The 68757-nt window shown below is 55.3% G+C and overlaps 4 protein-coding genes and 1 non-coding gene across 5 annotated transcripts; 2 read left to right on the plus strand and 3 right to left on the minus strand.

The window, feature by feature from the left end:
- Positions 1-18555: 18555 nt before the first annotated feature.
- LOC123806565 (proline dehydrogenase 1, mitochondrial-like) lies at positions 18556-37251 on the plus strand. The gene is made up of 14 exons (XM_045819766.1): positions 18556-18843; positions 22713-22921; positions 27350-27384; positions 27726-27875; positions 29032-29096; positions 29306-29422; positions 29860-29939; positions 30677-30758; positions 32088-32180; positions 32273-32419; positions 33169-33344; positions 34269-34367; positions 36497-36585; positions 36673-37251. Exons 1-14 carry the CDS (start codon positions 18571-18573, stop codon positions 36858-36860), a joined length of 1803 nt encoding a protein of 600 aa, XP_045675722.1. The 5' UTR covers positions 18556-18570; the 3' UTR covers positions 36861-37251.
- Positions 37252-37810: 559 nt separating this feature from the next.
- Positions 37811-44184, minus strand: DGCR6L (DiGeorge syndrome critical region gene 6 like). The gene is made up of 5 exons (XM_045819767.1): positions 43986-44184; positions 43752-43912; positions 39835-39935; positions 38882-39022; positions 37811-38374 (listed from the first exon to the last, which is right to left on the minus strand). Exons 1-5 carry the CDS (start codon positions 44093-44095, stop codon positions 38291-38293), a joined length of 597 nt encoding a protein of 198 aa, XP_045675723.1. The 5' UTR covers positions 44096-44184; the 3' UTR covers positions 37811-38290.
- LOC123806673 lies at positions 40781-40884 on the plus strand. The gene has a single exon (XR_006783522.1). It is a non-coding gene; the product is annotated as a U6 spliceosomal RNA (small nuclear RNA).
- Positions 44185-53650: 9466 nt separating the features above from the next.
- On the minus strand, positions 53651-54583 carry LOC123806629 (olfactory receptor 8B4-like). Its single transcript, XM_045819871.1, has one exon. It carries the CDS (start codon positions 54578-54580, stop codon positions 53651-53653), a length of 930 nt encoding a protein of 309 aa, XP_045675827.1. The 5' UTR covers positions 54581-54583.
- Positions 54584-66514: 11931 nt separating this feature from the next.
- LOC123806582 (olfactory receptor 145-like) lies at positions 66515-67471 on the minus strand. The gene has a single exon (XM_045819784.1). It carries the CDS (start codon positions 67469-67471, stop codon positions 66515-66517), a length of 957 nt encoding a protein of 318 aa, XP_045675740.1.
- Between the last annotated feature and the right edge of the window lie 1286 nt (positions 67472-68757).

Here is a 68757-nt window from a genome sequence, read left to right on the forward strand (position 1 = left end):
CCGGCTGGCCCTGTCCCACCCAGGCCCTGGGACAGAGGGGTCCTGCCTGGCAGGCCCAGGCCGCTAGAGCGGGGAGCCCAGCTCCGAGAGCCCTGGGCCACAGTCGAAAGTGGGAGAAGGGCTCTGCTGCCCAACGGTAGGGTGCTGAGCACCGAGTGAGTGTGGCAGCCATCTGTGCCCACGTCACAGATGCGGAAACTGAGGCCCAGGAGGGTCCCCATGGTACACAGGGAGTGGGAAGGGTGACACTTTCTCCACTCTGTCCAGGCCTGACTCTGGGGAAGCCTTCCCTTGCCTCCCCCCAACACCCCCAGTGCCTGGGGAGGTCGGGAACAGGGAGGGCGGTGGGGGTGGGGGAGGCCACGGCTGGAGGCCCTGCTACCACACCGTGTCCCTTTGTTTGGGGGAATTTCTTTTTTTTTAAAGTCTTTCTTCATTTTTATTTTTAGAGAGAGGGGAAGAAAAGGAGAAATAGGAGGAGAGAACTATCAATGTGTGGTTGCTTCTTGTGCGCCCCATACTGGGACCTGGCCTGCAACCCAGGCATGTGCCCTGACAGGGAATTGAACTGGCGACCCTCTGGTTCACTGCCCGTGTGCAGTCCACTGAGCCACGGCAGCCAGGGCTGCTGGGGGGATTTCAGTGACTGAAAGTCAAGCAGATCCTCCAACACAAAGAGAACATCAGGTAAAAGCTAGGGAAATAGGTATGAAAACACACTCTCGTCGGTGTTGATGTTCCAATATTGGTCCATCAGTTATACAAACCCATGTAAGATGCTAACAGTGGGGGGAAGCCGGGTGTGTGGTGGATGGCAACTCCCTGTACTATCTTCTCAAATTTTCTGTAAATATAAAACTGTTCTAAAATTAAAAGTTTATTTTTGAAAAAGATGGATTTGTTAGCAAAAAGCTGGGCTGTAGAGAACCGAGCGGGAGGACCACCCTCCCTCCAGTGGCCACAGCTCAGGCGATCCGTGCGATCCTCCGTACGGTCCCTACGCAGCTGTTTTCCTTTCAGTCCGCCCCAGCCCCGAGCCCCCTTTCTCTCTAACCCTCTAACCCCCTCTGCCCTCCTCTCACCCACGCTCCACCCTGCCTGCAGGGCCTCTCAAATCTCTCTTCCTGGAAGCAGGAGGCCCGATGGGCGTCATCCTTCCATTCCGCACCACAGGATGCAGCGGTGGGCCCCCAGTTAGGCCGGCTCTTACTCTTCAGGGGGCATCTCTGCCCATCCGACCCGCCCAGCCCCCTTTCCCTCGGGCTGAGGTCACCCCACTCCCACGGCAGATGGAGGGGGAGCTCCCTCTGACCTCCCGAGAGGTGGGAGCCGTGGGTTCACACACTGCCAGCCCCCTCCTTTGAGGCTGTGGCTGAGTCTCCCTTCCGTTTCTTCTGCAGAAAACTGAGTGGTGGGGCCGCCCAGGCCTGAGGGGCAGGCAGGCTGGGTTCGAACCCCCATGCTGTAGCCCTAACCTTTCCTGGCTGGTGGACCTCATGCTCCTGGCGAAGGGCCCCCTTGACAGAACAGGCACCATTTAGCTCCCTCAACTCATGGGAGGGGTGGCCCCAGAGGACAGTGCCCAGCCAACTGCGCCCTCCCAGGGAGGGGCCGGGAGGAGCTTTGCTCATTGTAGGGTTTCCTCGATGGGGCCGGGGGTCCTGGTGATGTCTTCGAGCTCATTAGGAGCGATGGGGAATAAAAGGTGGGGGGTGGAGGTGGGGTGGGGGGTGGGTTTAGCTCTGTCAATGACCTGCTGTGTACCAGGCTCTATGACTGACCATGGCAGAGACTCCCACCATCAGTCCCAGCCTCTCCCCTTCCAGACATGTCCTGGGCCAGGACCGCTGGGGGCTCACGCGATGGGGAGGAGGCATGGGGTTCCTCTGTCTGTTTGGGCTGCTGTCACGCAATACCACGGGCTGGGAGGCTTCTAACAGCATGAATGTACTGCTCGCGGCTCTGGAGGCTGGAAGTCAGATCAGGCGCCTGCACGGCCTGGGTCGCAGGCTCTTTGTATCCGTACACAGCCGAAGGAACAAGAGAGCTGTCCAGAGCTTCATTTAGAAGGGTACAACTCCTTTCATGAAGGCTTGAGCACCTCCCACAAACTCCGCCTCCTAACTCCAGCACTTGGGGTTAGGATTTCAACGTATGGATTTGGGACTGGGGGACACGTTCAGACCTTAGTGGAACCTGACAGGCAGGGACTCTAAGTGTGGAGCCCCGGCCTCGGACAGGGGAGCAGGCAGCTCACGTGCACCCTGTCTCCTCACACAGCCTGCAGGGCTCGCTCGGGGCCTGCCTGGCGCCCGGAGCCCTGACCCAGCCCCGAGGCACACGTGTCCACTAAAACTGCCCGTTTTCGGACCCAAGATACTGGCCTAGATGTGAGTGTGGCCCCCTCTGCTGGAATTGGGCCCAGCTGAGTCGCTGCTCCCAGGGGCTCACAGGAAATGCTGAGAGTCGCCTAGATGCTGTGCCGGGCAACACTCAGAGGAGCTGCCTGGCTCCTACTACACCCTGTCCCACGGGGGCACAGTCTTTCTTTGTGTCTAAGCCCCTTGTCTAGTCCTGGGACCAGGACCGTGGTGTGCCACCTGCGAGGTAAGGGCTTCCCTGGGTCAAGCCGCTCAGGTGGGATGGGAGTCCGGGCCAGGGAAAGGGGGTACGAAGCCTGGGGTCACCCTTGGAGCCAGCCTGGGGTGCAGCCTGCTCTGCTGCCTCTCGCTGTTTCCTTCCCTTCATCAGTAAACTCCCGGGGAAGTCCCTGACTGGCCCAGCCTGCCTGGGACAGGAGTAAGTGGGAGGGTCTGTGAGCGGCTGCCCTCAACAGAGCTCCTGGATTGGATCAGGAGGCATGGAGTCTCCCCCAGAGACGTGAGGTGTCCTGTTCCCGGGCCCAGCATGGAGCCCAGTGCCCCAGATGTCTGTGGACGTTTGCTGAAGGGTGGACAGCTTCTTCCGTTATGCGGGAGAGGAAACTGAGACTGAGCCTTGAAGTGGTCCCAGAGCTGCTTGAGGGCCACAGTAACTGCATGACACATCCCAAACGGCCCCCTGTCCCTCTGCCACGCCAGGTGGGTGAGAGGGAAGTGGCTGCCGTCCGAAATCCTGCTGCAGATTCTTCCCGTCGCATGAGTCAGAGGAGACGATTAAAGGGTGGATAACGGAGAGAAAAAGAACTGCGAGTGCACGCAGGGTGCAGAAACAGCACGGGAACCTCAAAGACCCTGCTACGCTCTGGGGGGTGGGGGGTGACTCAGAGACAGACTCCACACCGGACCAGGGAGGTGCAGAGGGAACAGGCTGGGTCCTGGCTCAGGAGCCTGTGCAGCCCATCCTGTGGGCCAGCTCTGGACTGTCCATGCCGGGGGCACAGAGAAGGGGACAGCATCTCCCCAGGCCCGTGCCCAGGAGCCTCAGGGACCCTGTGGGTGCGTGGGCGAGAACAGCCCACTGTACAGATGGCGAATTTGGCTGGGGGGCTGGGAGGATTTGTCTAGAGTCACATGACCGCCTCGGGGCATGACGCATCCTCCAAATGCCACGCACCAGACTGGGCTGCAGAAAGACCAAAGGAAGCAGGGCCTCCCCAGGGACCAGAGTGCCTCAGTTCCCCTCATCGCATCCAACTTTGAATAAGGTTCCTGTAAAAGCACACCTGTTACCCAGGTAGGCCCAGAGTCCATCCATACCAGAGGGAGAAGTGGTGGGCGCGCCGGCCTGGCAGGGATGGGTCTCTAGCTGGAGAGAGACGAAGTGGCGCTGGCTGGGCTTGGGCAGCCATCCTAGCTACCCCCACCCTGGCCCACCAGGAGAGGATGGAAGCCTTGAAGTGCCAGGCCTTTGAATCCCTGTCTCCATGGCAACGCGTGGGCACAAAGGGCCGGGTGGTGAGCGGGCTGTGGCTGTGCAAGGCTGAAAGGAGGAAGGGAATCTTTTATTTATGGGGTGGGAGCATTGGGGATCCGAGCTGCACCCACTCCTGTGACCAGATTGAGGTCTTGAGGATGTGGCCTGCACCCTGGACCCGGGACCCCTGTGGCCAGCACCCACCGACACGCCAGAGCCACCGGGGAGGAAGGAGCGTGAGCAAAGGGAGGGCAGGGTCGAGGCAAGAGTCTGGCACGTATGCATCCTGAGAAGTGACCCCAGAGGCTCCCCTGTCCCCTGCATGCCGGTCTCTACAGTGCGCACTCTCGAGGGCAGGTGCAGGCCAGGTGCTAGGGCAGGTGCAGGCGGTGAGGAAATGCGACTGAACCAGATGCTGCAGACACAGAATGCAGGTGAAGGTAGGTACTAAAGCAGGAATTCTTGGAAGAGGAGACCGAAGGTATCAGACAAGGGCAGAAAGAACCACCAGTGCAAAGGCCCTGAAGCAGCACAGAGCCGGGAGTACCTGAGGACAGGCAGGAAAGCCAGAACGAGAGCGGGGCAGACCTGCCCGCTGCAGCCTCTGCTTTCCCCACCTGGCCACAGGCTCCAGGCCTCCGACCTCAGGGGCCTCGGGCGTCAAGCGTGTGGGTCCCACCTGCTTCAGGGGCGGCTGCCCCCCAATCCTGGCTTCCCCATATCCCTTTTCTCTGTGCTCCCCTGTTCTCTGAGCCCCTAAATGCAGAAAATTGCACCCAGTTGCCACGAAGGGAGAATTCTGACCCAAGAGACCCTGGGAGCAGTGTAGAAACCGCCATTGTGGAGCGGATGTTTTATTTCATTTTTTAAAATATTTGAGACAGATTGGAGGGAGAGAGAGGGAGGTGAGCGTCAGGGCCCCGAGGCTGCTTGCCTCGACTCACCCACAATAGCCCTTTGCTCCTCTGACGCCCCTGGCAGCACGTCCCACCTCCTGTCCTGGTGGTAAATGTCTCGACTGGGGTAATATTTTGTGAAATTGGGAGAACCAACTGGAAATTCAAAACCAACACATACAATGAGCTGCATGTACATTCTCCAGGTTGAGTCTGGAAAGGGACACTGGAGGCCACCCCCCGAAGCTCTCAGACCCCACAGGGGCTGGGGCGGGGGGCTCCTAGGAATCCCCAGCTCCCTTCCAACTGGGACCTGGCCCTGGCGGGCCTGGGGAGCTGCACGGCCTTTGGGGAACCTGGAGCCTGAAAGACCCACGTGGCCTGTCTGGACTTTTCTATGCTGACAGATGATGCCCCAGCCCCTGGCCCCCTGAGCACTGGCCTCGGGGGCATTTAGGGCCATTGGGGTTGTTTCCTCTCCTTGCATTTGGAGACAACACCCCCTTACCCCCACCTCTGCCTCAGCTGGATGGAGCCCCTCCCCGGTGCATCTCCCACCTGCTCCACGTTGGGGTCTGAGCCCAAGGTGGGGGAGGGCTGCAGGGGGCCGGGCAGCATGGAGGGGAGAGTCTGGCAGGCAGGCACGAGGGAAAGGGCTTGGGCAGCACAGAGCAGGGGCGCTGTGGCCGACGTGGGCAGGCCTCCAGCTTCGCCCACAGGTGCTGTGCCCGGGATGGCCCCTGGCCCCCACCGCCCACAGATGGGACCTTCCAGTGCAGGGAGCCTGGATGATGATCCCCAAACCAACCCCCTTCCCAGACCCCATTGTCAGTGACGGCAAATGGGGCACTCCAGCTGCGGCCACTGCGTAGCACCGCCGGGCTCAGCCCAGACATGCCCTGGTTCCTCCAAAACTCCAAAGGCAGACCACAGTGGCCACGTGGTTCTGCTGGGTTCCCTTGGCCCTTCTCCACCCCCACCAAGGGCGTTCTCTGGCCAGACGTGTCTTGTGCTCATTTCGCCCCACATCAGCCCCATCGTAGAGATGAGGACACTGAGTGAGTGGCAGGAAAGCGAAGGGTGGGGTCGAGTAGCTGGGACCGGGGGAGACAGAGCGCAGGCCAGGCCGGCCTGACTGACTGCGGAGCCTTCGGTGGCCGGGACCCTGCCTACCCGCCGATGGGACCTGGGCGTGGGGGCGCCCTCACTACCACTCACGGCCTGCCACCTCCCGCCGGCCTCTGTGTGAGCAGACCCTCTCCGGGCACAGGCTCAGGCCCCGCGTGCCTCCTGCCCCGAGCTGCGGCTGACAGGTGCGGTGGGCGCTTCGCCTCCCCTTCACCCTCCCTGAGGCGGCTCTGCCTCCGGACGCTCCCAGCCACTGGCTGTGGTGGCCGCTGCCCTGCACCTTGGTGGGAAGGGCATGAGGCTGAGCCAGTGGGGGCCTTGCTGCCCCCTCACCAGCCCGTATCAGTGGGGGCCACTTCTGGGGACCCAGGCCAGCCCCAGAGGTGAGGGGGGATGCATGCCAGCTGGGGGAACGGCCCAAGAGCAGGGCTGGGTTGAAGGCCTCTGCTCCACACGCTGTGACCTGTAGTGGAGGGTCTGTTCAGTTTTTTCGTCAGTGGGAAGTTGCTTCCCTCACCCAGCACACCTTCCATTACGAAGTGCTCCGTCTCTGAAGACCTGCGTCAGGAGAACGAGGGGGAAGCGGGCCTGAGACGCCTGCCCTGCCTGCCCTCGCCCTTGGCGCAACTCCTAGGAGAGGCTCCCGGGGTCTCTTGAGTGCACCCGGAGGGGTGGGGGGCTGCAGTCGGTTGGTGTGGGCTTATGGAGCTGGATGAAGGACACCAATGTCATGCAGGCCTCTAAGGGTGAGGGCATCGAATGGGGTGGGGGAGGGCAGGGGGTAGAGCCAGGCCTGCTGGAGTCCCTCTGTGTGGCCTGGGGGTGAGGAAGTGGGGTGGCAGGACAGTGGGGGTCCCCTCAGAGTCAGAACTGAAGCTCTGGCTTGAAAGGATCCTCCTTCTGGGCAAAATGACCCCCAGCAGGATCCTCCTAGGAAGTGCTCCCTCTGCTCATCTGATCCCCCAAACAGGCCTTTCTGTTCGCAGGCACTGGGTCTTTGGGGGCTGCTGGGTGCCTCAAGGTGGCCGTGGGCCAACCTCATTGTTCTGGAGGTGGCCCGGCCCAGCCCCCTCCTCAGCTGTGCCCCCAGAGGCCCCAGGCCAGGTGAGGAGCTGCACGGAGCCAATAGCCCCCCAGGGTGAGCCCATGCAGCTCATTGGGAAGACAGCGTCTAGCGAGGCAGGCCCTCGGAGCCCAGTGCCAGGGCGTGCCCACCCGAACCAGGACTTGGGGACTCTGTGGCTCAGGGGCTTGCCATGCCCCGCGGCCAACTGGGAGCCCTTGTGCAGTGCCGTTGGCTTGGGAGGTGGCATTTTTTGGTCAACTGAGGTGCAGCTGAGCGAACAGCTTCGGACACTAGAAATAAAATATATGCCACCCCGACCCTCCTGATTACTTCCCAGAAGGCTCCTCTCTTTTCTTTCTCAAAAACCAGAGCTCACTGGGCCTAGAACAACCCGTCTCAGTGGAGGAGATACGGGCAAATCCTAGAGGTGCTGCGGTTTTGTCCCAGATCCCTGCAATGAAGTGAGCTCCACCGCGAAGTGCGTCGTCATCTTTCTGCTGGTGCAGGTGCTGCCTTCCACCTGGGAAAACTGAGGTGTACTAAGGCCAAGTCTGCCTGCACTTGCATTCCACCCACAGGCCTTGGGGGTGAGGCGAGGCGGGGGAGGAGACCGTCTCCCTCCCTCCTACTTTTCCTCCCACCTGACTGGGCCAGAAAAACCAAGAGCTGAGTTTCCTACTGGAACAGGTGGAACCCTCCCCATCCTGGTCCCCAACACGATCCCCCTGAATTGTTACACCCCCCATGCCTGAGACGAGAGAGAGGACCAGCATGGGTGAACCCCGTGTCACGGTGCTGGCCAGGCTGGCACTAACCAGAGGGTGTGGTCGGGGGACCAGTACACATCGGAACCTCTCACTGTGAACCCCATGGCTGCAGGTAAGGGGTGTGGTCTCCAGCCTGCCTTTCCTCTTGGGTGGCATAGCCCTCTTGGGGTCTCTAGGGTTTTCATTTCCCAGAATCCCCTTGGGGTGAGGCTATGGGTCAGGGGGCCCAGCTTGGTCCCCCGACCCCAGCCGGCTGCATTGAACACTGAAAACATGGTTACCCCAACTCGAGGCAGGTGTGAGGATAAATAAGGAGCGAACAGCACTCAGCAAAGAGCCTGACCAGGGGAACCGCCATGGCAGCACCTCTGGGCGCGCTTCGGGCAGGGTGTGGGGGCCGACGTGGGGTAGTGGGAGCTCACTTGGTGTACTGTGATGGGCTGAGGCGGGGGCAAGGTGGCCGGACGGAGATGGTATGCAGACAGCGAGCCTTTGGCTCCAAGGAACAGAAAACCTGCAGCAAACTGGATAGGATGGTGATGCAAAGCTGTGGGCTCGTGTAATGGGGAAGAGTCTTAGCAGGGCAGCCTTCAGGTGCTGCTTGATCAGAGCTCAGCTCTGCTCCTTGGGGCTCCCTTGGCCGTGCTGCCTGGTGGGCCTGCCTCACCTTCTGGGGAGTCCCCAGTCTGCATGGCTCACCCCTGCCATCCGGCAGTCACCCTGGGCTCCACCCTCATTGCGCAAACCTGGTCCATCGCTGTGCCCGGGGCAGGCCAGAGAAGCCCGGCTGGCCTGGGTGCTGCCCACTCCAGACCCGCCGCTGTGGCAAGCACAGGTCTGTGCTGACAGGCTGAGCCAGCCTGGAGCTGGTCCTCACAGGGGGAGGGCGCTGGGCCCTGCCACGTTCCAGCTGCTGCAGGCAGGGTGATAGGGGATGGGTGGCAGGGGCAGTAAGTGAGAAACTGGGGCTGGCCCTGGGAGGTTTCTCGGGTGGGGGTGCGGGGAGGAGGGCAGTGAGGGAGGCATTTCTGTCCAGGGTAGTTGCCGGGGCTGGCCGAGTGGAGTCGGGGAGGAGGCAGAAGGTTACAGACGTGGGACAATGGGGCAGGGAGTGGGGGAGGGATGCTGTCACTAGGACCAGGGGTGCCATTTGGTGGGTGGTGAGGACAGAGCCAGGTGTGTGTGGCCAGCAGTGGGAGCTGGGCACACGGGTGGGTCCCTGGAGTGGCTGGGCTGGAGAGAGGACAGTGGGCCTCACTAGTGACAGCAAGGGACTCTAGTTACAGCCAAGAATGCATCCACCAGAGAAAGGAGGTGGATGGGGAAGGGAGGGGCCGAGGACAAGACAGGGGCCAGCAGGGGGAGTGGGGAGGAGGAGGGCTTCGGGATCTTGATGGCAAATTTGGAATACACTCCTGGGGCCGAGGGAGCTGGCAGAGCTGAGCCTAGGCCGATGGGAAAGAGCCATAGAAGGTCCTGCAACTAGCAGCCTCGAAGGGGTGGGCTCCCCATCACCAGAGGACACAGAGGGACTGGCCATTGGCTGAGGCGACGGGCTCTGAAACCCTCAGGATGCCGGGTGTGAGGGAGTCTCACTGGGTCCAGCGTGTGGCTACCTGTGTAGCCACTGGGACCCCCACTGGGGGAAGCTGGAAGCTGAGGATGCTTGGCCGGGCCCTGGAGGCTGAGTCTGTCTCTGTGAAGTTGTTCCCTCTTCAGTGGAGGGGGACTTCGCCCAGAAGGGCCACATGTCACATGTCCACAATGTCACTGTCGGCCACGCCAGCCTGCTGGCCAACTGGGGGTCTCCCCACTGCTGGGAGGTGCATTCTTGGGGACATGTGATGCAGTGGTGACACAAACCTGCTTTATGGTCCCTGGTTTGTGCTCTGCATGAGGGCCACCCAGAATGTTCTGGGACCTCACCCCATCCTCTGGGGCCTGGAAATGCAAAAGCGAGACCCTGTGCTGGGCCCTGGGATGGACCAGGGCAGTGTCCAGGAGGGTGGCTTGTGTGTGTGTGTGTGTGGAGGGGGGTGATGGGGACAGTGGAGGGAGAGTACTGAGAGCTCTGCTGGGGGCAGGCAGCAGGGGGCAGGCCTGAAAGGAGTGGCCCCCAGGCCAGCAGCTGGACTGGGGCAGGGAATGGGAAAGGTGAGGTCTGACCTCCCCCTGCAGCTGTGGGTCAGAGTCCGGGTGTCCTAGAGGTGGGACAAAGCCCCAGGGGGCAGGGGACTCATCCCGGGCAGCTCTGTGGCCCTCTGCTGCCCTCTGCTGACCATCTCTGTCACTACAGTCCCATCCCTTCTGCTCTGCCTCCCAACTCCCTGGGTCCTCCAAGGCCAGGCCCTGCATGGCCAGGAACAAGCGTGGAGTTGAATTGCTGAGGTCTGAGGGGGCTGGGAGCCTGTGCCACCCCATGGGCCCAGTTGTATCCTAACCAGAAGCTCTGGGTGGGCTCTCCGACCTTGGGTGGACAGCCTGGGGGTTGCCACTGCTGCCACCCAAGGTCGCAGGACAGCATGGATTAATAAACTCCACCCTAAGCACCTTGTGCTGTGGCCCCCCTCCTGGGTCCATGGGAGGGGCTAAGGAAGGATAAAGGCAGGGGCTCCACAGCCTTCTGGCCCCCACCACACCCGGAATGGGGGCCAGGACCCCCCAGCCCCCTCTCAGCTCAGGGCTCACCCCCAGGCCCCTTCCTGTCAAGGTGTGGAAGTACCTGTACGGTGGACAGAGTTCCGGAAGTGAAAAAGCGAATTCCATCAAATGTTTAAATCCTCACCCGAGAACATACTTATTGATTTCAGAGAGAGGGGAGGGGAGGGAAGAGAAAAGGAGAGAAACATCAATGGGTCACCTCTCCTGTGCACCCCAACCAGGGACCGAACCCGCAGCCTAGGCATGCACCCTGACTGCGGATCGAACCAGCAACATTTCGGTGTACAGGACGATGTCCAGCCAACTGGTCCACATTGGCTGGGGCTGAATTCCATCAGTGTTAGTGGCGTTTGATAGGTAGTTCACACAGGTGGGCTATCCCGGACGTCCAGTGACTTTGATGCTGCCCCTGGTGCCAGGCCTGGCGAGCCTCCAGGGGGGTGGTCACTCTCTCAAGGCAATGATGGCTGCTCTCCCTCCCTGTCTGTGGGGCTTGGTGGCTCTCAGAGGATGGCAGTCTCCCCCGACGATGCCCCAACAGGCAGAGGCTGGCCACCTTCCTCTGGGTCCCTGGCACCCCACTCACAAATGAAGGTTCTGACAGACGGACAGGCGGGCCTCCTGTGTGCAGGGGTTGGCAGCTGGAGGCTGCGCTGAGGCCCAGTCCTCACCTGTGGGCACGAGGACGGGGCTGTGAAGGGCTCAGGGCGAGAGCCCCCCGTGACTCAGATAGGTCCCCGTTGCTGAGCAATCCTCAGTGCTCAGGGGCTCCCTCCTGGCTCCCCTCACTCCACACCCCAAGGCCCCTGCCCCTCCAGGGCATCACCCAGCGCCTGCCCTGCTCTTTGAGGGGAGGAGCGGCACTGGAACCTCACTGCAGGTGTTCCTAATCACACCCGCCCTGTGGGGTGCAGGACCACTCCCCTTGAAAGCGGCTGGTGGGACAGTGCTGAAGCATCTCTTGGCTTTGCAGAGGCCACTGAGCAGCGTGACCATGGGGCTGTCTGGCTGAGAATTTGCCCTGACTCAGCCCAACCACTGCACCCACCCCAGCCAGACATTCAGGCCCCTGTGAGGATACCACGGATGCCGTGAGGGCTCGCCAGGGGCCCAGAAGCCCAGAGCCAGGAGGGGTGGAAAGTTCCAGAAAGGACAGAGCATGCAGTTGGTGATGGGAGGTAGGCATGAATATGTCATGGAAAATTTGTAATGAAATAGCAATGTGCCTGGCAGATAACGCACAGTGGTCTACTGTCGAGTGGCCTTGAGTGTGGGGTGGGTGTGAATGAATCTGTGCATGCACACACACTATATGCATATATACATGTGTGTCATGCCTGCAAAGAAAAGAGAGACAGACACTCAAATTTCAGCACTAGCTTCCTGCCTAGGGTGCTGGGATTTCAGATGACGCTGTTCTGTCCATCTCCCTTCCCTGTACTTCTCAGGTTGTCTCCAAAGACACGTGCTGGCCTCATACTCACAAAGGAATTCCAAAACATCAGGTGACATGCAAAGCAGGCAAAAGCCTCTGAGGGCCTGAGGCTGAGGCCTGGGTGGTTCAGAGCAAGGTTCTTGGAAATAGGGAGGGGGAATGACACTGGGTCTGGGGGACCCCACAGGGCCTTGCTCCAGAGCCCAGTGCTTGTATGTGACATTTCCTCACCCACCTCCCCACAGCCCCTGGGCAGCCCATCCCCCAGGGTCCCTCCTGCTGAAGCCTTCACAGCCGAGAGGGGGGACCATCCCAGTGTGCCCCATGCATGCTCTGCTCTGCTCTCTGGCGCCCACCCTTGTCTCTCCAGACTCTCCCCCGGCTCCTGGGGAACTTGCTGGGTTTTGCCTGGGGTGGGCACAAGACCCCCGACTCCGGTGGTCTCCTGCTTCCCCGTTAGCCCCCACAGCTGGCAGCGTCTGGGCAGGCAGGAAAAACAGCTCTCTCTGCACCGCACCTGCACGTGTGCTGAAACATTAACCAAAGGGGAGGCCCCTCGGTGCTGCTGTCTGCGACGGCAGGGCCTGTCACAGCCAGAAACCCTTCATTGCCCACTCCGAGGGGCAGGCCCCTCGAGGGCCCTCAGGGCCTGCCTGGCTGTGTGGGGACGGCCGTGGGACTGGGCATTTGCTCCTTGGTGCACAATGGACTCCTCAGGAGGAGGGCGAGATGCTCAGGAAGACATCAGCTGTGTGCTCTGCAAGGGGCGGGGGAAGGGGAGGCCAAGGTCAGCCTCGCACAGCACCTGCAGGTACAGAGAGTACCAACATCAAAGCCTGGCCGTCAGGTGAGGAGGGAAAATCAATGTCGGGCTGAGGGACTAACGCAGACACGTGGGGGTGGGGACGGAGACAGTGCCGAGGGGGTGCCTGGCTGACCTGGCTCCGCACAACCTGAGCACATTTCCACCTTCGGCAGAATGTGCTGAAGGGGCGGCCAGGCCAGCAGCTCTGGATGGCCCCCGCGGGGCCTCTGGGCTCCTCGCCCGACTGCGGCAGAACTGCTGATGAGGCTCTGGGCGGGGCGGTTCCCCCCGAGGAGCCAGAGGCCTTGAACAGCAGTCCAGGGACGCTGCCAGCCAGCGCCAGCCAGGCCCTGGACTCGTGGCCAGTAAGTCCCGAGAGCCTGGGCCGGAGGGCGCCTGTGAGGGGCTGCCTGGGCCCACAAATCTGGCCAGCCCAGATGGCCACACGTTACAAAGTAAGCTGTGGGGTTGTTTTATTCTTTTTGTGACACAGGACAGAGAAGAGGAGCGATTGATGCAAAAATATCACCATAAAAAACACGGGTCATCCAAGGGCTTCCTTCCTCAGTTCATGTGTTCCTGCCCCACTTTCCTCCCCTCCGTGTGTCCTCTGGGGGCACGCTGCTTCCCCTGCGAGGTGTCCCCTGCCTGCGTGTCAGGGACACGTGTCCATGCGGCTAACACCTGCGTAGACTCTCATCTTATCCTGTGCACGCCCCGTCAACCGCTGTGGTGACAGTGAAGATGTCCCAAACCTTCCTCGTCAGGAGAGGCTCCAGCCTAGGACGCTGCCCTGTAGAGGCCTAGCCTGCCGGGCCTGCCCTGCCCCGTCGCCAACGACCCCCAGGGAGGCCTGGGCTGAAATGTCCCCCATGAAGCCCACGGGGAGGAGGTGGTCCTGCAGGAGGCCTAAAGCCCCGCCCCCTCCCAGGAGGTGCTGGGGCAGCGGGAAAGACACAGCCCCCTCCTGTCTCTGTCTCTCACCCAAGGGGACCCATCTTGGTGACACCAGTGGAAGTTCTGATCTATACCTAGGGGGCAGGGCAGGCAGGGAAGGAAGCCCAGACCTCCACCACGCCCCAAACCCCAGGAGAGGCCATGGTCCGGCACCCCCACTCAGGGAGGTGGGACTGATGGGAGCTCGCAGGGGGCTGTCAGGGGCGGCAGCAGGCTCATCCCAGTGCTGCTGTGGGGAGGCGGGGCACAGGTGCCTGCGGTAAAGTGTCAGAGGTCAGAAGCAGAGGCTGGGGGTGGCCCAGAGACTCCGCTGGCTGGCAGAGCGGGGGTGCCAGCCTCCCCTCCTCAGGCCAAGTCTCCTGTGATCCCCGAGGCCCCAGCTCTCCCTCACCAAGCCAGGGTCCTCCTTGTTCTAGCTCAGCTGTCACCTCCTCCAGGAAGGCCCAGGCCCCTGAGCGGGCACGCAGGAAGCACAGCCAGGTGGGGCCCCGAGGACGCTATACAAGTCCAGGCCTGCGGGGGCCTCTCGCCCTGGGGCAGAGGGAGCTGGGCACGTCCCAGTGGGGCGAGGCCTGGCGGGCTGGGGCCACTTCCACCTGTGTCTGAGCCCCTGAAAGCCTGGTCACACAGCCCTGACTCCAGCCAGCCCCTTCTGGTGTCCAGAACTTCAGCCAAAGCCATGCTTTGCCTTTTCTTTTTATGGCTATTTATTTAAGCACTTGAACAATATTTGTCCAGCACAGAAGTCATACATGCTTGCTGGGAGAAAAGCCCAAAGCAGTACACCGAGTGGTACGTAGAGGAACGAGGGACGTGTCTGTCCCACCGCACTGTCCCTGGGGCACCCTGCTGGGCCTGGTGCAGAGACCAACAGAGCAGCCTATCGGTGGCACCATTCTGTGTCTCCCCCTGAGGCCAGGCAAGTTCTCTGCAGGAGCTGTGTGGAGTGGCCAGGCCCCTGCTTGCTGGGGAAGTCTCCACCCAAGCGGGGGTGTCACCATCACTAGGCTGGAGCAGAGAGGGTGGCCCAGTGTCACCAAAGGTCCTGACTCCTGGTCAACCCCATACGACCCAGGTGACACATCTCTACCATCAGGCCCAGATCTGAGGGTGTCAGCCTTCAGGCTCATAGGATGTGCGTGGGGGCCCCCAAGGGGGCTTCAGAGAGACCACAGCTGCAGCTTCCTAGGAAGGCCCTGCCTCTGAGACCTGGCCCAGGACAGCTCAGGCCTCCCCAAGGTCCATGTCCCCAGGACCCATGCCAGCAGGGCAGCCCCTGTGACCTGCTCATCTTTAAGCTTCCCTGCGCCCTCAGGTGCCTCGGGCAGGTGGTGAGAGCTCGACTCTGGTTTGTCAGGTTCTTAGTGGACACAGGGCTAGTGCCAAACACCTTCAGGTTGAGTCTTGGCAACATCCCTGGCCAAGGGTGAGTGTGTGTGTGTGTGTGTGATTATTATTATTATTATTATCCTGAGGAAGAAGCCCCAAACTCTCTGGCACCCAAAGCTCTGGCTCTACAGCCCATGTGCTCTGGGCACGGGGCTGTGCCCAGGACATAACAGGAACTGGGTCACTGCTGCTGTTGTCACATTGTCCTGGGCCTCACGGGGCACGTGCCTGCTAGGTCTTGCTGAAGGCCTCTGGAGCCCTGAGCCAGCCGCCTTCTTCAAAAGAGGGTTCTACTGCACTGACCACAGAGATGCTTGTTTATCCCGTCTCCACTCTGTTGTCATTCGCCCTCTTTGGTCACCAGGTACCTCGGGTCCTCTGGCTTGGCCCCCTTTCAAGGCCTGGGCCCTGGCTGGGCTCCCTGGCTTGTAGGCTCCCAGGATGCCTCTGGCCAGGGCTCACCTGGTGCTAAAACAGACTTAACAATTGGACAAAATGGAAGAAGTGACCTGGGGACAACAAACCTGCTTTCTAATCCTGCCACAGGCCCTAGGGCAGGTTGCTCCTCCCCCTGAGTCTCAGTTTTCCCTGCATAGCACATGCAGCAACGGTGGCCCCTAGACGGGGAGGCCACAGTCACCACCCTCGTCAGCACTCGGAGTACGCTGATTGTTCACAGGGACAGACTCGGGCTGGGGAGCCAAATGCCTTTCTTCACACGTGCATCGTAAGTGACCTTCCAAAGTGGCTGGTGTGGCGAAGTGTGACTGCATTCACACAGCCTTAATGTCAGGAAATGCAATCATATGTTAGCAGTTCTGAAACACACAAAATGACATAGCTCAGTAGAGCTCAGGCAGGATCTGTGAGCACGGCATGGACGGCAGGACAACGTGCCGATGGTGGACCAAAAACGAATCGTTTCACTGAGTACCCATACAAGATGGGACAAGGGAGGGATTCGGAGAAAGGGCTGTGTGGGAGGGACCGCGCACAACACAGCCACATGCCTGCGGCACAAAGGGATTGTAGTCGTCCTGAGGTGGCCGGGCGGGCCTCCCATTAAGGTCTGTTTCCTGCCTGCTTCCACTCAGGAGCTCCTGGCCTGGCACCTGGTGGGGGCGGGGGGGTGACTGGTGGGTGACAACCTCAAGACCAGGTCCACTGAGGCCCTCTCTGACATGCCTCAGTCTCCTGACCTGGAGGACAGGAGCCCCGGCCTCCACCCTCTGCCTCCAGCTACCCCCCACCTGGCTGACCTCCTGGAGGACCCCTGCACAAACCACCTCAGGATCTCTTGTCCTGGGGACCGTGCTTTTAAAATGCACCACCAGCTATTTGCAGCAGAATTGCCTTCTTGGCACTGCAGAGTGTCTGTGAAACTTAGTTGTTTTATTTATTTGCACGTTGGCAGGCCTCTTCCAGGCTGGCCTTGTCTCCACAGGCGCATTGACGGGCAGGTCATCCTCCCAGGAGACCTGGGCACGGCGGTGCTCACTGCCCCCAGCCTCAGCCTGGGGGTGAGAGGATGGTCTCAGCAGAAAGTCCATGCACCGCTCTAGTGTCTCCTCTCTGCAGCCCTGAACCTGGCAGCCCTACCAGCCTTAGCCTCCATGGCCAGGCCATTGGCTTCCTAGAAGCAAATGCTGGAACTGTAACCCCTTTGCTTTTTGTATTATGACCGCTTTTTGAAAAATAAATTTTTAAAAAGATTTTAGTTATTTATTTTTAGAGAGAGGGGAAGGGAGGGAGAAAGAGAGGGAGAGAAACATCAGCGTAAGAAACACCGATCAGTTGCCTCTCATACATGCCCTGACCAGAGACTAAACCCATAACCCAGGCACACGCCCTGACTGAGAATCAAAACAGCGACCTTTTGCTTTGTGTGAGGACACCCAACCAGCTGAGCCATGCCAGTCAGTGCCATAACAGCTTTACTGAGATACAGTTCACATACCATACAACTCACCCATTTCAAGGGTACAGCTGCATGGCTTTTAATATATTCACAGAGTTAAGCAAACATCACCACTATCCAGTTCCAGAGCATTTTCATACCCCAACTCCATACCCATTAGCAGTCACTCCCCATTCCTCCAGGAAACCATTCATCTGCTTTCTGCTTCTGTATAGACTTGTCTATTCTGGGCACTTCCTAGAAATAAAATCATACAACATGTGGCCTTTTGCGGCTGGCTTCTTTCACTTAGCATGATGTTTTCTAGGTTCATCTGTGTGGTAGCACGACACATCAGTGCCACGTTCCTTTTTTATTGCCAAGTAATATTCCACTGTGGGTGCACTACAGTTTGTTTCTCCATGGGTTCATTGATGGACACTGGGGTATGGCTGTTGTGAACTGAGCTGCTGTGAGAAAGGATCACTTGCCCCTGAGCCCATGGTTGCTTGCCCCTGGGTCGAGGAATGTGGGGATGGTAGCTGATCTGCTAAAGGTGGAAATTGAAATGAACTGAAATTGACCCTCTTCATTGCCCTGTTGCCTGGAGGCTGCACGTGGTTAGCAGTGCTGAACAGGGCAGGACATCCAATTCACCAAGATGCATGGAGCACCTGGTGAACCAGGCGAACCAGGTGGGCAAGTGGGGGAAGGGATGCGAGTGAGGCTGCCATCCACAGTCAGACCCAGCACCTGTGGGGGTATAGAAATGTCTTTAGGAGATATGGGAGGGGCCCAGGTGTGAGTGATGGGGAGGGATGTGCTAAAGCAGGCAGTCAGGGCAGGTCCCTCCCAGAAGGTGATATCTAGCTTGTAGGAAGGAGGGGCATCCTAGGTCAAGGTGGGAAGGCCCTTAGGAGTGAAGGGAGGTCCGAGGGAGGTAGCAAAGCCGGTGGCTTTGTTGTCAAGCTCCAAGGGTGGCACTGAGGCCCTGCTGAGGAGGATGGGGAGGGGACTGAAACCAAGGGGACTGCAGGGGTCCAAGGGAGTCTGTGAGTTCCCGGCTGCCCAATGGGTGGGCGGTCGGAATGGAAAGACAGGAGAGAAAGGAAGTTAGGCAAATTCCTAAGGGGCCTCCTTCCTAAGATCAAGCTTTAGGCTCGGGGAAGAGAACGGTTGGCTTCCCAGCCTTTGCCCTTCACGGATTCTCCGCAGACCCGGCTGCCGGGCGTCCAGGCGGCCCAACGACCAGGGAGGAGTCCAGAGGTGCAGGGGTGCAATGGCGCTGACGAGCAGACTCCTGGTGCACGAGGACAGCTGGGCGACTTGAGAAACCCGAGAAGGAATCGCAGGCCCAGCCCCCGGATGCAGCGGGTCTCCTGCAGGGAAGGAGGAGACGGGGTGAGCTCCCTGGGAGACAGGGTCCCCTTTGTGGGTGTGTCTACGGGCTGAGCAGGCTGGTTTCAGGCGTCTGTGGGGTGGCTCAACCGTCAGGATCTGCCACAGTATTTACACTTGCCGGGAACGGCCTGGGGGCGGGGCCTGCAAGGGAGTGGGCGAGGCAGGGCGGGGCGGGGCGGGGCGGGGCTTCCCTGGGAGAGACGCGGGTCCCGGGGCCTTCCGAGAAGAGGGCGCGTCTGGGCGCGGGGCGGGGCCTGAGGGGCGGAGCGGCGGCTTCTACTTAAGCACTCCCGGCACAAGCAACCGCGCAGCCATGGCTCTGAAGCGCATCCTTTCCGCGGTTCGCTCCGGCACTCCTCGCCTCTCCCCGCTGTCAACGGCGCCGGCGACCCACGAGCGGCCCGCCGCGAGCCCGGGGGTCGTGCCAGGACGCGGGGCGGCGGAGCCCGTGCGGCCGCCGGTGCCTACCGTGGACTTCAACAACGCGCAGGAGGCGTACCGTAGCCGGCGCAGCTGGGAGCTGGCGCGCAACCTGCTGGTGCTGCGCCTATGCGCTTCGCGGGTGCTGTTGGCGCACCATGAGCAGGTGCGCACAGGGGCCGGTGGGTGGGCGGCTGCGCGGGGGCGCCCCGGCTTCTTCTGCTGGTCCCGGGATGCGTTATGAAGTTTCAGAGTGTAAAGAAGGGGCCTCTCGAGCATCGCCTATTGCGAGGAAAGTCAGGAAGGGAGGTGTTTCCGGCATTCCTTTTGGGGTCCCTGAATTTTGCTACATCTCAGTACCAACTAAAAACAAAGAAAAATTTTAATTCTTAAGCTATATTCCACGTGCAGTATACAAAGTTGTGATGTGACATTTAAATTGAGTGTCCCCCATGTTGCCCAAAGCGAAGTCTGGTGGTATTGAAGGGTTCATAGCCCAGAACCCCCAAATTCTCAGTGATCCAGGGGCTCCCTAGACACGACCACGACAAACAGATGGTGTTGGGGAAAAACGGGAATTGGCTCAAATATCAAACTCATAAAACTTTAACATGGTAACTGAAAAGTGCGAGGGCTTTGGGGAAGTAAGAAGCAGAACTCTGTCTTAGCGGCTGTCACTCTGGGGTACAGAGATGTACTTATTTCAAGGTGACCCTGGGAGCAGTTTGCAAGGCTCCATTTGCTGGTGCAAAGGCTCTGGAAGGCTCCTCTTGCAGTTGGTGTGGATTTCTCAGGTGGGACTGCTGAGGGCATGGTGCCGCCCCCCTCGGTCCCTGGGGAGCCTGCACGGAGGGGCACTGAGCCATCCTCAGGCTCAGCTAAGTGAAGGCCAGACCCCAGCAGGTGGGAAGCAAGGGCAGAGGCCCAGAATGTCTCGGAGTTTGGTGGCTCCGAGGGGACTGTGAGGCCAGTGGAGGTGTTGGCCTGGATCCCTCCAGAAGCTGCCCTGTCAGGTTTGGAATCTGGGTCTGATTGGGGGGTGGGATTCGGAGGGACAAGGAGCTGAACTGGAGAAGTGGAGGCATCCCGGGGATGGCCAGGTGGAACTGGGATGAGCAGGGCAGGAACTGTGTCCCTGTGTACGTGGAAGGGAGGGGAAGAGAGGGCTTGGAACCAGCTAGGCCAAATTTTGTCTCCACACAGCGTGGACTTTCCTTCCCTGGGTTTAAAACCAGCAGCGAAGCCAGCAGAGCTGGGAGCCCTCGGCTACCACGGGAGGGATGTTTCGCCCCTGCTCTCTCTGTGATGCCTGCTAGGGGTACCTGCTGGAGTGCAGGGACTGAGCTGTGGGTGCCTGAAAGAGGCGGGGGGGCCCATCCAGGCCTTCTCAGATCCTGCATGTGACCTGGGGACACCCTCAAGGAGCCCACTATCAGTGGGGGTGCTCTGCATGCCCCCCAGCATGGGACCTGTTCTACCTTTGTCATTGCTGGTGGTCCCACCAGTGATGGAAGCCTTGGTGCCTGTTGCTGGCGGGAAAGGGGCAGAGGCCCGACGGACTGCATGGACTTGTGGGCCTGTCCTCCCTGACCTCCACCCTGCAGTAAAAATTCCTCTTGCAGGAATTTTTTCCTGCTGAAGGGCACTGGTTTCTGCAGTTCCTGCCGGGGCGGAAGTCATTCGAGTCTGCTCTGAGGGAGGGTCAGAGTACAGGGGCCCACTCTGCACTCTGCATTGGTTTGGGACTCAGAGGTTAGAGAATCCAGGTCTTCCCCAACAAAGGCTTCTGTGTTTGGGTGTGAGCCACTGCAGAAGAGGCTGATGGAAAGAACACTGCAGATGCTGACAGTGGCCCTGCCAGAAGCAGGGAGGAAGAACCCGCTTTACCTGTGCTCTGTAGGCACCCGTGTTTTACAATGAAAACTTGAGTCTGTGTTATTGGTGCAAGATTCTAAATCCACCTGGAGACAAGGTGGGGCAGCCCTTATGCCAGGCAGTGCTGCCCAGATGGTTTCAACGCGGCCACTTTGTTCTGGAGCTGGCTCTAGAACTGTCAGTTCTACCCTGTGTGCCGCCTAGGTGAGAGGGTGAATGACTGGCTCGTGACATGGGTGGCCATGCCCTCCGAGCCCCTCCCGCCCTTGGAGCAGAGCAGAGGAGGTCAGTGCAGACTGCAGTGCCAGGTGTGGGAGGCCACCAGCCCAGGGCCCATCTCAGTCTTCCTGTCAATACAGCGTCAGCCTTACCCTTGCTCCTTCGATGGGTGGTGGCTGTGGTGTCTGCTCTTGCACTACACTGGCAGAGCTGAGGAGCAGGACAGAGGCAGTTGGGTCCACTCAGCCTAAGTGCACCGTTGACCACGTGGCCCGGGCTGGGAGTTTGCTGGCCTGCAAGGAGGCACTTCTGCACTGGGTGCGGCAGGGTCGGTGTGTGCACTGCAGGGCATTTTTTCAGAGCTGCCCATGGCTGTTCCTCCCTGGCTGCGCCTGGGGCGATCCTCGATTACGTTCCACTTCCTGCCAGGCAGCTCTGGCTGGGCGTGAGGTGGTGGGACAGGGAGAGGCTTGCCCTGCCCTCCCCAGATAACATTTTGTTTCCCTTTCTAATCCTCTGTGTAAAAATTTTCACTTTTCTAATCCTCCTTATAAAAACAAGGACTGGACGGAAGCTGCAGCCAGGTAGAGGTGATGGCCTGAAAAGCCTTGACCTTAGGATGCCCTGCAGGTGTGGCCTTGAGGCTTCTCCACAGAGTGTCACCCTGCATTTCCAGGCCTGTCTGCCTCTGGTCCAACGTGGGCTGCTTGGGGCTGGTTTGCAGACTTGCTCATGCTTTTGCTTAGAGTAGAGACTGTTGCTTAAAACCCTGATCCCAAGAGACATTCTCCACAATACAGGGGATCCAGTTATCCACTGGGTTGAGAAACCTCAGGCTGGCTCTGTTTTGGAGCTGGGGTGGGGGCAGTGGGCGCATGGGAATTCCCAGACAGGTGGTGGGTGTGCCGCCCCCCCAGCAGCCATCCCTCAAAGCCTCAGGCCTCCTGCCCTGACTGTCCCCAGTGTGCCAGCTCTTGGAGTCACCCCCCACCCTGGGCCAGCCCCCCTCTCTGGATCTAAGTTCGAAAACACCTCCCGCTCTGTTCTCAATCACCCCTTGGGGTAACCTTGCCCCTCCCTCCTTCAGAGTCTCTCCCCCAGTAGGATGTGAGTGCCTCTGTTTTGCCTGGCCTGGAATTGTGCTGGGCGTGATGCAGCTGCTTAGGGCCTTTGGATGATGACGACAGAAGTCCGGGACGTGATTGGAGGGGACGCTGGGTGGTTCATGGGCGGTTGTCTTCCTCGGGGGCACGTTGGCCTGAGCTGCTGGTGTGTTGTGGCCCTGGGTGACTGTGCTGAATGCCCACTGGTCCTGGGGTGGCCGCTTGTCTGCAGAACTTTGTAGATGGTCACCTGGGTGGTCGGCAGCCCACATCTCACTCCACCTGAGCGCAGATTCTGAACTTTGCACGTGTTCATTTGTTTAACAGCTCTAGGAGAGCCGGCCCCTTACCAGGCACTGTTTTAAGAACTTGGACTAAGCAGTGAACGAACTATTGAAAAATCTGGTGCTCGCCTTCTAGAAAGTTGCACCAAACCCTCCTTTTCCCCAGTGTCATCTTCTGAGGCGTGGACGTTATGAACACGCCCATAGCTGTCTCAGAGAGACCCGCCATTCGCTCCTTTATCCACCGAGTGGTGGTCAGGCACCTGCTGAGTGCAACTGGGGTCATCTGTGAGCCTGCAGGGCAGAGAGGAAAAGTGGCCACAGGGGTGGTCCCTGGGACCCGCCGTGGCCACAGGAGTGGGTGATTGACAGTTGCTGCAAGCAGATAGCAAGCTGCTTTGGGTGGTCTCCACTGTAAAATGGGGGCCGTGAGCCAAGTTTGGCCCTGGGAGAGTAGGTTTTGTGACTTGGTGAAGGGGGCAGGGAAGCAAGGTGTCTTGCTGGGGACAGGGGAGGCTGCTGGCCCAGGACAGCTTCTTCCCTTTGCCTTTCAGCTGCTCCGTCTCACCAGTAGACTTCTGGGACAACGGCTGTTCGACAAGCTTATGAAGATGACCTTCTACGGACAGTTCGTGGCCGGTGAGGACCAGGAGTCAATCCGGCCCCTGATTCAGCATAACAAGGCGTTTGGTGTGGGCTCCATCCTGGACTACGGAGTGGAGGAAGACCTGAGCACAGAGGAGGCGGAGCGCCAGGAGATGGAGTAAGGCCTGCCTGGCATCTGTTGGTGCCCCAGAGCACCGCTGGGGGGCCGGGGACTGGCTGAGGCCTGGGTTGGGAGGGGCCCGGGGCTAGGAGAGCTGCATCTGCCTGATTACTCGGAGCCCTCGTGGGTTCAGCCCTGGGGGCTTGCATTTTCACCTCGTGAGGATTACAGCCCTGTGCTCTCCGGGGCAGCCTGGTGTGTGCAGGGCCGGAGGAGCACTGAGAATAGGGGTCGGCCGCTATTCCCCACAGCGGGGCCCACCCACCGCCTGGCTTTGTGCCGTCTGCACACTGAGAATGGGTTTTGCATTTTTAAATGGTTGAACCGAATCAGAGCAAGAATAATAATTTGTGACATGAAAATTATATGAAATTCAGATGGCTTTCACCCGATGGGGGCAGAGTTTGGTAGCTGTGACAAATGAGCTGGAACGGCTCTCAAGGCCGAGAGCAGGGCTGCCCAATCACACATCAGCCCTGTGACTTCCTGCTCGCTTCTGGGCGGGTCCCTGCTCTGCTGCAGGGACCCCACTGCCCCACCCCTGCCTGGCCCTGGGAGAGACAGCTTCCCCAGACGCAGGTGGGCTCTGCCTGGCGGGTGTGCAGCCTGCCGGGCTCCCGGCTCTGTGGAGAAGGGAAAGAACAGCCAGGAAGAGCAGGCTGGCCGGGCGTCGCCCCATGAGGCCGACACCTTGCTTGTTGCCTGGGCAGTGAGTACGGAGACCCTTCCCTGGACCTCTGCGCTGGGTCAGAACTAGGTCACCCTCTGCTTCCTGGCGCAATGTCCTGAGGGGAAGCCCAAACCGCTGAAAAACCTGCTGTCTCAGGCTGTGGAGTTTGCTCTGGCCCGGGGAGGTGGGGGGGGGCAGGAAGGAAAGCTGTCACGTGAGGCTGCCGGCCTGGGAACAGAATGTCCGAGACTCACAGCAGTCAATTGGGCTAGGGAGCCCAGCCCCTGTCTAGTGATTCGCTGTCTTGGAGGCGGGGTTCTCTGGCTGAGCACCCCTTCTGTTCCCAGTGGGGGCCGTGGCTGCCTGAGGACGAACTAATGAGCTGTGTGTCCTGCCATGTCAGGGTGGGGGCTGGGTGGCTTCACAGTGGGATTTTCTCTGGTTTGAGAAGCCTGCTTTCCCAGGGTGGCCTGCCTGGCTTCCTTCCCGTCCTGCTGAGGCACCTGTGCCCTTGCACTGGTCACAGTTGGTGCCCTTCGTCCTGCTGGAGCGCCACATATGGGCTCTGGGGCGTGAGCGGTGGTCCCTCCCCATCCTAACAGGGTGACCATCATCGATGCCTGTGGCACGTGTCAAGGACTCAGGCCCAGCTCTGTTGCCGGAGGGGCTGGGCCTGAGAGGTGGGACCAGGCTTGCAGGCGCTGGTCTGCACTATTCAGATGCCTGCCTGGTGGACTGGGTGTTCCTGGCCGGGGGTGGCTTTAAACATGGCCTTGAACCCTGCTCTCGGCAGTGACGTGGAGGCCATGGCCCCAAATGAAAGTGGAGGGTGGGGATGGCTGGGCCTGCCTCAGGCGTCACTGTAAAAGGCACAGAAAGTAAAGAGGATCTAAAGACATGGGAGGCCCGGTTGGCCTGAAGGCATGACGAGTGGACCCAGGAGGCCTTCTCAGGGCGGGAAGCAGGAGGTGGGGAACAGTAGCCATCTAGGGAGGATGTGGGATGGTGTTTCCCAAACACGTTAGGAGGCAGAGGCCAGTGGCCCAACTCTAGGAGAGGGCCCCTTGGGGTGTCCCCAGAAGGCTGGGAGCCATGGGGGTGGGGCAGGGGACTGGGGTTTCTTCCTGATGGTCAGGACACCCGGGGACCCTGTGGATGGCAGATGTGTCTGTCCTGCTTGTGCAGCCCCAGGGCTGGCTGGGAGCTGGCCGGGCTCTGTTCCCCGGCGTGGTGGCGGCTGCCCTGGGATGAGTGCAGCGCACACAGAATGTTACAGATGCTGCCTGGAACCGGGCCCGGGGAGGCCTGGGGGGTGGGCGTGCCGGCAGGAGCGCCCCATGGGCTTGGCCGAGCTCCTCCCCGCTCCTGCTGCCTGACCTACATCTCGCCAGGGATGTCTGGAGTGAGAGGGGCTGGCCTGATCCCCCCTCACTGTCCACTCCTCTCTGAAAGGCGTCCCACTGACAAGTCTGGCCAGGCAGCTGCTGGGAACTGAGCTTGGACTTGGCTGAGGGGCTGCTTGGGTCTTCCTGTCACCTCCACAGACCCCTGGGTCTCTGTGTTCTTTCTCTCCTTCCCCCTTCCCCCCAGTGTGCTTCGTTCTCCCGGTCCTGGGGCCTGCACAGGTGTGTGCGTGTGTACACACACACGTGCACAGTAGGGGTTCTCCTCCTTCCCGCCATGGTGCTGTGGTCTCCACTCTCAGATCCCAACAGATCCTGGCACGGCTGTCTTTGTCTCCTTGTGACCCATGCACCTGACCTGAGGCTGTGCAGCCTGCCCGGTCCCTCTGCTCAGCCCATTTCTGAATTGCTTCCCCTCTGGTCTGTACCCAGGAGGTTCAGGGATGGAAATAGCCCTGGCCTCCGGCAGCTTTCCTGCCACTGAGCACGCTGGGCGAGAGAAAGGGAGAGTCCTCGGAGCCTGGTTATACCAGTCAGGCAGAATCTCGATCTGGTGACTCAGGCCCCGGGAGCCTTTCTGCTGGGTAATGGCCCCGTCTGACAGCAGGAGGGTGTGGGGCTGGAAGGCAGGTAACTGTGTGGCTGACGTTCAGAGAGCGGGGCTGTGGTCACAGAGCAGGCTGAGTCCGCCAGCTGCCGCCCTCACTGGCCAGGCCCCTGCCTTAGTGCCCACGGTGGGCTCCCGTGTCGGGCCTCCACTGTAGTGGATGGCTTTTGCCTGGTTGTGGCTGGGCCACAGCTCGGAGGGGGGGGGCTGGTCTCATCGGTGCCCTTGCCCAGGGGCCTCAGGTTGGGGTGGGGACGGGAGCTCCTTGTTCCCGCAGGGAGGTCGAGTTCGGGGCCAACACTGTCACATCCCTCACCCTCTTCTCTTCTGTCACATCAGGCACTCGCTTCTGCTTGGCATGAGGTTGCCGGCCATTCTTGTCCCCAGCCTGTGGCCACATGGGGATACCGCTTCGCGGGCAGCACCTGGCCCCTTGGGTCCTGACCTAGGCCTTCTGTCTCATGCCATCCCGGACTCAGGCCCTAGGGTGGTACAGAAGCCAGGCCTGTAGGGACGGCTCCCCAGAGGGTAGATGGGCACCTGGGACTTGCTTTGGGGGCAACCAGGTGAAAGTTGCCGTAGCTGCTTGAGTCACGTGAGGCCTCCACAGGTGCAGGTGCCTTTCAGCAGCTTATCTGGCTTTACCTGGGCCTGGAGTGCCCCTGGGGGAACTCAGCACCCTTCCCTGCTGGGGCGTGAACAGGCTGCAGGCGCCCCACCCCACCCTGCGGGTATGACCAAGGGTTGGGAGGCCATGCGACGGGTGTAGGGCTGCAGCCGAGCCCTCTCTGGGTGACTGGCTGACGAGGCCTTCAGTACAAATTCCGGTGACAGATGAAGCTGGGGGGGTGCCACCCCTGGACTGGCGGCAGCGATGGGAGTGTTCCCTTCATCTGAAGACAGCCATGACGCTTGCTGTCCCAGACTCCATGGCCACTGGGAGGAGGAGGTGGGGGTGGGCCAGGCAGGGCATGGCCAGGCAGAGCCAGGCAGGGGGCAGCTGGGGACGGTGGAGAGGCCAGTGTGGCTGAGTGCTGGTCGGGTGGGGCAGCCAGGGCCCAGGGCTGCCTCGCTGTCCTGTCCCTGTGAAGCCCGGGGGTGTTATTCAGGTCTGATGGGAGGGTTTTCAGTTTAAAAGAAAAACTCCAGTTGCTGCTAGATCATAAACCTGAGGGACAAGAACGAAGCAGGGTGCCGGGGGCTGGAGGGGGGTGGGCAGGAGGCCAGCCTCGGCCCCGGTGGTTGAGGTACCTGGATGTGGGGGTGGAGAGTGAAGCAAGGGGCCCCGCTGGCTGATTCGGGGAGTTGTGTGCGCCAGCGGCTGCCCGTCTGTTCCTCACCAGCCCTGCCTGGCTCCACAGCTGTCTCTCTTCCAGAGGGCGCTCCTTCACGGACTTGCCTGGGCTGTTCAGAGAACCACCCCCCAGCAGGTGGTCTTACTTCTCAGACACTCTGGAGGGGCTCCACCCATGGGGAACCTGGGGCCTCTCCAGGTGCAGGGCTTGGAGGCCGGGTCGCTGCGGAGGCCACTGCCCCTCCCAGCTCAGAGAAGGGGACCCTGGAGGCCTAGTGGGAGGGGCGGTGAGTCACTCCTACTTGTCCTGGCTCACCCAGCCCTCCCCACACAGCCTCTGGTGGTCAAGTTCAGGTCTCAGCCTCTAGTGTTCTCTCACCCTGATGGGTTCATACTGTCGGTGGTACTCAAGGCGCCATGACCCTGACCCTTGCCCTCTCTCTTCCCACAGGTCCTGCACCTCCGAGGCTGAGCGGAAAGACAGAGGTGAGCAGTGGCCAACAGATGCTTTCACCGCCCCCCCCCCCCCATGGCCTGGGTCCTGGATGGGACACAGCCAGCCCAGGGGACAAGGGGTGGTGCCCAGTTCTGACCCATGTCCTAGGGCACATCCTCATGGTCCTTGGTCAGTCTGGCTCTGCCTGCCGGCCCAGGTCTGCCATGGGATTAGGGCTCTTCCAGGCAGCAGCGCGTGTCCAGGGCTGGGTGGCACTGGACGCTGGCAAACAGCCGTCCGCACAGTGTCGGGGAGCCTCGGGGCATCTTGGGTGCTGGGCCTGAGGCTGGAGCCGGTTGTGGAGTTGGGTCAGAGCTCAGGCCGTTCGCAGGAGCCAGTAAGAGAGAGAAGCAGTACCAGGCCCACCCGGCCTTTGGAGACCGCAGGGACGGCGTCATCAGCGCCCGCACCTACTTCTACGCCAATGAAGCCAAGTGTGACAGCCACATGGAGACGTTCCTGCGCTGCATTGAGGCTTCAGGTGGGGCCTCGCTCTTTGCCGGCTGTCCCCTGGCCAGGCCCAGCCTGGGCCTACCGGCGGCAGGTGGACGTGTGGCGGGAGGCCCGGACCGGAGCACCCACTCAGGCCTCCCTCTCTGTCTGGGCGGCCCTGGTGGTTGTGTGGGTGACCTGGGGTGACCGGGTGGGAGGGTGACAGGGAGCCACAGGTGAGACTTCAGTCACACTGGGGTCACTACTGCACCCAGCGCCTCCACAAAGAGCCTGGTTGCCTCCAGGAGGGGGTCCCCGCCCCTTTCCTGGATCCAGGTGCCCGGTGTGTGGACCCTCGGGAGGGCTTTCAGTGGTTGACGGCCCCCAGCTCTGGCAAGGGCAGATTTCTGGTCGTGCACGCACGGGTGCGCTGAGGGCTGCACCGCTCAGGGAGCTGGTGCCGGATCCTCTTTAGTGGAGAATTCCTCCGCACACGGCCTCGGGGCCGAAGCACCTGCCGGGGGAGGTGGGTAGTTGGGGGGTGCCTGAGGCCTTCATGTCCTGTAGTCTTTCGAAAGCCACCAGGTCACACTGTGCCCCACACTGTGCATCCTCAGCAGCCCCCTTGTGATGGCAAAGTGGGGTCCGCACTTTCTGAACACTTTAGGAAGTGGGAGCGAGTGATGGTCAGGAGTAGCCTTCTGAGAGCAGCGCTGGGGAGGCCTTGGCCGGTCAGGCCCACACCTGGCTGTCCAGTGCCCAGTGCCAGGGGTGTCTGGGCACCTCCCTACCCGCTCCGCCTGGGGACAAACAGACGGGGGGGGGGGGGCTCACACGGAAGTGGAGCCGTGCTCGGGAGGCCAGAGGACAGGTGCAGATGCAGGGGTTGAGCGACCCCCATGCTCCAGCCTGCTCTCTGCTCTGCGGGCGTGTGTTCTGTGAGCCCGCTGGGGCAGCGGGGAGAGGAGACTGAGGCAGGGAGAGGGCGTGGTCATCGGGACTGGGTAGGAATGCGCAGTCCTCCCCACCGCCTTCCTGACCCACGTAGCAAATGCCAATGAGCCACTGTTCCCACCTCCCGGGTGGGTGTGGGGAGCAGCCGTGTCCACTGTGGTTTATGAGCGAGCACAGGCTCCGGGTCCTTGATCCCCGCCCCTCGCCCCCACCCCCTGAGCCCTAAGGGCCCTTCCTGTGGCTTCCCACAGGTGGAGCTAGCGATGATGGCTTCACAGCCATTAAGCTCACCGCGCTGGGGAGACCCCAGGTTCTGGTAAGTGCTGGAAACATCTACATGCAGAGAGAGTTTGCAGGACCTGGGGGCAGCTGTGAGCATTAAGTGAAAGCTCACGTGCCTGTACCTTTGGGGCTGAGAGCCAGGTACACAGGTGGGCTGGGGCGGGGGCCAGGGGCTATGCGGGGGTCCTGGGGGCAGGGAGCTGGGCGTGCGCCTGAGATGGCAGCCCAGGCCTGCACTTGCAGCTGCAGTTCTCAGATGTGCTGACCAAGTGGAGACGGTTCTTTCACCAAATGGCTGCCGAGCAAGGGAAGGCCGGGCTCGCTGCCACGGACACGAGGCTGGAGGTGGCGGCACTGCAGGTGGGCAGCCCTTCCCTAGTAGTGTGAGTGGGTGGACCTGGCGGGGCTGGGGAGGCGCCCTGCCCAAGGAGGACTGGCTGGGCCGTATCTGAGATGGGTTCCTAGGGCTGCTCCGGGGCCTGGGACCTGCCCTGAGGCTGCCAGGGTTTGTCTGGGAAGGCGTCTGACCGGAGGCCGGGGACAGGAGAGTGGCGGAGGGGCAGGCCCTGCAAGGAGCAGTGCTGTGGGGCTGCAGGGACGGGGGTGGGGGGTGGCGGGGGAGGGCGTCGGGACCTGCGGGGATAGACTCCACTGTGGATCAGCAGCCTAGCCTGAGCCGCATCCTGTTCTCACTAACATGCAATCAGGTCCAAGCAGATCACAAACCAACAGGCAGAACTAAGTGTTAGTGAGTGGGGCTCGGGGTGCCAGGGGACCGACACCTCTCACTTCTCAAGGAAAGCGTGGCGAAGATGGGCATTGCGTCCAAGAAGGAGATCGAGAGCTGGTTCACTGCAGAGACCCTGGGTGTGTCTGGGTAAGAGCAGCCCCTTGGCTGAGAAGGTGGGGGTGTCGGCCCCTCTTCAGCTGTGGTTCCAGCTGGGTCCCTGCAGCCTGCCCCAGTCCTGGTCACCCTCCTCATCAAGTCTGTGGGCCTTGAGGTGATGGTGCTAAGGAAAACGCGCCCCTGAGATGCACAGGGTGGGAGCTGACAGGGAACCCGGAGGCCATGGATGAGGGCCAGCGGCTCGAGCACAGGGCCAGGTGACTGTGCTGCTCGGCAGGAGTGCCAGCCAGCAGACAGGTGAAGGGTCAGGGCAGCTAACGCCTGGAGAGCCGCTGACTTCATCTTTAGGGTGCTGGGGGCTGGGACTGAGGTCCCCGGGGCCCCTGGGCTGGCAACAGGATGCTTCGTGCTTGCATACCGTGCGTGCTTCTGCCTGCTCTCCCTTGTCTGCCCGCCCCCCAGACTGATGTGGCCAGTGGTGGTCTTTGTGCAGGCCCTGCGTTTTCCTAGCTGCCACCGCCCCTCTGCAGAACATGCCCGTGTTTTGGTTTTCATTTGTTAAACAGATGACGACATTTACATTTTATCTGTCTTTTGAAACTGAACACTGGGGCAGGTTCTTCGGGGACTGGGTTTGGAGGTGCTCTTTTCAGGGGATGGGCTGGTTTGGGGTCCAGGCTCCCAACAGATCCTGGCACCATGGGTAAGGCTGCCTGGCTGGCTGGAGAAGCGGCCGTGCCGCTCTGCTGACCCACGGTTGCCCGCAGCACCCTGGACCTGCTGGACTGGAGCAGCCTCATCGACAGCAGGACCGAGCTCTCCAAGCACCTGGTGGTCCCTAACATGCAGGTGCGCCGTGCCCCCCACCCCCCCACCCCCCGTCTCAGGGGATGCCAGGACGGGCTGGGTAGTGTTCCCTGTGCCTTAGCCTGCTGTCCTCCCGGGCCGTGTGAGACCCTGGGGTCTAGAGGGAAGAAGACAGGCCCATCAGTGCCCATGGAGAGGGACGGAGACCCTAGAGGACAGGGGTATCTGGGGAACCTCCCCCACGTCATCTGCCCTTGCACGCTGGGTCACCCCAAACCTCATTGGCCTTGAAAGGGCAACACGTTTTGCTCCTCTTCGAGGTTCTAGGTGGCCCTCAGATTTCCCTGCTGTTGTATTCAGAGGGTGGCAGGAGCGGGGTCACTGTAGAGGGTCTCCACCCACACAGCCAGCTTTCGGCCAGGGCTTCCTCACCACATGGCTGCTGGGTCCCCAGTGTGAGTGTCCCCAGGAGTCAGGAAGAAGCTCTGTCCCCTCTTCTAGCCTAGCCCCTGAAGTCCCACAGCATTACCTGTGCCCAGTCCCGCTGGTTAAAAGTCAGTGACTGGCGGGCCTGTGTACGCAGGGAGGGATAAGACCCCACCTGCCCGTGGGAGGGGTGTCTAGGAATTTGCAGCCATGTGGAAACCACCTCCTAAGCAGGGATGCGAACAAGCAGCAGAGGCAAACACTGTCTTCCACACACCTCCAGCCTAGGCCACTGAGGGCCCAGCCCCCACACTGAGACACTGAGGAGCCCTCTCCCCGGTGTGCCCTGGACAGGGTTGGTGGGCAGGTGGGGCGAGCAGAGGGCCCAGGGCTGCACAGGCCTGCAGAGTGTGTGCCCACCGCCTTCACATGCCATGCCAACCTGCCCCACTCCCTGAAGGCCACCACCAGGGGGCGGTGCCTCCGTCCCTTGTCAATCTGTGTTGAGAGCTGTCCCTGTCTTCCTGTAGCCCTGGTTTCTCTGAGCCCACTCCCTGCTTGGGGCTGAGACTTTCCTGGTGATCGGATGGGTCAAAGGTAGCTTCCTTAGTTGTCTGGGGGCAGAAGGGGGACCCTCAGCTTACTGGGGAGGCTGTGGGAGCAGATGCCTTGGGGGCAGGTCTGACCTGAGGCAGCTGACTGGCTGGCTGGGAGGTTACGCCCCCAGGTGGCCTTGTTGCTGGGTCACCAGCTGGCCTCAGGGCAGGGCACTGACCTTCATGCACAAACAGGGTGGAGGAGGGGCCCAGGTGAGGGGGTCTCGCTGGTCCTGGGGACCAGGCAACAGGTGTTGGTAGGCTCTGGGCTAGGGCGGGGGGGTGCTGGCTTCGAGAGCAGTGTGGTCCAGGGCCCTGCTGTGGCCTGACCGCGTGCCACCCCCCCAAGACAGGACAGCTGGAGCCTCTGCTCTCAGGGTTCACCGAGGAGGAGGAGCAGCAGATGACGCGGATGCTGCAGAGGATGGACACCCTGGCCAAGGTCGAGGGCCTGGGATGCGCCCAGGGGCTGGGGGGGGCACCTGCCTCTCCTGAGCCCCCGACAAACCCTGTCTCCCACCCCTGACCTCTAAGAAAGCCTTGGAGGTGGGGGTGCGGCTGATGGTGGACGCCGAGCAGACCTACTTCCAGCCGGCCATCAGCCGCCTGACGCTGGAAATGCAGCGCAAGTTCAACGTGGAGAAGCCGCTCGTCTTCAACACGTACCAGTGCTACCTCCGGGTGAGGCCCACCACCGCCCCACCAGGGCCACGGCTGCAGGGAAGGCCGGCCCCTCCTGGGGGCCCCTGGTCCCAGACGAGGGTGTTGAAGGGGCAGGAAGACAAGGAGGGAGCTCATGTAGGGCCCACGTAATGTGCTTTCATCCCCAGATGTCGTTGAAGCCTTTAGGGATGACCCTTTTCTCCCGTCTTGGTTGGGTCCCTCTGAGAATCCAGTGAAGGCTCTGGCCCTTCTTGGGAAGACAATGGGGCTGGAATTGTGCTGCTTCCTCAGTGACTCCTCAGGGTGGGAGCCCCGCGCACAAACCGAGAATGGGCCGCCGCTGGGGGGCCAGTGAGGCGTTTGGGGGCGGTGGGTGGGTGTTGAGGCTGTGGGGGCAGGGGGCTCTCCAGGCAGGCGCCCACCCCAAGTCAGCCCGAGGAGACTGCCGTGTACTGTGGCTGCAGGCACCTGGCCTGTCCCCTCGAAGGACTGCCTCCAGGCCAAACAGAAGAGGCTGCAGGTAGCCTCTCTGTCAACATTCCTTGAGGGCAGAGGTCAAAGGGCTCCGTCACCCACACCTGTCTCCCAGATCCCGAGCACCCATAGGGCCCCGGGCACCTCAGCCAGCTGCTGTCGCCCTGGTGCCCCTGGCAGACTGTGCCCCTGATGCTCTTGGGCCCAGGAAGCCCCTGGGGCGGGCGGCGGGGGGTTGTTGCTGGCTGGAGAGGGGCTGACCTAGTTACTGACTTTTGACTTTGACTCTGCAGGATGCCTATGACAACGTCACCATGGACGTGGAACTGGCTCGCCGTGAGGGCTGGTGCTTTGGAGCCAAGCTGGTGCGGGGAGCATACATGGCCCAGGAGCGGGCCCGTGCCGCGGAGATCGGCTACGAGGACCCCATCAACCCCACGTACGAGGCCACCAACGCCATGTACCACAGGTGCGCCGGGCCTCCTTGGCCCCCAGGGCTTTGGCCCCTGCGGAGGGGAGTGAGGAAACCTCGAGGGAAATGTCCCTCCTCGGTGCTGGAGCTGAGCCAATGGACCCCCATCCAAAGGGGGAGCCGCCCTGGGGGTCGGAAGCTTCTGGTAGGAGCAAAGCTTTTGCCCTCAGGCCCGAACTGATTATTTTCTCTGCTTTTGCTTTACTTTTTCAAACACATTAAGGTGGCTTTTTAACAGAAAAGTCGACTGGACTAAACTGAGCTCGCCTGGGTCCTGGCAGCTCCTGCTGGTGCCCGAGTGCCCTCCCCACACTGCACCCGCCTTGCCTCTGGGGCCGCCTGTTGTGGTGTCTGGTGCCACCGGGACAGGCCAACCTCGTGCCATTTCTCTTGGAGGCTGCGTGGATGGTTGTAAATTCAGAGACCACAGCGTCTCCCCTCACCGCCCGGCACCTGCTCGTGCAGCCCATGTGGTGGCTGGCGCCTTGCGCTCCCCACTGTCCTTGCTTTTCTGGAAAAGCTGTACCTGGATCCCCCAGGTCAGCAGCAGACCATCGCAGCCACTACTGGAATTGGAGCTGCCAGGTCAGACAGCAGGCACCTGGCGGAGTTGCTTTCACTGCCAGGAGGAGGCGCTGCCCCCACACACCCACCCTAAATTTCCTAGAAGACCCTTTCCTGAAGCTGTGCCTGTCATGGGCACACAGGGCACTCTGCCTCAGCTGGGTCCCTCTGAATGTCTAGACCTTGAGATGCTCACCTTTTCTCTCAGTCTCAAGGCGCTAAGGAGGGACAGGTGCTCCCTGCCTCAGTCCTGTCGCCATGGGCACCTTTGGGAGGGGCAGGCTTGCTAGACAGCCCCGGGCCTTTGCTGCTGTGGGGGACACTCCAGGCCCAGGCTCACGTGTCCCCCCCCCCCAGGTGCCTCAATTATGTCCTGGAGGAGCTGAGGCACAACGCCAAGGCCAAAGTGATGGTGGCCTCCCACAACGAGGACACAGTGCGCTTCACGTTGCGCAGGTAGGCACCCCCTCCCCTGCCCCAGCGGTCCAGGTGCTCCCTGGGCAGGGCACCTGGAGGGCTTGGCAGCGCTGGCTTTGGTGCCTCCCAGGCCCCCATCCCGCCAAGGCCGCCTGGGCCTTGGCTCTACTGTAGCAAAGGCTATTTGCGGTTAATTTGGTTCTTGAAATTAAAACCTTACTGAAGTTTCAAATTCAAGTAAGTTTATTAGGTGACTGAAATAGCTCATTAAAATGCAGACAGTGTGAAATGTTGGAATGCCTCAGCCTCTGATGCCTGGTCTCTTAATGAACAACACCCCCCTCCCCCCCGGCCCCCTCACTGCCATGGAGCAAAACTGGCAGAACCCTTACAAGTCAAGTACATGAATACGGCGAAGCAAATCCTTATATATTCCCTGTTCTTCTATCTCATGTCCTAACCCAAGCAGCCCTCACCAGGGCTTCTAGTTCCCCTGCTTCTCCCCAGTCTCTGCCTTCCGGGGGCTTCCCCAGAGTAAAGCAGGGGCCCCCGTCCCCCCGTGGGAGCACCCCAAGCCCAGGACTTGCTGCTGAGTGGGGTCTCCCAAAGGAGCGGTGAAGGTGCAGGTGGGGTGAGGGTGCAGCCTGGAGAGCTGGCTGCTAGTTCTAAACCCACCCAGTAACGTCGCTGTCCACGCTTTGCTCACGGTGGTGCTGCTTTTTCAGTCTGAAGTTGCAACTGCAAACCGCCATTCCTAACGCACGGCAGTGGCAGCCACCATGCTCGGGAACCTGAGCGCCAGGGCTCCCTCCTGAGCGCTGCTGCCAGGGTTGGGGGTCTGGCGGTTTCCGGTGGGGGCAGAGCAGAGTCCCGGCTGTCTTCTTCCCTTCATCCCTGGGGACTTCTCAGGTCCTCATTTCCCACCTTGGCCGCCCCAGTCTTGTCGCTGGGTGTAGGGGGGCCCGCTTGCGTGCGCAAGGATGAGTTCTGGCTTCAACTGTTAAAATGAACATGATGGAGCCACAAATTTTAGAACATGGCTTTCCCTTAGGATTAAAAATGGTATTCTGTGAAGGAGCCTTGATTGAGGTTTGATCCCTTGGGTGCCGGGGTCCTGCTCTGGGCAGCGGCGAGCCCATGAGGCCGACGGGTGGACAGTGGTGCTCCGTAGGCTTCCATTATGAAGGCCGTGGTCCGCGCCAGTGCCGACCTTTACAGCTGGGGCCACAGGCTCAGCTACTGGGAGGCTGGCCGGGCAGAGAACTAGGAAGCTTCTCCGTGTGGAGCTTGCCCCCTGCACGGCTCCCTTTCTTCTACATCTTCCCGCTGAGACACACCACGGCAGCCCCTGCCCAGATGCAGTCTCCTGCCTCCCGGGGGGGGGGGCCCACCACTGTCTGAGACACATCACAGCACCCACTGCCCCAGATGCAGTCCCCCCCGCTCCCGGGGGGCCCCACCAACATCTGGGCAGCACTAACAGGAGTGCGAGCCACATCTCTTAACTCTCTGTGTGTTGGTGGCCACATTAAAACAAAAAAATGAGGTTGATTTCAATGATGCATTTCAATTAACCCAACACATTCAAGCTATTACCATCTAAACACGCATTTGGTGTTTCTGGAAAATGACGAGACGCTCTGCATTCTCTTTTCGCACTGTCTTCACAACCCCACGTGTGGTTCATGCTGGCAGCACCAGCCACCTTCCAAAGACTCCGTGGCCACTGGTCACTGCCTTACGGGACAGCAACCAGCAGGGTGTGACAAAGGGCCTGGCTGGGGTTGGGGGGTGCCAGGCGAGAGGCACGAGGCACTGAAGTGGAATGGCTGGAGGAAGGGGCAGCACAAGGGCTGCAAGCTGCCACACGTGGGGCAGGCTGCTGGGTGGGGCCCCCTCTCTTGGGTCAGAGCACCAGCAATGGGGGTCTGGGCCAGCAGGAGGAAGGGGCCATTGGGGAGTGAGCACAGCAGGAGGGGAGGCTGGCTAGGGAGGGAGGGAACTTGGTAGTCGCAGGCTGGGGTGGGAGTTGCAGGGCAGAGCTCCTGCCCACGCTCCACCCTGAGGGGTGGAGGGGAGAGCATGTGGATGGGGGTCTGAGGGTGGCAGAGGGGCTCAGAGCCAGCACAGGGCCCAGGGGGCTCACCTGCCACCTTGCCCCCTTACAGGATGGAGGAATTGGGCCTGCACCCCGCTGACTGCCAGGTGTACTTTGGACAGCTGCTGGGCATGTGTGACCAGATCAGCTTTCCGCTGGGTGAGCGAGCGGGCCTCCTGGGGGGTGCGGGATGGTGTTGGGGGGCCGGGCAGGGCTGGGACTGATGGCCTCTGCCTGTGCACGCAGGCCAGGCAGGCTTCCCTGTGTACAAGTACGTGCCCTACGGCCCCGTGATGGAGGTGCTGCCCTACCTGTCCCGCCGTGCCCTGGAGAACAGCAGTGTCATGAAGGGTGCCCAGCGGGAGCGGCGGCTGCTGTGGCAAGAGCTGAAGCGGAGGCTCCGCACAGGCAGCCTCTTCCACTACCCAGCCTAGTGCCCGTGGGCCGCCACCGCCACCAGACTTGGCCTCCAGCTGGGGCAGGGGTCTGTGGGTCCAGGTGCCCCGGGCCAAGGCTGTGCCAGCCCAGCCTCACAAGCATTCACCTTTTGACACCTAAGACTATGAGACCTGCTCCAAGTGGGGCCTGTGCGACCCCAGCCCCAGCCAGGATGTGGGCACTCAGGTGTAGGCCGGCTCTGATACCTGCCACAGCCAGAGACGGCCAGGAACCACCCTTTGAGTGGGAACTGCCCCGTCTCTGTCTGCCTTTCTGACCCAAAGCCCGCCTCCCAGCAAGGTCTAACCCACAGAGCTAAAGCCCCCCCAGGTGGAGGGTGGCCATGCTGAAGAAGGTGGGCTGACCAATAAACCACTATTTCTGCAATTAAGAGCCTCAAAGCCCTTTCCGTGGGGGGCGGGTGTGGGGGTGGCCCCCAAGGCCTGAGAAATCTCACCTCAGTCTCTGCCTCTTCTGAACCCTGTGCCCCTGGGGGCCCGGCCCATGCCTCCCTCCGGACAGTACCGCAGTTCCTGCCATGCAGGGTGCTGGACCCCCCGCCCACCCAGATAACAGCAGGGCCAGACTTGGACCAAGGCAGATAGGATGTTCCCGGGGTGGGTGCTGCCCCATCCTGGGTCTCTCCCTCCTGCACCCTTCCTGCTGCCTTGAGCCCATGGCCCACAGCAGACTTTTGCTGCTCTGATAGGAGCAGGCCCATGGCTGCCCCCCGAAACCCCCATCCCTTCAGCCCCATGGAGCAGACTCAAGTGGCCCCAGTGCCAGGGGAAAGGTGGTAGGCGGGACCTGGGCTGCGAGGGAAGTCCCGGGGAGGGGCCTCTGTGGAGGCATCCTTAGCCAGGCCTTCTGTAGGCCCCAGAGCCACTGGGTGAGGACTGTGGCAGGGCCCTGGTCATGACAGGCACCACAGAGCTGTCACATGAGCCACATGCAGGCCGTACCGAGGCACCTTTATTTCCCTGGGTCACACAGGGTTTGGGTGGTGGGGCCTCTCCCACTCGGGGGGCCGCACACACCCAGGGCGGGGCCAAGACCAGAACAGGCACAAAGCCCAGGGCATGGCAGAGATCAAGGTGTGCCTGGTGGAAGGGAAGGCGCCAGCACCTCCAGCTGCACCCTGTGCCCAGCCCCAGGGCAGAGAGCCAGTAGGCTGGGCCTGCCCGCCTTCTACCACACAGCTCTAGCTGACAAGAAAACCCAGACAAAGGTGGGTGGCAGACACAGTCAGGGCCCACCCTGCCTGCCCTTAGAGGGTATATGACCCCTGCTGCAGGCACCTGGGAAGGTAGTGGCCACACGTCAGGAAGACAAATTCCTTAGCTTTCTGCTACTTGTGGGAACAGTGGGACAGGGTTGCCTTCCCAGCCAGGATGGGCAGTAGGCAACTGGCAGGGACTCCACCTGGTCACAGGGCTGCCTTCCCCGCCTGGCAGCCCCTTTGCTGCAGCTTCCGGATGAGTTCCAACAGGTTCATCTGTAGGGTCAGCTCCTGGGATGCAGAGGGGCCACTGTGAGGCCATGACACCCGGTCCCACCTGGGGCAAAGGCTCCAGGCAGAAGCCTCCTTTCCTAGGGGCCCGGAGGCAGGTGTCAGGGCCTAGGGTGTGCCAGGCAATGAGCCCAGAGGGCTGACTCCAGTGAAGCCTGGCCACAGCCTGCCAGGGGCTGGGATTCCACCACGCAGCAGGGCCCACAGCTGCCTGGGGCTGATGCACAGAGACATATGCAGGGAGCAGCAGCAGAGGGCCCTGCAGTGCGTGTCGGAGCAGGGGTCAGTGAGCACCTCCCCGGCAGCTTGCCCGCCTGTGGGCAGAGGCAACTCCACCGGCCTATGCACTGAACACAGCACAGAAACCCTTCTTGCAGCCTAAGCCCTCTCCCCGCGAGACCTACCCCCATACCGTGCCCAGGCAACCAGCCCCAAACCCCAGATGGAATCTGGCCTTTGGGGATTAGCATCCTCTGGGCTGTGCCCAGACAAGCCCAGGGTGCTGACCTGTGGGTTGGTGGTCACATAGAAGCCAGCGACCCCCGCCTTCTCCAGTGTGCTCTGCTGGTCCGCCACCTTCCGGTCTAGCTCCAGGATGATCTTCTGGTCCATTGCCCGCTGCTCCTCCCGGATCCGGTGCTCCATTGCCTGCCACGGTGAGGGCTGCTCAGGGGTATAGCTCGGGGGCTCGGCCCGACCCATCAATGCCCCAGATACAGGATCCCAGCCAGCCACCTCCCACCCTCCCAAAAGCTCAGGCTCCAAGACCACTGATGGCACCCTTACTGCCCACAGATAACACCTTGGGCCACAGCAAACCCTCCAGAGGGGCCTGGCTGCCTACCCTGCCCCCCCCCCCCCGCAGGCTCTTCCTCTAGGATCTCCTGCCCGGTGTCCTCCCTTGGCGTGCCAGGCCTTGCCCAGTGCCAACAGCTCAGGACCGCCATGAACTGGCCAGTCGCCCGTGCCACCCCTGCTCACTAGTGACCTGGCCACCACCCCACGGCCTTTGTGTGCACTGCTTCCCCACTGGGGTCACCCCAGACTCCAACTTGGCCCCTCCTCCCTGCACACCCAGCCTTACAGCTGCCTCGGGCCCTGCACACGTCTCCACATGCACCCCCACCACCTGTGGCTTCTGGGTTTCACGGAGGCTTCCTGGCTGTCCCTGAGCAGGATGGGCCCCTGCTGACTGTCCCTGTCACCTCACCATTGCCCTTGCACCTCCAGGGCCATGTGCACAATGGTTGCTACTCAGCACCTGCCCTGCACAGGCCCGGGCCACCAAGAGCTGCAGTCTCGGGGAACACCTGGAGGGGAATGCACTGTCTCTGCCCAGTCCTGGCACACCCCAACACCCCAGGTGAAAAGCTACATGCAAGGACTCACTGGAACTCCAGCAGCCCCCAAGCCACCCCGAGCCCCTCCACCATGCTTGTCGGCAGAGCCTGCACCCCTACCTCCTGCTCGCGCTGCTGAGCTGCCTGCAGCATGGGCAAGTTGTGGGGCCGGCAGGCCTGCTGGGCTTCCTGGTGCTTCTGGCGCAGGGCTTGCCTGAGCACTGGGTGGGAACAAGACCAGAGAGTCCATCAGGAGGCAGCAGGGACGAGATGGAGGGGCCCGGGAACACCTCCCATCTCAGCACCTGCCCCACCTTGGCACTGGGTTGAGGCCCAGGGCAGCCAGGCCAAAGGCATAGACATGAGGCCCCAACTGATGGCCCAGCCCACCCGAAGTCCTGCACCAGAAGCTGGGTGGTGCTCCGGAGGACTCCCAGCCACCCGGCCCCCTCAGCCTCGCCCTCACCCATGGCAGGGCCTTTCTCCAGCAGTGGGGCTCCAGGGGACCCAGGACGGGTCCTGGGGCATGAGAGGAGGTGAGGCAGGGCAGTGGCATGGGGGCAGGGCCGGGGCTGTAGCCTGGACTTGAGACCAGTGGGGTGGGAGACTTTGGTCTGGAGCCTTCTGGGTTCACATGGCCACTGGCTAGTGGTCCTGGGTGCGACCTGTGCATCATCCATGGGACATCCACGGAAATGTCTAGAAGACCACCCAGGTGAAGGGATAGGAGGGTGAGGAGAGGGGTCACTGCCCAAGGGAGTGTGGCACTGCTGCTCCCTACTTAGCAGCACCCTTCAGGTGGGCAGAGCCCCCACCCCACACAGCCCCCAGAGGGAGTAGGGTGGGCCCGGACCTGGGAAGCCCCAGGCCGGGATGAGCTGGGCAGTCTGTGTTGCCGGGACAGGGCCTCACCTGGGCCAGCAAGCAAAGCCCCTTGAGCCCCACTAAACCGTACCATTAACACAAGCACACGCCCACTGTTGGCAGCACCGAACTCTTCTGAAGGACGCGCAGCAAAGGGGCTAGAGAGTTATCTAAAAATCTCCACTGAGCGGAACCGAGCCCCAGGCTCGCCCAAGCAGCACGTACACTAAAACTGCAATGCTACAGAGATCAGCATGGCTCTTGCACAAGGATGGCACACGAATTCGTGAAGCACTCCGTGTCTTTAATACATACATACATACATAAATACAATGAAGTACAATTTATAAAAAAAAGAACCAAAGCTCTATGGAGAAATGGGGGGCTTCCCTTTCACAATTATTATTATTGAGTGCTCTACTTGCTCCCCCAACGACTAACCTCTGTGGAGGTAAACAAATATCACCAAAACCAGAGCAAGCACAACTTACTGACAGCAAGAGTGAGCCGCCACCGCGGCCTGCATTTGGCAGAGACTCGGCCAAAGGAGGGAGGAGTGGAAATGCTTCATGGTGGCCCAAGGGGAAGGTCCATCCCAATGGGAGGCTGGTCAGCTGGGGGACGCCGGAGGCGGGCTGACCAGAAGAGGGGCCGAGGCAGGGAAAGACAAGATGAGCCTGAACACCTTCCCCTACCAGAAAGCAAGGAAGCACTCAAAGAGTGATGGGGACACATCAAAAAAGACTCGGAAGCCAGGCTGAAGTTCCTCCACTGGCCACATGTGGCACGATTTGAGCATTAAAAAGATTAATGATCCCTGGCTGGCTGGCTCAGCTGACTGCAGCACTGACCCGCACACCACAGAGGCTGCGGGCTAGTGGTCAGGGCACATACCGAGCATGCGGGCTCTATTCCCGGTCGGGAAGCGGACGGGAAGCAACTGATCAATGTTTCTATTTTTCCCCCTTCCTCTTGCTAAATTTTTTTTTAATTTTTTAAAAAATATTTTATTTATTTTCTTAGAGAGGTGAAGGGAAGGAGAAAGAGAGAGAAACATCAATATGTGGTTGCCTCTCATGTGGCCCCCACTGTGGACCTGGCCCACAACCCAAGCATGTGCCCTGACTGGGAATCGAACCTGCGATGCTTTGGTTCGCAGCCTGTGCTCAATCTACTGAGCTACGCCAGCCAGGGCCCTCTTGCTAAATTAAAAAGAAATAATAATAATAATAGACATATCCTTGGGTGAGGATTAAAAAATGACAAAAATAAACTGTATTTTGGATCTGTATCTGTGAACGCACGCATCTTGTGCCCCAACAGAAACGTTTACAAAGACAGCCACGCACATGTGGAAGAGGTAACACCGATCCTACATAAACGCTTCTGGAAAACTGGAGAGGACACTTCGCAGCCCATCCCACGAAGCTAGCAGCCCCTGACACCAGACAGACCCCAGAAGAAGTACAGAGTAATGTCCACCATGGACAGAGGTGAAAATTCTTGAGAATTTAGCAAATCCCGTCCAATATAGACGAAAAGGATATACATCATGACCAAGCAGGATTTATTCCAGGAATATAGTTTAGCCCAGAAATTAAAAACTCAGTGCAACTCACCATAGCAACCAAAAAACTACTGATCACCTCAATAGATGCATAATAAGAATCTGATGAAACCATCACCCACTTCTGATAGAAACACAGGAATCCTGGGGCAGATGTACATCACCTGTCCCCCTAGAGTTGCCTTGCATCACTAAAAGAATTTCTGGCCAGGAACATTTACCCTGCATACCACCAGGCCCTACCTGCTGTTCTCTTCACAGGACACACAGAGGGCAGAGAGACAGGTTAAATGCCAGCCTGAAGCAGCAATATGACAGAGCCAGCGGGGGGACATGCTGCAGGTGGAAGGCCCTGGAGTCTTGAAAAAGTCAATGCTGCAATAAATGCTGGGGACGGTTCCAGAAGCCGAGAGACCAAAGTAACCAATGGCAATGCACAACCTACACTAAACCCTTACAAACAGACGATCTGAGACAAGTGGGGTCACGTGACTATGGACTGAAGGTCGGAAGACACCTGTGAATGATTAGTTTCTCAGGAGGCTACCCACTGTGGTCACACAGGACAGTGTTACTGTCCTGGACCACTGGCTCTCAATCCTGGGCTAAGGCTGACCCCCAAAGAGGTCTGAAGACATTTCTGGTTGTCATGACTCGCAGAGCGAGGGCCTGTCATCTACTGGTGGAAGCCAGGGATGCTTCTACACGTCCTGCTATGCACAGGACACAGTCTCACCACTAACAGTTGTCTAGCCACAAACATCGTCAGTGCTGTGGTTGAAAAGCGTGGTCTAGAGGAATTCTGACCACTCCTGGTGAGGCCCTACGATGCTGCAGAGATTTAGGGGTATAAAGAACTTTGGCAGAATGTTAATTATTGAATCTGGCTGGAGCACATATGGGTGTTCATTATACTATTGTTTCAGTGTTTCTAGATGTTTTAAGTTTTTTACAAATAAGACGAGGAACGATAAAATAATAAAAGTGGGAAATCTGATGGGGCAGGGAATGCTGCCCAGAATACCTTGCAGGAAGGGGCTTGGGAGCACCCCCCACACCCCGTGCCCAGTGAGGATGCCTGGGAGAGGCCGAGACTCACGGGGCTTTGGCCCACCGTGTGGCTAAGTTTTGGGGTCCCAAAGGGTGCCACAGGACACAGAGCACGGGAATCCGATGTACAGCTGGTGGGGGGTTCTGCACCACAGGAGAGGAAGCTGACCAGAAAGGGCGCTACACAGCTGTCAACACTTCAGGGCATCCTTGGAGGCGGCCAAGTGCTAGGCGGACCGTCGCCACCAGGATCTGCTCCAGTGTTTGGCCATCCTGCCTGGATCGGGGTGGGAGCACGGAAAAGCCCGAGGAAGAAGTTGCAAGTGTTATGCTAAAAGGAGATCAGTGCAACTGAGAAAATGAAGCTGGCTTGGCCCATTTGTCACCAAAAAAGCCCTAGCAAAGCCTCCGCGCCCTTGATCTGGTCAATTTTAAGAACTTCTTTCGAACGACACCCAGGGAAGGGCTCGGCTCTCAGAGACCGAGAGCTACCAGGCTGACCTCCCGCAGGAGGAGCGTGCGTCGTCCCACCGCCCCCCTACCCCGCCCCGCGCACCTCGGTGCTCGTTCTGCAGCCGCAGGCGCTGGTTGTATAGGCTCTTCTCGGTGAGGTGTTGGATCTCCAGTAGCCCCTGAACGATCTCGAACACGGTGCCGTCGAGGAGCGCCAGGGCCAGGTCGCTGAGCGTGGTGTAGGACAGGCGCTGTTGGAAAGAGCTGCGGGCAGGGGGGCGCGGTGAGCTCGGGCAGGACCTGGAGCGGCCTCACCCGCCGCGCCGCGGCCGCGTACCTGGGCAGCTCCTTGACCAGGCTCTGCAGCGCAGAGAGGAGCTGATAGTGCCGCTCCTGCTGCCGAGTCCCATCCACCGCCTCCTCGAAGGCCCCCGCGTAGCGATCCATATCCCCTTCAACCTTTCACCTCACAAGTCGCAGAGCAGAGCAAAGAACCCCACCGCTACGTCCCTCCCGAGCGCGGAGCGTCCCGCCCCCTTTTACGACAGTTCTGGGCAGGTCGCACCCAGCTTTCTGCGTCCGCCAAAACGAGGCTCGCCCCGCCCCTCCGCGGAAGCGCCTAGGAGGGTCTCGCATTGTCTACGCCCCTTACCCTGCCGTCCCGCCCACGCAACCACAGGGGCGTGACTCTACAGTCTAGAGCTCACGAGATTTCCAAGCTACTCGCAAGCATGTGTTCCCAGCTTCTGCCCTCTCAGCTTGCTTCCTCTGCACAGTTTATCTCCTAGCTGGGTTTTGCAGTGCGGCGGCCTCGTCGGGCGCCAGCATGCGACTGTGGGGGCGGCTTGAGAATCCTGCGGCCCCAACCCGGTGGCTCCCTGCGGAAAGTGCTTGAGTCACTAAGCCCCCTGAGCTCCACCAGTTTGAAGCGGTGTGACCTTGAGCCGCTTTTGCCACCTTTGGGCTCAGTCTTCCTGTCTTTCACTCGTGGGAGGCTTGCCTGGGACCCTTGTCAAGTGACTTCCCACCACACCTTCTGTCTCCAGGCACGGCTTGTGCCGTGGAAGTGATGGAGGAATTTAAGAGCTAGAGGTTTTAGCTGTAGTTCTCCTTGATAGACTTAGGTGAATAATGCGGGTGGAAAGCTGATTTTCCAGGAACTAGTCACAAGCAATTCTGCCTTTGGTAGGGGGTGGGGGTGGGGTTGGGGGGTCTGCAAGTGAGGGAGATGTTATCTGAGCCATTGTGTTCCAGGGAGGGAAAGTCAGAAAGATAAAGAATTGACCGGCAGATAAAAACTAGGAAAATTGTCCTTGACGGCAACTCTTATCTGATTAACCTTTTTTTCCAAACCCCATGCCTACCCTTTTCTTCTTCTTTATAACTGGAGATGAAATGTTAAGACAATTTTGGGCATACATAACCTGCTGTCTTCTCAGATCCCTGGCATCTGAATAAAGTGCCCATAAAGATTTAATCCTTGTCTCTACTTACTGGTTCTAGTAGTGACAGGTGGCACTAACGTGGTTTCTGCAGCCCACCCCCCACCCCCTTTTCAGAGGCAATGCCTGGCATTCAACTGCCATCCGCAGCCCCTCATTCTGCCCTTGACAATAAATTATTGGAAACCCCCGATTACACTTTTTATAAAAGATAAAAACCTACCAAAAAGTTGGACTGCTGAATATTCTAATGGGCTCCTGGGGGCAGGAGACAGGGATTTCCTGCCTTAGAGAGAACAAGCCTTGTCATGGGAGAGGGACCGGGGGAGGCAGGTCTGCCCCCTCACCGTCCGGGATGTGTGAGTTCTGGACTTTGTGTGGGAAAGAATTCAACACAGAGTCCAGGGGCTTTTGAGAGTGTTTATTGAAGCTGGGGACAGTGAGACAAAGGATGGGCTTAGGACAGAAGGAGCAAGATCACAGCAACAAACGTGAGCCCTGGCTGGGCTGCCTAGACTTGGGAAAGGAAACCACAGCAACAGGAGTGAGCCTCATTAAACCTTTTGGGTCTGTGTTTCTATTTTAAAAAATACCTAGTAGAGTCTGGGCTAAAAATTTGCTTTGAAGAAAGAAAAAGAAGTGAAAGGAACCTTGTGAGTAATGCTTGGTCTGATTCGTGGGAGACACTGTTGTACAAACGTGTAATTGGTTTTTCAGTGTGCACTGTGGGTGTTTCTGTAGTTAGAAACCGTCCTCTGATGCTCAGGTGTTTGCTGTATAAATGATACCTTGCTGGCTGAGCAGATTTTCTTGAAATAAGGTCAGCCGACTCACAGCACTGCCTCCCTTGGGCAGGCAGAGAACATTTTCTATCTTTTACAAAGTGAAAAGTTTATTTATGTTCCTGTTGCTAAAGCTACAGCTCCGGCAAAAGTGGGCGCATCTGTGCTGCGGAAAATAGGCTACATGCTAGGGGGCCTTGTCCTGCATTCTCCGAACAGGTTAACACCATCAGGCCTTACCCTCTCCTCCTGGAGGTTGGCAAGGTCACAATGCTCTGGAAAAAAGATAGGGGAGACTCTGCAAGCTCGCTGGCCAGATGCAGAGTATAACCCTTTGGGCTGTGGACCTGGTCGCTGAAGTGTTTGGTAATGAGGGGCAAGTGGTCTTTGCTGTACCAGAGACCCCTGATGAGTTTGCACTGATGGTTGGTTAGAGATTAAGCAGGGGACCCCTAACGCTGAGGAAAGCACTCCATGGTTGGTACTCACCATCCTGTGCCATGGGGAAAGTGAAACTATTTCACTCCAACTGGTAATGAAACTCTTCCTGGGGCTCACTGACGTCAGTAACACAGAGATGTGCTGAGTTCTGCACTTAGAGGCAGCAGGGAAGGAGGGAAAGGGTAGAAGGCTTGGCTCCCCTGCAGCACAGAAGGAGTCTGCCTGTCCGCTAGACGACAAGAAGTGGACCTCACTTGGTTGCCTAATGATCACCCTATTCTCCCTGTCCACCTGGCCATGAGCACTGTGCCAATGACGTGGGCCTGGAGGAGGAATTAGCAAAGAGCATGTGGGACTCATCATAAGTGGTGTTTACACCCACAACGACACTATGCCCCCCCCCACACTGCATTTCTGTTATCGCATACGTGCCTGTGGACAGTGGTAGGGGGATGTTGCTTTCCCAGAGCCTCTGTAACCAGGCCTGGCTTTATAATGGAAACATGAGTGCCCAGAAGATGAGATGGTCACTGGATTAGTGTGCTTGGGCTGTCGGAACAAAGTACTGCACAGACTGTGTTATTTAAACCACAGAAACTTATTTGCTCACAGGTCTGGAGTCTGTAAGCCCGAGATCACGATGTCTGATGGGTTGTTTTCTCCCGGGGCCTCTCTCCTCGGCCTGCAGATAACCACCTTCTTGCTGTGTCCTCACATGATCTTCTCTCTGTGTCCCGTGTCTGCGTGCTGATCTCTTCTCACAAGGACATCAGCCATATTGGATTAGGTTCCACCCTGAGGACTCATTTAAGGTAATTACATCCTTCAAAGGCCCTGTCTCCAAATACAGTCATGTGGGGTTGCTGTAGTTTTCCACCGACCTTGATCCAGGACGTGGTTACACTGGGAGATGGCCGAACAGGTCTCCTGCAGCCCGGACACACTCTTCCTTGGCTCCACTGCTGAGCAGAGTCCGATTTCCCATTGGTAGGTGAGGTTAGCACTGTAACCTCCTCCTTTGCTTATTCATAGGTATGAGGAGCCCCAAATGGCCAAGTGGCAGCCTTGACTTCCTATTCAAGAGAATCACTGTTGTGGCCCCTCCTGGAAGCCTCTCTCCCTCTGTAAGTCAGTCCTTCAGGCAGCAGAACATAGAGTTTGTGAGACATGGGCATGGTGCTGCTACTTATCCACCCTTGATGTCTGGATCCATGGAGCCTGGCTATCAGAAATACAGCTCCCAGACTGGACACTGCTTCAGAGCTTGTGCAGCCTTCTGGAGAACCTGGCAGCAGCCCCACGAGGTAGTGCTCCCTGGCTGGTGCTGTAGCCGAGTCTTCAAAAGGCCATTCTGCTGCACCATGAAGCCAGTTGGTGGGGGACATGGCAAGCCTAGTGGATTCCAGAGCATGGCTCCATTGCTGTGCACCCTCTGCTTCGAGGGGAGTTCCTGGATTAGAAACAATGCTGTGTGGAATAGCAGGATGGTGAATAAGGTACCCTGCAAGTCCATGGGTAGTAATTCTGGCAGTAGCATTGTGTGCAGGGGAGGAAAGTCCATATCCAGAGTAAGCATGTATTCCAGTAAGAAGAAAACGCTGCCCTTTCCATTTGGAAGGGCTCCAGTGCAGTCACCCTGCCGCCAGGTAGCTAGCTGGAGGATCACCCCATACTGGGGACTCAGTGTTGGTCTCAGCCATGGTGGGTGAAGCCAGGTCTGCCCTGGTGAGTGGAAGTGCATGTTGCTGAGCTCATGCATGACCTCCATCCCTGCCACCGTGACCACTTTGTTCATGAGCCCATTGGGTGATGGCAGTAAGTCATGGGGTAGCATAGTGACAATAGTAGATAATAGTGTATTGCATATTTGAAAGTAGATCTTGAAAGTTCTCATCATAATTTTGTAACAGAATGACTCTGTCCTTGCAGATAGCCTCCCAGGCTCTGTCGCAGACACTGGGCTGGATTGGATCCCACTCGCATTTCCACCGGAGCTAGAGAAGAAAGCTACATAAAGTGGCCGCCAGGTGGCGTGCAGCACGGCGCGCGGACCGCACAGGGAAGGGCCTGGATCCCCAGGCCTGCTGGAGCGCGCAGCTGCGCCCTGGGAGCCTGGCCTTCTTGCAGTCCTGCCCCAGAACTATATGGTGGGAAAGAAGACAAAGAGGTGGTGCGAAGTCCCCTGCCGGCCTCGTCTTGGCCGAAGCTCCAGGGAGGGGCCTTGGAAATATTTGGGGAAGTCCCGACCACCGGGCATCACTCACACCCACACTTGGGATGGGCTCTCTACACAGATGTATCCGTCCAGCCCGCGCTGGTTCCCTTGTCCAGAGTGGGACTAGGAAAAATTAGTGAGAGTCCCGTCCTCTGGAGACGCCCTTCCGAACCATCCAGCGGGAAGGAGCAGGTCTGGTCTCTGAAGCAGAACTTGGAAAAACTCCTTGGAGGCGCCTCCGACAGCCGGAACACTTGTGGGAAGGTGCCCAGGAGCGGGAATCCTCTCCGTTTAACCCTTGACACCCCTGTCAATCCCACAGGGTACGGGCACCTGCGTGCTGGTCAACCCCCAACCCCGGCAGCCTCATAATCTAGCCCGGGAGAGCGGCGATGGAAACCCCTGGATGTTTAAGCTCAGCGAACAGATGATGCGGCTGACGACCTGGCATCACCAGGATGATCCCGCTAAGGTCGCCGGCCTCCTGGAAGTAGGCAGCTGACACCAGGGCCACATCCCATCCGTTGCATATTTCGAGGGAGCTCCGGAGGGAAGACACTACATAAAAGTGGCCGCCAGATGGCGCCCGACAACTGGCACGAAAGCCAGCAGGACCCATCCCAACGCACGGGCTGACTGGCGAGGGCGCTCTGCGGGCCACCCGGACACCGGATCTCCTCTCAGTCCACCTAGGATCGGGTCTCCCCGCCCGGGGCGGGTGGCCCGTGGCATTAACCACGAAGCTCCCAGCTGGTAGGGCATGACCCCGACAGCAGAATGGAAATTTGAAAATGTTTATGGGTTGCTGACAGGAATGGGTTAGAATTCCCCCCACATGACTCCCAGCTGGCGCTGGCCGTTTCTGGGCTCTGGAGAGGACTGGCAATTCCCCTAGACGCCCAGTTCAGGCTTCCCAGAGCTTCTCCCCGGCCCCAGAGTGGGCTTCATCAGTTCTTTAGGGACTTGGCGGGGCGGGGCTGTAAAACTGAAACCTTGGAAGTACTCAGAAACACTTGAATAAAGTTAAAAACAAAATTGATCTCTGCCTATACTACAAGCAAAGTCAAATGGCAACACATGGGGAACATGTGTGCAAACACACGTGCAATATGATTATTGATTTCAGCGTTACTTATTATAATAATAGAAAACTGGGAAAAAATAGTCATTAAGAGGGACCAGGTTAAGTAGATTCCTGTGCTTCAGTACAATGCAACAGTATGGATTTGGGTTCTGGTTCATTGTTATTTTTACTTTTAAAATGAAACAGATCAATAGGTACCGACATAGAAAGGTATTGGTGATGGGCTGTTAAATGAAAAACAACAACAAAAATGACAACAACAACAAGAAGTTGTAGAGCTCTTAAAAGTGAAAATATGCACTTTCTTTTAAAAATACTTATAAGGAAAGGCAAATGAGTTAGAATAACAATTTTGCAAAACCAGAATAAAACTTCCCCTATTTTAACAGTTATTATGGAGCCAAGAATTCTGTGCAATGTTGGCGGAGGTACAGACAGGTCGGTCAATGGAACAGAGTAGAGACCCAAACAAAGAAGCCCAGCTGATTTTAGCGGATGTGCAAGGATGTGCAAAGCAATTCATAGGAGAAAAGACGGCCTTTCCATTGAGTGGGAGTGGGGCCATCAGATATCCACAGGCAAACAAAACAAAAAGCCCTCGACGTAAACACCTACACCTCACAGCTCATGAAAACATTAACTCCAAGTGCTTACATATAAGCACATAAAATGCTTATATGTAAAATGCAAAACACTGGGGAAAACTCTGTAAGAAAAACTGGGGCTCTAGCGCCAGGCACAGGGACTTTAGACTCGAACCCCCACATGTGATCTATCTAAAAAGAAATGAATAAATTATAATTTACTAAAATTTAAAACCTAGGCTCTGTGACAAATGAAATGACAAAGTGCACACTGGGTGGAAATATTTGCAAACCACGTATCCAGTCAGGGGGCAGTGTCCGAAGGTTTGAGACTCCTCAAAACGTGGCAGTGAAAACAAACAACGCTGTTACAATGGGCGACGGACATGAACAGGTGTTTCACTGAGGAGAACGTACAGATGGCAGAGAAGCGGATGGAAACGTTGAAAGCATAGTGAGATAGTCTGACGCACATATCAGAAACCCTTAAAATAAATGTAAGGACAGTCAGTCCTGCATGCTGGTGAGGATGTGGAGAAACCAGTCACTCACGAGTTGATGGCGGTGATGTAAAATGATATAGCTGCTCTGGAAAACAGTATGGCATTAGGAAAAAGAGAGAAAGCAGACAACAATAACAAAAGCATGCTGTCATTACACATCCCAGCAACACAACCCCTCGGGGCGTTTATCCCAGAGAAATGAAACCTGTGCCATAAAGGGCTGACTCTGCAGGTCTGGGACGTGCAGCACTTGCACGTTATAAAGAAAGGTCTGACCGGCTTGGCTCCAGAAGGAAACCTGCAAGCCCTTGGAACATCCTGCCTGGTAAGTGTCTTAGGTCAGCCAGGCCTTGGGTAGTTTGGGCCGACAATATGATATATGGTGGGGCAGGCTGGGCTGGGGGCCTGCGGGCCGTGTGGTGGTGTCGGTTTGACCTCCAGGAAGTCAGCTCAGTGGAGTCCTGTGAGCCCCCCAGGGAGTTCAGCATCACGCTCTGGAGGACCCTCCCTTGGGACTGACACCACTATGTTCACTCAAAGAGTCTCGGGCCGAAAGTTCGTAGCAGCTCTGTTTTTCACAGCTCAAACTGGGGGGGAAAACAAAAACAAAGTGGTTTAAGGAGTGAGGCAGGTGTTGTTTGTCTTGGAAAAGGAGAGAAGTGTTTGGAGGTACCTGCCAGAGGGAAGATAACGAACAGTCCCAGGCAGTGGACCATCTGTGACATGGGGAGATGACGTGGGCTGAGAAAATGCTTCTGGGCCAGGGAACGGGTCCCTCGGCCAACAGTGTCATTGTCCTTTTGGGTGTTATGTGTGGGGCTCGGCCAAGATGAGCAAGAAGGAGACGGAGATTTTGGAGCTGGACCCTTTGTGCTGTGTCAGGTCTAGGAGGCATCCGGGTTAGAAAAGAAAACCAGTGTGGTGGGTGGAGATCTAGTTCCAGATGGAGAACAAATCTGGGGTGTGTGAGCATTGCATTCATCGTGAACGCCATAGAGACGGACAAAGACTAACTGGAACTTTAAGAAAACATAACCAGTTGGGAGAGTCTGTGGGAGGCTGTAGGACTTTAATGGAAGCTCTCGCACTCTGCCTAATTGTGAAAACGCTACATCCAAGAACCAAGCAGTAAAAACCGTTTCTAATAAAGCTCTATGGTTCTAATGTCCCCTTGCCTCAGCTGCCATTTTCCCTTATGTAAGCACCCCTCCATTTGGCACCCAGGTGAGAATGCACACACGGCTTGCCATGTCTGCTTGTCCGGGGTTGCAACCCTTTCTTTTTCCCACATATGTCCTTTTTGGTGATGAAACCCCTTCCTTACAGTAGTAGCCTTGGTACCCTTGAACTACCCTTCTCGTCAGTACGATGCTGCTCCTTCCACGTGTGTGTCCGCAAGGTGGTAAGTGTGAGGAAGCCCTTACTGCCCTTTGCTGCCTTGTTTCTGGTGCTGAGACACACTTGGAAACTATCCAGTTTTAGGGAAGGGTTGGAGAAATATAAGCAAAGCAAAATGCATAAACTCAGTACTTTACACAACTCTCCCCATATCCAAAAAAAGTATGAATACTCTTGACAGAGGGTTTCTGTGAGGACACCCCACATTCTAGCCTCTGCTCAGAGTGGGTCCCCTTCTTCTGACCACACGAGTCTTCACCCCCCTCCTCTCCACATGGGTTGCTCTGGTTGCAGGTTCACCTTCCTGCCTACGCAAGGGGCAGTTTTGGAGGAAGTATCCCTCAAAATTGGAGCTATCCTACACAGAAGAGAGCGCCTTCAGCAGAGCAGTTCGGAGTAACCTTTGGCTCTCAAGATCTGGATCCCTTCCAAGTCTCCCTGCCAGCGGGGAGTGTAATATGATTCTTCTTTCTCCCTGATTCTTCTAACTGTAACACACACACACACACACACACACACACACACACACACACACACTTAGAGACAGTAAAGTCTAAATTTACTATAAAGAATAGAAGGATCTCCCCAAATGTCCCATAGTGTACCTTCAGGTCAGGATAGAGGTAGCAGGTAACATACTCACATACATCCACGGAGCTTCTCCTTTTGCTTTCAGCCTTACTATCCAGAGCCCCTAACTTGACCCAATTACAAGACTGCTTACCCCATGATTACTATCCCAAGGCCAAAGAGTTCTAAAATTGAAACAAAATATTTTAGTTTCGATTTATCTTTACATTTCAGACCCTGGCCAGGTGGCCCTGTTGGTTGAAGTGTCATCCCGTGCACCGAAATGTTGTAGGGCACATACCTAGGTTATGGGTTTGGTGCCCAACAAGGGCAAGCACAGGAGGCAACTGGTCAATATTTCTCTCTCACACCAGTGTTTCTCTCTCTGTCGCTCTCTGCTTCTGTCTGTCTCTGTCCCCATCCTCTCCCTCTAAAATAAAAAAAAATTTCAGACCACATAAGGGGCTCTTGGGTGAAGCCTTCTCTTTTGTGTATATTTATGTGTATGAAAGAGATGATTTATGATCTTTCCAGACAAGCAATCTCTCTGGGAACTGGGAGACGATCTTACCTATGGTCCAAGGCTGCTCCCATAACTGAAGAAAACCACATTCACTCTTGTGGACCTTCATATCACCACTTGCCCTACCTCCCAGCCAGAAGTGTCACTCGGATGAGCCCATTCAGCCTACCAAGAAAAGGACGGAAGGCATGGGACCTTGTCTTACTCATCTCTTGGGCCCACATTAGAGTCAAGTAAGTAATAGCCACTTAATCAATGCTAAATTGCATGCAATGAACCCATTTATGTAGTATAAAATATATACTATTATATGCACATCCTCAAGAAGAGTATAAACAAGAGACTTCCAACTATTAAAGTGGAGAGAAGACCCTATTAGAGAAAAAATGAAAATTCCCCCATCTGTAGATAAAAAGATACAATGATGCTTCTCAGTAATTAACTGATATAAACAGAACCCTCACAAAAGCACTCTTTTCAGGGTTTTACCCAGGGCAAGTTTAACGTCCTTGTTCCTCAAACTGTAGATCAAAGGGTTGAGCATGGGAACCACGTTGGTGTAGAAGACGGAAGCATACTTGCTCTGGTCCACAGACCCAGGGAGAGAGGTTGCTAGGTAGGTAAATGCCCCTGACCCAAAAAACAGAGCCACAGCAAGGACGTGGGAGCTGCATGTGCTGAAGGCTTTGGCCCTTCCCTCTGCAGAAGGGATACGGAGGATACTGTGGAGAATCAAAGTGTAAGAGATGAAGATGCTAACGCTAGATGTCGAGATGACCACTCCAACAACAACAGAAAACACCAGCCCATTGGACCGGGTGCTGGTGCAGGAGAGCTGCAGGAGGGGGAGTACTTCGCACAGGTAATGGTTGATGACGTTGGAGTCGCAGAAGCTCAGTCTCAGCATGCTTCCAGTGTGGGCCATGGCCCCCGCGAACCCTGCCATGTAGGAAATGAACATCAGCAGAGCACAGACCTGGGGGGACATGGTGACCGTGTACAGCAGAGGCTTGCAGATAGCCACATAGCGGTCATACGCCATGGCTACCAGCACGTAGCACTCAGAACTGACAAAGAAACAGAAGAAAAATAGTTGAGTCATGCATCCCGAGAAAGAGATGATATTTTCTGACACAAAATCATTCAGCATTTTGGGGGTAAAGACGCAAGAGTAACAGAGATCTACAAAAGACAAGTTGAAAAGGAAAAAGTACATTGGAGTGTGAAGGCTAGAATTCAGCCCAATTAGGGTGATCAAGCCGAAGTTGCCCACCATGGTAAACACATAGATCCCTAAGAACAGGAGGAACAGGGGGACATGGAGCTCTGACTGTTCTGAGAATCCCACAAAAATAAATTCAGTCACTGAGGAGCTATTTCTCGGAGTCATTCTCTTCTGAGGGGTGCTCTGTGGAAACAAGGGAAAAATACATCAATTGATGATCGGCAGGAGCATGGATGATGAGAGAGATGAGATGGAGCTGGCTGCCCTCCCTTGCACCTTGCTTCCTACAAGCGTGAAACCAGCTCAAAATGGTTCTCCCCTGTCTGATGAGGTGCTCAGTTGTTATTCAGAGACCACAGACCAAAACCACAAGTTGCAGCTGGAGCATGCGTAGATGGGAGAACTCTGGCCTCCAGCTGCACCTGGAACCAAAGCCCCCAACCCCTGCCCGACCCCATAGAACCGAAGGACCAGGACATAACTGGAACTTGGTCTGTTGTCCAGGAAGATCTGGTGTTGATGCCCCTTCACCATGTGTGGCCAAGTTCCAAGGTCCTCCAAGAATACTCGCTCCACCAGCACTTCTGCACACCTGTTCCCCTTAGCCCCTTAAAAACCCTTTGCCTAGTCAATCAAGCAAGATGGATTTGAGGCACCAGTAGGTCTCCCATCTGCTTGCTTGGTACCTTTTCGATCAATAAACCCTTACTTACGTCAAACCCTGATGTTTTGACTTTTGGTTTTTGGAAGCATCGGGCACACAGGCTGGTTCAGTAACACTCCCTGATGCCCCCACCTGAGCACTGTCATGTGCCTGTGACTGAGTCTCAGTGCCCCTGGGCTGACCCTGAATCTTGGCTAGAGTCCGTGAGCATGTGTGGCAAGAATTCCATCCCTTCCTCAGAGATGAGAAGATTGAATACCTGTGTTGGCTGCCCAAGGAGTCTCAGAAAGACAGCCCAGGAGCCGGGAGTACAACCTGAAGCCCACTGCCTCAGGATGTGCTGAGAGCTCTCGTGTACCCCACTGTCTCCACCCACCCTTTGCCTCCTTCCCCTGCCAGCTACGGGGTCCTGTCCCCCACCCACCCCCTGGGGAGAAAGCCAGCAGTGTCCCTTGCTGTCTCTGCTCATCCTACCTTCATCTTCTAAGCCCCCTCATTCCATCTTTTCAAAGTCAGTGTTGAGAGCAGAGGGGAGATCAATATACCCCAGACCTCTTGGTTATGGGTTTACAAGAAATTCATCAGAGAAGATGGGATTCAGGCATTCACCTCCCTTCCCTCTGGTTCCCTCAGTGCTGGGTTGCCTGCATCTCTTCTTCCATCAGCCCACCAGAGAGAATGGTGTTAGTGCGTGAAGCAGACAGCCTCGTGTCAACACTGCTGACTCCCCTGGTGCTGAGGACCGGGGCTTCTGCAGATCCCAGTCTCCAGGTGCTCTAGGAATAGACCAAGATTTCTGTCTGTGGATATTCTCAGATGGTCTGCATTGACTTCAGGAGAAAAAGTAGCAATGCTCATTTTCCCCAGAACCCCAGCTAGCATATCATGAAGAACTCGATGATGCTCTTTGGTGATCTCGGGACCTCATTAGGCGCCATTTCCTCTAGGAATTTTTCAGACTGTCCCTGCAGGGAAGGTATTGCACTCGTTGCTTAGGGCGAGGAAGATGATTCTTACCCAGCATCTTGGGACTCTGGTGAGCCATTCAAAGTTTCCTTTTACTCCAGAGATTTCAGGACTTCTGGTGTGAGGTTGGGTACCTCATTTTTCCTCTCTTTCATTAACTTGGACACCTGAGCTTGACTTTAAGGAAGAGTGGCTCCAAACTTATTTTGGCTACCATTTCAAAATTTTCAAAGGGAGATTTGAAAATAATACAAAAAAAAAAGTTAGACCAGAGTTGTAGGTGCTACAGAAAGAGCACCTCAGACAACAGGCTTCTAGCACCTTGAGCTGCTCAGAGCAGTAAAGACACTCCTCCCCCCACCCCCCGCCCCTGCCATCTGCTCTCAGCTCTGCCAAGGGCCACAGACAGGCCTTTGCTATATATGAGAAGGTCAAAATACGACACTGATATGTAAGAAAGCACACACACTCACCTGCATCAATTTACTTTATAGATACGTGCAGGCTTTGGGGGTAACAGGGGTTATACCTGAAGTTTCCAGTCCCATGATCCTCCAGTGACAAAGCTGCTCTCCCTACGATCTGCTACATGAATGTTCTATGAAACACTCAAAGACGCATGAGCAACTGCATTTATAAGTTTCCACTGAGGTTTATTTTCATGCCCTATCACTATAATTATTAGTAGCACACCCTATCACTCTTAAGTGTCTGGGTTCTGATAACAAGTTATGTAGTCACCTTCCTGGAATCAGCATAAGTAGCTACTCAGACCCTCTGGCCTCTGCTATTTCCTGACCCACTGACCTCCACCTCAGTTCCGACCATGGGAATCTCTGTCTTTACCCGCCTTGCCCTCTGAGTTCTCATTAACTGAACCCACTCTCCCTGGCCAACCAATATTATCTTGTCAGTAAATTAGGCTTTAAAAATGGGTAGAGCATTAACAGCAAGCTGTTTCTGGTTTTATGTAGCCCAAAACCCTGAAGCAAAGAATTATAAACACTAGCTACTAGATAATAAATCATAGGATATTAAGAAAATAGAATTCCATGTAGCTATGACACTTAATAGCATAGAACCTATTACAAACCTATTGTCACAAACCTATTATGGAACAAAAGAAGCCAACCACAAAAATCATACTTAATGATTTCATTTGTATAAAGTTCAAAAACCAGGAAACCAGTTTTTGGTGTTAGAAGTCAGATAGCAGTTATTTGTGGTTGGGCAGCTGTTTCCAGCAATCTTACAAATTTTGTATTCAGAAAATCTCTACTGAAAGAACAAAACTGAGAATTCTGGATAAGATATAAAAGTCATTTATTTGTTCATGTTTGAGTTGGCAGAAACAAAGTGAATTCTCAAGAGAGCAAAAGAGAAAAGATTTAAAAGTAAGAATCCAGACGGAAGCACAAGCAGTGAACTTGGGTTTGTCCTTGGGGAACTAGTGGAGTCCCTGTGGCTCAAAGTCAGGGTTTAATTGGGCTGTCTATGCAGGACATGAGAGAGACAGTCTGGGACTCAAAAGGTGGGGCGTTTGGAACCATTACTGGCTCAGCATACTGAATCCCAAAGGGAAACATCTTCCATGGCTACATTAGGGGAAGAAAAAACCCCACAGAAGGCGGCAAAGAAGGCGTCTGAGTTGGCATTGGCTGTAGAAGGGCAGGAAAAGAAAAAATATCCCCTATGAATTTCTAACCACCTCTGTGTTTCAGATAAAACAATTAATATTATACATGTAACAAAAGAAAAAAGAAAAGAAAAGAGAAAGAAAAAAACAAACTCCTCTCTGGAGAATAAAATTTAAATCCAGGTATCAAATAATTTTTTCCAGGTAACCATTCAAGGATCATGAACTCTTTGTCTTTTTTTAAATCCTCACCCAAGGATATGCTTTTAAGTTGGTTTTAGATAGAGAGGAAGGGTGTGTGTGTGTGTGTGTGTGTGTGTGTGTGTGTGTGGAGAGAGAGAGAGAGAGAGAGAGAGAGAGAGAGAGGCATTGATTGGTGGCTTCCCATATGCATCCCAACAGGGAAACCTGCAACCTACATATGTGCTCTGATCGAGGATCAAACAGGCAACCTTTTGGAGCATAGGACAATGCTCAACCAACTGAGATGCCCAGCCAGGGCAAATCATGAGCTCTTAATGGAAACCACTAGACAAGAACAAAATAAAATGATAGGAAAGAGAATCACCATGCAAGATGAACCACAAGCTACAGAATCAGACCTGCAAAATTACTAGGCTTATCAGGGACAGAATACAAAATAAATGTACTCAAAGAAAAAAAAAAGAATAACTCGAAAGTACAATAAAAAACAATAAAATTAAGAAGGCAGATTAAAAAAATCAAATATAACTTTTAGAAATAAAAATAATAGTTGAAATTAAAAACTCTCTGAATATGTTAAATGGTCTATGAGACACAGGTGAACAGAAACTAAATAAACTGGAGAGTAGATCTAAAGAAATTATCCAGAAGTCAGTATCAGCTGAAGAGGGGTGGGGAGAGACTGTAAATTAGAAATAGAGAAATAGAGAAGATCAAACACATATGGAGAGAGGCTTTACCACATTCTAGGCCCTGCAGTTTGCTTTAGGAATAAAGCAACAGTCACAACTAACATAACTCCTGACCTTTCAAATGTATAACCTAGGTGGAGAAACCTGGACTAAGCAGATGCCTACAGATAACTCATTAGGAATACAGTAAGTGTGCTAAAAGAGGTTTTGGGGTGCTATGAAACCATTTAATGGGGTGTCCTACTAAGTCTGGAAAGTCAGGGAAGGCCTCCCTGAGGAAGTGAAATTCATATTTAAAACTAAAAAGTAAGGAGGGGTAATACTTGTTCAAACTAAAATGTAAGTAGGGATAAAAAGAGATTCTTGTCTGTGACTGTCCAGCATTGAACCTCCAACTGCGCCGGGGAAGGACTGAACCTCCCTGGGAATCTGGTCTTGCATGAGCCTCGGTGGGAGTCAGGACTTGGCCTCCTCCTGTGAAATCTGTCCAGAGAACGTAAGACCTGCACTCAGCTAGCCATATTCCCATGCAGGACTCTGGCTGTGGGACAAGTGACACAAAGAAACAGAAACAATTTCCATTTCATTTTGCAAAGACAAAGGACCTACCAGTCGGTGACACATGTTGGGTGGGTGTCGGTGGGACCAGCGGGACTGGGCAGCACAGCCTGACCAGCTGGGTCCCTGGTGCAAGTTGGCCGCAATTCCACCACCTGGCTCCCTCTAAACCCTTCCTGGCTCGGAGAGCTGGTTCCTCCGCTTGCTCTAAGAGTCTGTGAACCAGAAGTCCCATTTCTTGCCAATTAACACTTTTTTTTTGTCCAAAATTAACCAGAATCAACTCCTGCTGTTTGCAGTAAACAGCCCTGGATGGTATAATAGAGTCTGGAGATACAGGGGGCTGTGGGCAGGGAGTGGAAATGGGGAATCATTCCAGCCTATGGGGCAACTTTCTCATAGCCCTGTGATGAAGGCAGGCACACCTGCCAAAGTTGCCTTCTTAAAGGGTATAACCAACCCTACCCCCGAGTTCTGCTCTATTTTAAACAATCTTCCTCTTCCAAGGAAATGTTGTTTGGAGATAAAACAGATAAACATTCCTAATTTCAGAGACCATTCTTTACAGTCCTGCACAAAAATTTTAAAACAGCCCGCTCTTTGATGACTCCTCTTTTCTTTAATAAGCCAAATTATGCTGGTTGGTAGAATGACTAAGTTTCTAGGCTGGGTAAACAGGGATGCATTCAATGAATTATCTGGCTAGCTTTTTTAATGCAATGTGAGCCATACCCATAATAATAATAATAACAACAATAATAATAAACATTGAAGGAACTAAGACAATAATTATTTTTATTAATGGTTAAGAGCTAGTGTATAATTAGTTGGTCAATGTTACAGTAGGGTTCTATTTTTTAAATTTTATTTATTTGTTTTTAGAGAGGGGAAAGGAAGGAGAAAGAGAGGGAGAGAAACATCAATGTGTGGTTGCCTCTCACACACCTGCCCCCCCAGGGACCTGGCCTGCAACCCAGGCATGTGCCCTGACTGGAAATCGAACTGGTGACCCCTTGATTTGCATGCTGGCATTCAACCCACTGAGCCAGGGCTAGGGTTCTATTTTTCATGTGTCCTATAGTCTGTTTATTGTCTTTGAGGATTGTAATAAAATCAAAACATGGAATAGTTTTTAAAAATGTTTTTAACAGCACCACCATGATTTAACGCATGGACTAGCTTTGCACATGCTTTGTAAAACTTGGAAAATAAGTTTACTCTTAAAAAATATTTATAGAGTATTATAGAAAGTGTGTATTTTATTTTATAACAGGTTATTTTGTGCTAGATCTTTATTCAGAAACAGTCTCTGATTATTACATTGTCATTATGGAAGTAGATAATATGTTTTAGGATACGGTTTTAGAAATGCATTTGCTTTTAATCTTGATGATAAGTAGAGGTTTACAAGTGGAGAAAATCAGGACATTCTGAGCAAAGGGAATCACAAACAAAATATAAAAGGTCACAAGGGAGAAAAGCACTGCAGATTTGGGGGATGGCAAGTGATAGGGAGACTTGAATCATTGTATGCATTGCCAGAGAGGGGTAGGGGATGGTTGTGCTGAATTAACGGTGACAATAAATCATATCACTACTTTTTTATGAGTCCAGAATCAATTGAGAAATTAAACACAGAAGTCAGATAGAAAAAAATGTCAGCTTTACTGCTGATAAAGTTGACTGGAAGACCTAGCTTGGATGTGCGTCCACAATGGGATCTTGTAATTCCCTATAGTACATGACATAGACTGAAGTTATGAATCCAGGTCTAAACTGAGCTGGACAATGGTTGGTCTTCTCTACAAAGGGTAAGGGTTGCAAATGAAAGACATGGGCAGGGACCCGACAAAGTGCCTGTCCTAACTCAAACTTCGGAGAGGGCCATAGCAGGGGATGGACCACACTGAGCCACATAATAAATTCATTGTCCCAATTTCTCATCAGCCCTTTGGGGTAGAGTTTGGAGAATAAGAGGGAAGAGAAAGGGCTGCTCCTTTATTTACCTGCTTGGGACATAGGAAGGCTTCTCCCCTGCTACGGAATGTGAAGTACAAAGCAAACATAAAGCTAGAATCACAGTCTGAGCACAGACTGGTTGGCACCAGAGTCTGGACTTGACTGTAGTCCATGGTAGCAAAACACGAGAGATTTTACAGCTCTAGACTTGCCTTTTGAATTTTGGTAAAGCATGGAAGAGAAGGATGAGACTAAACAAGGAAACCTCAATTAAGGTGGTGGGAGGGATATGCAAAATTTGACACCTAAGAATAAATCAAAGAGAAAGCCACTCTTAGAATATAGAAAGGAATTCAGGATATCAGATGAATACATCACTGTTAAAAAGCTCTTTAAAAAGAAGGAAGTAGCTGTGAACCATGTGGCTCAGTTAGTTGGAGAATCATTCTGTACCTGAAAGGTTGAGAGTTTGACTCCTGGTCAGGGCACATGACTGGGTTGTGGGTTTGATCCCCAGTCTGGGTGTGTTCAAGAGACAACCAATCAATGTTCCCTCTCACATTGATGTTTCTCTGTTTCCCTTCCTCTTTCTCTCTAAAAGCAGTGAAAAAAATGTCTTCAGGTGAAGATTAAAAAATTAAACAAATAAAAAAGAAGGAAACAGGGTTGTCTTTCTATGCAGTAAATCAAACATTTCAAATCATTCCACTGACCTTCCAGGTTTAAACACAATTAGGGAAGTCATTAAAAATCATGATTTTCATATACATTTAATCACATGGAAAGCTGTTTACAGTGTGTTACAGAATGAAAAGAGGAGTTACAAACTCCTACTTAACAGGATCACACCTGTCTGTGCAGTATACACCTATATGCTGTTGACATGGCGGGCACGCACATATATGCACAGAGTTTGCGACACCCTGTTTAAGCCATCACAACAACACACAAAGAAAAATATGCTAAAATAATATACACAAAAATCCTAAGAGTGCTTAACTCTAGGTGGTAGGATTAGGGAGTTTTTATAAATATTTTTCTGGTCTTTACTTTTACATGTTCTTACAACACTTGAGCCTTTCAAGGTAGGACGTGAGTGAAGGACACAAGTGGGACAAGCAGTCATATCTTTAAGGGTCCAGGCTCAATGGCGTCTACAATGAAACCATGCACGCCAGAGTCTGGGGCTTTACTTCCTCCAACCACAGCCCATTTCCTCCTTTCCTGTGGTCTCCCCAGGCTCTGATGAGAACTGTCACGTGAACAGGTAAAGAGTGGTGAGAAGAGGACCACAAGGGACACTCAGGAATCACCATCAGCTTCCCACTGGCCCAGTCACAGAGAGCAGGGTTATCACTCCTTACAAATACACCTCTTCAAGGAGAAACCTGTAAATGAGTGTTTTACAACCACAGATTACTCTCCCATTGAATAAATGCCAGCTTGCAGAATTGCATTTCATACAGCTCATCCCAGCCAGCATTTATGTCCTAGTTTTTAACTCCATTTGTCTCCACATAGAACTAGCAATGGGGCAGGGAAAGTACAGGATGTGCCTAAAAAGCATTTTGCCAAAAGTAGCAAAGAGTTAAAGATCTATTTTGATCTATTAGAAAGAGATAGGAACCAGTGTGAAGAGGCTTTCAGTAGACAAATGAGGGGCAAATTGAGTACCAAAGTAAATAATGACAATAAGGAGTCATAACCCATTAGATAAAATTAGAATGCATGAGTTCAGTGATTTAAATAAATTTTAAAAAGTACAGAAGAAGAAAGGTTCTTCCTGACAGAATGCCAAGTAACAAATCACACAGGATTGATACAGTTACAAAACCCATTTTTCAACCCTCAGAGTAGTTACTGATTTGGGCCAGAATCATTGATGCATGCTAAAATCAGAGTGTGAAACATGGAAAGGGAACAAGACATTCCATAGTCTCAAAATATTGCCTCATGATTTCTTTTTAATTATAAATAAAAAAAAACATCTTCCCCAATAAATTACTAAGCAAGTTGCAAAATTCCAAAAACTGTCTTCTCAAATGTCCTCAGAAGCAATTCTGAAAAGATATAGAATGTATTCATTTGTCAGGAGAAAGAAAGAGGAAAGTTTGCTCTGGGAAGAAGGAAGGTTTACTCTCCTGGGCCCTGCAAAACCAACAAAGAAGAGGCAGACTATGGTCTTGGTGACACTCTTCTAAGTGTATTTGTGTTTTGGATGCAACCACGCAGGCCCACAGGCTCTGGTACTCTGGGGGAAATGGGAACTGCATACATGAAGGATTCACTTTTTCACTGTACAAGGTTTTCTTCAGTGTGTCATCACTGGACTATTAGTCAAAATGGGGAGCATGCAATGAATGCTCAATTGCTGGCCTTTTATAAACTTCCTTTGAAGCCCTATGTTCAGCTGGATAGCAACTTAGACTTGCATGAGTTAACCATTTTATATAACACTACATACATTTTACCATATGAAGGAGTGGCAAGTTGGGGTTTCTAACCCCAAACCTAAGGGGGAATCCCCACATCTAAGATAGGATCTGCTTTCTGCTACAGCTGCCTGGAGACAAGTGCCTAGAATTGGGGATCACGAATGAAATATAGCAAGACTCTAAACAAGGCATCAGGATCATGGGATAGTAGGGACCAAGCACGTGTCTATCCATGCACTGAGGGGGGCGGGGGGGAAGAAGAATATGTTGCCAGAACATAAGAACAGGAAAGTCCCTCTAGCAAGTCAGCCCTTAAACTACCAGGTGCTTCATTCTTGCATCCAACACCTGGATGTCCCCACCCACCCACTCTACACATGTCAGGCACTGTGCTAGGTGTGGGGGATATATCAGGATGGACTCTGCAGGCAGACATCATAGTCTAATTGATGGTGCAGGTAGACACAGAAAAGTAAATGAGCACATAGTAGGTGAAGGGCAGTGTGCCATGTGAGCACAGAGCCAGGGCCCTGAAACCATCCCAGGTAGAGGAAAGATATTCCAGAAAGGCATCTCAAAATGGAGTATCACAGAAGTAAGGGCTGCCGAGTATCTTCCTTCCCAGGATGAAAAAGTTTACCAGAAATAGGGTCAAGTCAAGGAAAGTCATTTAGGAAATAAGGGGAGTATGCAAGGAAGGAAAGGAGGAAGAAAATGTTTTCAATTTTGGTGCCACTTTCCTCTTTTTTACCCATTTAGATTCACAAGTAATTTATAAAGTAGAGGAAAAAAGATATAAAAGGAGGAGACAACACCACAACCAAAATGAAAGGTAACAAGTTCTCCCAAGTGCTGGCCAAGAGCAGACCATGTGGATATGTTTCTGCTGCCAGTGAGAGTGCAAATACACCTTCTAGAAGGAATTTGCAATAAAATTCAAGAATCTGGTGTAATTCAGTGATTTCCTGTCTAAGGATGTTTCCTAATTAGGGAAAAATGGAAAGATTTAGTGAATAAGTGTATTAAGCAAGTATTATTCATAATTTGAAAAATAAAATAATATACAGTAGTAAAACGTGAATTAGATAGAAACATCCATATGGAGAATTTTACACAGTCATAAAAATCAAGTTGGAGGCAAGAGATCAGAAAAACCAATTCTTGCTGTGAGCCACATTCTGGGCTGCACAGCAAGAGCTCAGAACAAGAGCTGAGGCTCCCTTGCTTTCCCAGGATTCTCCTATTTCCCCCTCTTCTGGGCTACCCACCACCATTCACATACATCCTTCCTGCTTTTCTATTCATTTCTTTATCACAGTAACCCTCCCCATTGCCTCCTCATCTAATTCATTTTCAGCAACAGATACATTTTAAAGCAGCTTTTGTAAGACTTTGAAAACAAGGACAAGATCCTATGTATGTATGCACAGGTGCCATACATGCAAAGACTGTCTAAAAAATACAAGTTACAAGCAACCTTGATGGACCCAGTGGGAGGTATAGGAGGACCCAGAAAACTGGAGTAAAGGCAGATTTTTCTTTCATTGATTATTCTATGGGAATGATTTTTTAAAAATCTTACCTGAGCACATTTATGCATTGCTTTTAGAGTGAGAAGGAGAAGAGAGGAAGGGAGAGAGAGAAACATTGACATGAGAGAGAAACATCAATTGGTTGTTTCCTATATGTGCCTGCACCAAAGAATAAACCTGCAACCTAGGTATGTGCCCTGATCAGGAATCAAACTGGCGATCTTTTGGTTATGGGAGGATACTCCAACCAACTGAGCCATACTGACCAGGGCTCTTGGGTAACAATTTTAAATGAACATGTACTACCCAGTCAATATACAAATATATGTATTAAATGAAATGCAGAAATTATCTGATTGAGCATAATCATTTTTCATAGAAGGAGGCATGAGCACAGAAAGGTGAAACAATTGTCCCAGGTTCATACGATAAGTTCATGGAAGTGCTCATATACTACGTCTGTGGCAGAGAATCTAGCAGAGATGAAGGGAGAATTTACTGAGCACTCAGCATTTAATCGTTTTAATAATTCTTCAACAAAGTTTTTAAAGATAAAAGCATCAGTGCTTAGAGACATCAAGCAAGTTGGTTAAGGGCACAGAGCTGCAGAGTAAAAGCTAGGAGCTCAGATTTGACCCCACCCTCCAATTCCCTAGTCTCTGGTCTTTCTGGGTCTTTCTGCTGCTCTGTTCCTCCCCCTGCCACAGTCACACGAGTTCAATGCTGTCCATCTGTCTTGTGCTGTCTAAAGCACAATTCTCTCACTGCACTCTCCTTCTTTTGAATTCACTTTTACCAATCTGTACCATCCCAAGGACAAAAATGTATCCATGCAAACTTCATTTTTCTAAGAAGAAGACGATTTTCCTAAAGAGAATCTTGTTCAGTCAGAAGTCTTTTCACAGCATTTCACATGTTGTTGCTTCACAAAAATATTTACACTTACAGTTTTCTTTTAAACCAAAAGGCAACTCTACCTGTCTTGACACAGCACCAGGAGGCTGTGGATTTACAACCTGAGCCACAGAACTCTTCCACCCTTTACTGGAAAACGTATCAGTCAGGGCCCCAGCAGAAAACAGATGACTCACTGAAACAAACTAATTGAAAAATACACCCCTGACTGGTGTGGCTCAGTGTGTTGGGCCACCAAAGTAAAAGGTTGCTGGTTTGATTCAAAGGGATGGGACATGCCTGGGTTGCAGTTCTGTCCCTGGTCAGGGTACTTACAAAAGGCAACTGTTTGATGTTTCTCTCACACGTCAATGTTTCTTCTCTTCCTCTCTTTCTTCCTCCTTTTCCCTGTCTCTAAAAATAAATAAAGTCTTTTTAAAAATAAAAAATTAAAAGATGCTTAAAATGGGAAGGATAAACTTGTTTGAGAAAGAGTTAACATTTCCTCCATGTAACCACTGGAACCCGCATCACCTATGGAAGGAAGAATGTCCCTTCCCTAAGATTTCCCCTTCCTCCAGTAGAACCACAGTCTGCTCAAGGTTCTCTGCAGAGCAGCTTGGACATCCCTGTTCCTCAGGCTGTAGATTAACGGGTTCAGCATGGGCACCACAGTGGTATAGAACAAGGAGGACACTTTCCCCTGGCTCATGGGTAGAAGAGAAGATGGCTTGAGGTACATGAATGCCGCTGACCCAAAGAAAAGAGAAACTGCAATTATGTGGGAGCCACAGGTGCTGAAGGCTTTGAACCTGCCCTCAGTGGAACGAATGTGGAGAATGCTGGAGAGGATCAGGGCATAAGAAATGAAGATGGTAACAGCAGGCACACTGATATTGATGCCCACAACCACGAAAACCACCAGCACATTGACATGTGTGCTGGTGCAAGAGAGCTCAAGAAGGGGCAGGATGTCACACATGTAGTGGTCAACCAGGTGGTCGGCACAGAAGGTCAGTCTGACCATGCACACTGTGTGGGCCATCGCCCCCAAAAACCCCATTCCATAGACACCCAAGAGGAGCCACAAGCAGACTGGGGGAGACATGGTGGCTGTGTACACCAGTGGGTGACAGATGGCCACATAGCGGTCATATGCCATTGCTGACAGGATAAAGCACTCAGAGACAACAAAAAAAACAAAGAAGAAGAGCTGAGTCATGCACCCTGTGTAGGAGATGATGTTCTTCTTAGAGACAAAACCCATCAGCATCTTGGGGGTGATAACAGTGGAATAGAAGAAATCTATGAAGGACAAATTGTAGAGGAAAAAGTACATGGGGGTGTGCAGGTGAGAGTTCAGCCCAATCAGTGTTATCAAGCCCAGGTTCCCCACCATGGTGACCACGTAGAAGCCCAGAAACAGGAAGAAGAGGGGCAGCTGGAGTCCTGGCTGGTCTGTTAAGCCTGCAAGGATAAACTCTGCCACAGAGGAGTTCTCACCGACCATTCTCATTTAGGGAACTCTGTGGGAACAAAGGAAAAGGATCACTGAGAGAGAGAGAGACAGAGAGGGAAAGAGAGAGAGAGAAAGAGAGAGAGATGGCTGTCCTCTGTCCCCTCCCCATTCTGGAGAATTAGACCCACACAGGCAGGCACTGGACGTCAGCAGAGAGGCTTTCTGGAAGCCCTGGGCCTGCTCTCACCACACCCTGGAGTAGCCTCTGGGTCTGTGCAGTGGGAGCAGGTGCTGCCTGAGGAGGAGCTGAGGAGTCTCCCAGATCTTCACTCTGGTCCATTTACTGTGTCCTTCTGACTCTGCTTTCTGCTCATGGTCACCCAGACTGGGCCCCGTCTCTGGAGAAAGCCCCCTCACAGGCTGAGGCAGCCCAGCTGTGCCTGAGGTGTCACCTCACAGTCAAGTGAGACAGAGTGCAAAGGTGAGGGGACCTTTCTCCAAGCCTTTCCTACCCGAGGTTGACGACAGAGAAAGGTCATTCCCGATCCAGTCACTCACGCTCCTTCAGCCTGATGTTCCTTTGGGTCTGACCCTTCTCAGTTGTTCAGAGAACTAACTGGTTGTAGTGCCCACACAGAAGAAGGGACTGATAGCAGATCTGTCTGGTCTCTGTCCTGTCTGGAGGACCAGGGCTGGGGTGGCCTTAGAATTGTCCCTGAGCTGCAGAACCTGAGAGCTGTGGGAGGCTCTGCCCCGAGGCTCTGATCCCAGCTGGCAGGAGGGAGACTGCGTTCTTGCCTGTGACTGGTGCCAGCTGGGGCCAGGGCACTGAGCAGTTTTATTCTGGGTTCAGAGACCTGGGGACCTGATTACAGGTAGGAAGCCAGAGGTTCCCCTGGGAACACAGCCCTCAAAATTAAGGTTCCAAAGGAGGAAATTTTGCTTATACCCTTGATAATATTTTAATGGGGTTTAAAAACATTATTTGTTCAGTTAACCTCTACTCAGGAAAATGAAAAGCAGTGTGTAAAAATAATAATTTGTCCCTTCTTTTGCACGAATGATGTATGTCCCACACACTTCCTGTGCTCACACTTGTATCCTGACCCCAGCATGCCCGGGGCCATACCATCTTACATATAATACTTCATTTTAATTCTCCCTTGAATCCTGGGAACTGGGTTTTATCTCTCCCATTTTATGTTATTTTTATAAATGTTTTATTTTTTTATATTGGAGAGAGAGGAAGGAAGGGATAGAAAGACAGGGAGAGAAACATCAGTGGGCATCCAGCCAGCGGCTCTTCACACTGTGGAAGGAAGTCCATCCAACCAGCCACAGCC

This window comes from Phyllostomus hastatus, unplaced genomic scaffold (assembly GCF_019186645.2).
Source record: "Phyllostomus hastatus isolate PE091 unplaced genomic scaffold, TTU_PhHast_1.1 phas_scaffold_387, whole genome shotgun sequence".
Lineage (NCBI taxonomy): Eukaryota > Metazoa > Chordata > Mammalia > Chiroptera > Phyllostomidae > Phyllostomus > Phyllostomus hastatus.

Coding starts and splice junctions, on each gene's coding strand:
- LOC123806629 (XM_045819871.1), bottom strand. CDS start 54,580: ATGACTCCGAGAAATAGCTCCTCAGTGACTGAATTTATTTTTGTGGGA.
- DGCR6L (XM_045819767.1), bottom strand. CDS start 44,095: ATGGATCGCTACGCGGGGGCCTTCGAGGAGGCGGTGGATGGGACTCGG. Junction 43,913..43,985: donor CTGGTCAAGGAGCTGCCCAG/GTACGCGGCCGC, acceptor CCCTGCCCGCAG/CTCTTTCCAACAGCGCCTGT. Junction 39,936..43,751: donor GCTGCAGAACGAGCACCGAG/GTGCGCGGGGCG, acceptor GTTCCCACCCAG/TGCTCAGGCAAGCCCTGCGC.
- LOC123806565 (XM_045819766.1), top strand. CDS start 18,571: ATGGCTCTGAAGCGCATCCTTTCCGCGGTTCGCTCCGGCACTCCTCGC. Junction 22,922..27,349: donor GCGGAGCGCCAGGAGATGGA/GTAAGGCCTGCC, acceptor CTCTTCCCACAG/GTCCTGCACCTCCGAGGCTG. Junction 33,345..34,268: donor ACCAACGCCATGTACCACAG/GTGCGCCGGGCC, acceptor CCCCCCCCCCAG/GTGCCTCAATTATGTCCTGG.
- LOC123806582 (XM_045819784.1), bottom strand. CDS start 67,471: ATGAGAATGGTCGGTGAGAACTCCTCTGTGGCAGAGTTTATCCTTGCA.